This window comes from Microtus oregoni, unplaced genomic scaffold, assembly GCF_018167655.1.
Source record: "Microtus oregoni isolate MIOR12 unplaced genomic scaffold, Mior012 000011F_ref0000422, whole genome shotgun sequence".
In the NCBI taxonomy this organism is placed as follows: domain Eukaryota; kingdom Metazoa; phylum Chordata; class Mammalia; order Rodentia; family Cricetidae; genus Microtus; species Microtus oregoni.
This window is the reverse complement of record NW_024543070.1, coordinates 50,691,327-50,747,718: the sequence shown is the minus strand read 5'-3', so window position 1 is coordinate 50,747,718 and position 56,392 is coordinate 50,691,327. Positions and strand designations below refer to the sequence as shown.

The following is a 56,392-nucleotide window of genomic DNA, read 5'->3' as shown; positions in this document are numbered from 1 at the left end:
CCATTCAGCTCTTTAGTAAACCAATCAGAGGGAAGCTTGGCTAAGGCACATCTTCAGCTCAGCATACAAAAAGATTATTTCACAACAATGAAGACCAAGATTACTTGAGCACAAGTATTGTAATACCATGACAGTCAGTCTGGTAGCTGAGATGACAATTTAGTGACTGACAGGCCGGTGCTGTAGTTGGAAGTCATGACCTGTGTATGTGCTAGAGGATGAACAATAAGTCCTAAAATTAGCCAGGCATGGTAGCGCACACCTTTGAACCCAGCATCCAGGACAAAGGCAGGCAGATCTCTGAGTTCAAGGACAGCCTAGTCTACATAGTGAGTTCTAGGACAGCCAGGGCTAAATAGACAGGCCCTGTCTAAAATTAATTAGTTAATTGAGTGGTTAAATAGGTTAATAGATATGGGTCTATGGTTTGCAGTGTTGTACTGGTCCTGTTAAATACCTAAGGCTAAATAGCTTATATTAAAAAAAAAAAAGAAGAAGAAGAAGAGGAGGAGGAGAAGGAAGAGGAAAAGGAAGAAGAAGAAGAAGAAGAAGAAGAAGAAGAAGAAGAAGAAGAAGAAGAAGTTAGTAGTAGTAGTAGTAGTAGTCTGGCCTGGCATAGCAGGGTGTGCTTTTAATTCCAGAACTTAGAAAACTGAGGCAGAAGAATGTCTGAGATAGAGGCCAGCCTGGTCTACAGAGCGAGTTCAGGACAGCCAGGTATGGTGAGAGTTCCTGTAGTGATACTTTGTGTTCTGACAAACAAAGCTTGCCTGAAGATCATCGGGTGGAGCTAGCCACTAGCTTTTACCCCACTATCTGACCCCAGGTTTTTAGTATTAAGACTAGTTAGAATCAGTCTTCATCTGGCACCCAACGTGGGGCACAAACTCATGAAAAAGCCACTTCCCTGTGACTTTGCAGCTGCTGACAAAGGCCGGAGCTGCACATGGCCTGAGTCAACACCCTGTTGACTGGGTTCTCTTCCCCCCCCCCCCCACCCCAAACCCTCTGAGCTGGTCTGGGTTTTTCTGTTGTAGCCTCACTACAGAAAAACTCCACAGGTACTTGGGCTCCAAACACTGCTGGAGTTAGATCCTCACTATCAGTTGGGTCTGGATTTAGGCAGCTCCCGCTGCACGTGTTTCTTCCCCATAATCCCTTGTGTGCATTTTTCAGACAGTGGGCTCCTTCTTGTGGTGGGTTGTGGGCTTTTCCTGGACTCCCTCCTTGGGCTTCTGCCAAACTAAGTCACTGTCTTGACTATCGGCTCGGGCTTCTAAGGTTCTATGAAGCAGCGGTCAGGCTCATACTTCATCATCTTCATCTTCATTGTCAATAAATTAGGTCAGACAATTGGGAATTCTTAAAGGGGGGAATTTAAAAAAAGTTAAAAAGAGAGAACATTTTTCCCCACGTTGAAAAAATTGGAAACACTATTACAATGAAGGGAGTTAGGTCTCTGTGTGATTACACAATGAATGGTTTAAATGGAATGATTATATGAGAAGATAATTAACTTAGAAGGGATTTACATAATGTGAATTATAAACATTATCAGTTTGACTGTTCTTGTTTTACCCCTAAAAAAGTTGCTAATATGAGTGCCAAGATACAAGTCTTAGGAAAGCTTATTAAAACAGATCATAGAAATATCCAGATTTAGACAGGAGTTTAAAAAGAACCAATCTCAACATTGCATTATAAGGTTAGAGAGGAACGGTCCAAGGACTTCAAACAATCGGCCCTAATTTATCCAATCACCTTACAGGAACTGACAGACAACGGGTATCCACAAAGCTATGCAAGATTCCTATGGAAGTGTTAGATTTGAGGAGTTTTAAGGAAGTGATAGTCTCATATGGTATGCATTCACCTTTTGGGAAGCAGATGTTCAATTCAAGGTCAACTTGTAACAGAATTTTCAATCAAGACTAGAGAGGCTTGGTTACAGCAGTATTGGAACCTGGTACTCAGTTACAGTGGAGGACCTGGTGTAAAGATGAGGTTAGGACCGTTGAAGAATGAAGTAGGGTTAAGAGGTTTTGAAATCTCCCAAGACCGACTTCTTGGGGAGGGCATTTAAAGATGACTAGTAAGCTGAGCAGTGATGGCTCATGCCTTTAATCTCAACAGTTGGGAGGCAGAGGTAGGCAGATCTCTGAGTTCAAGGCCAGCCTGTCCTACAGAGCAAATTTCAGGGCAACCAAACTGTTACACAGAAACCCTGTCTTAAAACAAACAAACAAACAAATAAATACAACTAGTAAAATAGACACAGCATTCGGTATATTAACCTTATAGTATATATTTCAGTAGTATTAAATACATTCATGTTTGTGCAAGGCATTTCCAGAACTCTTACCATCTCACACTTAAACCCTAGGAGCATCTTCCCTGCTTCCCTGAGTCATGACAGTCAGTATACCATTTTCTGTCGCTATGAACTTGATTGCTCCATATATTTTACATATATATGTATATATACATATATGAATATGCAAATAGTATATGGATATACAAAACATATGTGTATATGCATATAGTATATGTATTTTTGTGAATAATTTTTTTGATGTTTCAAGACAGGATTTTGTAGACAGTTCTGTCCAAACCTCTTGCTTCCAAATAACTGATACAGAGGCTTAATATTATTTATAAATGCTTGACCAATAATTCAGGCTTGTTACTAGTTAACTCTTACATTTAAATTAACCCATATTTCTTATTTATGCTTCGCCACATGGCTCATGGTTTGTTACCTTATTTTCTACACATCCTGCTTCCTTGGTGGCCAGCTGGCATCTTCCCTGATTCTACCCTTCTTCATCCCAGTATCCTCAGTTTGATTGTCCCACCTAACTTTATCCTGCCTTGCTATAAGCCAATTAGGTTCCTTATTCACCAATGAGAGTCATGCATATTCACAGTATGCAGGATTATTTTACAGCAGGGTTTCTCTGTATGCATTTCTAACTCTCCTGGAACCTGCTCTGTAGCCCAGGCTGACCTCAAACTCACAGGGATCCACCTGCCTCTGCCTCCTGCGTGCTGGGGTTGAAGTCATGTGCCACCATAGCTCATCATGATTTCTCTCTTTTACTCAGCATTGTTTTCTCAAGGCTCACTCACATTGCAGCATGTGCCAAAAAACTTCCTTTAATGTTCTTTTAATATTACATCATGCATAGAATTCATCTTATGTTTAGATGCTTATTTTCTTTAAAACTGTGCTTCACAGATGCACTGACCCACAGCCAAGCTCTGGGCCGAGATCCTGGAGTTCAGCTGAAGAGAGGGAGGAGGAATCATCTGAGCATGGGAGGTCAAGAGCATGATGGGGAAAACCACAGAGACAGCTGACCCAAGCTAGTGGGAGCTCACAGACTATGGACTGACATCTGGGGAACCTGAATGGACCAAACTAGGCCCTTTGAATGTGGGTGACAGTTGTGTGTCTTGATCTGTTGTGGAGTGCTAGCAGTGGCATGAGGACCTATCCCAGGTGCATGAACTGGCTTTTTGGAGCCTAATCCCTATGGTGAGATACCTTGCTCAGCCTTGATGGGGTAGGGGCTTCGTCTTTCCAAACATTCTTGACTTGCTAAGGAAGATCTTACCCATTCTGAGGAGTGAATGGGGAGTGGGAAGGGGGGAGGTGGGGGCAGAAAAAGGGAAGGGAGGGGAAATGGGGTTGGTATGTAAAATGAAAAGTAAATTTTTTAAATAAAAAATATGAAAAAAAATTGTGCTTTGGTTGGGTGCTAGAGGCATCTTCCAGCACTTGGGAGGCAGAGGCAGGTAGATCTCTGTGAGTTCAAGACCAGCCTGGTCTACAGAGCGAGTTCTAGGACAGCCAGGTCTACACAAAGAAACTGTCTCAAAAAATACTTGTTTCACTTTTCATATTTTAGAGTTTTTTTCCAATCATCTTCACTAACTGCCCAATTTTTTTATTTTCTGGTTTCGTGAAGTCAATTGTTTAAAGCTTTGTTTCAGCTGTGCTGCACACAGAAACCTGTGAACACATCCCCCAACATTAAGATTAAAAGAACTTGAGCAAGCCTAAACTTGAGTCCTGGGACTCAGTCGTTTTCTTCAATCATTTAACCTAAGCCACGAAACTTGTAGGTCCTTGCTGTGTGACACGTCCTTGTTCCTGTTTTCTCTCCTAGGCAGCTCCTGCTTTATCAGGGAAGGGGCAACACTATAGACTTAGTTTTTTTAAAGATTTATTTATTATGTATACAGCATTCTGCCTCCATGTATACCTGCATGCCAGAAGAGGGCGACGGGCGACACATCTCATTACAGATGGTTGTGAGCCACCATGTGCTTGCTGGGAATTGAACTCAGGACCTCTGGAAGAGCAGTCAGTGCTCTCAACCACTGAGCCATCTCTCCAGCTCCTAGACTTATTTTTTTTTTAAAAAAATTTATTGCCGGGCGGTGGTGGCGCACGCCTTTAATCCCAGCACTCGGGAGGCAGAGGCAGGTGGATCTCTGTGAGTTCGAGACCAGCCTGGTCTACAAGAGCTAGTTCCAGGACAGGCTCCAAAACCACAGAGAAACCCTGTCTCGAAAAACCAAAAAAAAAAAAAAAAATAAAATAAAAAATAAAAAATTTATTTATTTATTATGTATACAGTATTCTGTCTACATGTATTCCTGCAGGCCAGAAGAGGGCATCAGACCTTATTACAGATGGCTGTGAGCCACCATGTGGTTGCTGGGAATTGAACTCAGGACCTTTGGAAGAGCAGTCAGTGCTCTTAACCGCTGAGCCATCTCTCCAGCCCCCTAGACTTATTTTTAATATATGTATATTATGTATACCTTTACCTATATTAATCTCCCCACTAAACTAACCTCTATCATAATCCCTGACTACATTTGTCAAAAATCCTTAATCATCAAAATTCTATCATTGTATAAAATCATTACTTCAGTTAAACAGTATTGCATAAGAGGAAATCGTCTTCATAATAATCTACAGGTATAAACCCCTAGTTGATGGGGAAGCTTTGTTAACCAATTTTCTTTAAGTGGCTTTCTGGGAACCAGGAGAAAAACGGGTGAGAGGCCCAGGTGTGCTCTCTCTCTTTCTCTAGTTCCCTCTCAGCACAGCTGAACTTGGACTTCTCGTTCCTGTTTTGTGAGTTTTCCCCTTATATTAATATATAATTGCTTTATATCTTTTAGCTAGCCTGGTTATTTCCTGAATCAAGCTAACTTCTACACCCAGTAGAATGGGATATTTCCGTGAAATAATCACACTACATTAAAGGCAGTGGGGATCCCCCACCCCCATCCACACCATGCCAGGTACCAGAGAAAAATGGCAGCAGCAGCCAACATGTAAAGGCACAGTAGTAGCAAGAAGCATTCTGGAGCCGAAGCCCTCGGAGCCTTGCCTATGCGGGACTTACCCATCAGTGCCTTGCATTCTGTTGGGCCTGTCTCCTGAAGCTCAATTGCTACCTGCTGCTCCTCTGACTTGGCCACTGGCATTTATTGATTGTTGCACAAAGTTGTTTTCTGAGTAAACAAGTTCCTCGTATGGGGCTGGAGAGATGGCTCAGAGGTTAAGAGCATTGCCTGCTCTTCCAAAGGTCCTGAGTTCAATTCCCAGCAACCACATGGTGGCTCACAACCATCTGTAAAGGGGTCTGTTGCCCTCTTCTGGCCTGCAGGCATACACACAGACAGAATATTGTATACATAATAAATAAATAAATATTATTAAAAAAAAAAACAAGTTCCTCGTATGTCCCTGATCTGGAGGAAAGCAGCACACCCTGCCACTTTAGTCTTTATCGTGTACTGTTTGTAACCCAAAAGCTTCAGCTGTGCCAGAAGTCATGCAAAGACCGTGAAGCTCCCTAGAAAACAACTCTATAAATCACAGAAAACAATCACGGATTTCCACCAAGACTTCTTCAAGTTTAAAGTCTAGCAAAGACGATTCTGTTCTAATATTTATCTTTTATACAGTGACGCTGCTGGATTCCTACAACACTTACTTCTAATTTTACATCTCTGGGAGCAAATACCTAGCAAAGCAACTTAATGGAAGACAAGTTTATTTTGGGTCTCAGTTCTATAGAATATGGTTCATCGGGACAAGGAAGGAGTGGCAGCTGGAGCATCTCCAATCGAAGTTGTTGTGTGAGCAGATCAAGAAGCAAAACACTTGGACTGTGACCAAGAGCAAAGATACCTCCCGCCCCAGCATTGCTTTCAAGGCCTCCTGTTGGGATCCACTTCCACTTGGCCATCATCCCCAAAGTGCCACAACTTTCACAGATTGTGCCACCAGGTGGAAGCCAAGTGTTCAATCAAAAGCTTGTGAGCAACATTTCAGATGCGAACTGAAGCAAGCATGCAGATTGGTTCACTTTGGGGCTGTTGTAAAGCCGCTACGATGATGGGCACATTTACATTCCAAAGCCTATTTCCAATTTTTTTATCTATTTATTTTTGAGACAAGGCCTCAAAGTGTAGCCTTAGATGGCCTGGAACTTAACTACACAGACCGGGCTGGCCTCAGATTCACAGAGATGCACCTGTCTCTGCCTCCCTAGTGATAGGCTTAAAGGTAGCTCCAGTCTTTTTTTTTCTTTGAGACAGGTTTTCTTTGTAGCTTTGGAGCCTGTTCTGGAACTAGCTCGCTCTGTAGACCAGGCTGGTCTCGAACTCACAGAGATACACCTGTCTCTCTGCCTCCCGAGTACTGGGATTAAAGGTGTGAGCCACCACCCCCTGGTGCTCCAGTCTTATATAATACAAACTTCATTGTCTATTCCAACTACATCCCTGCCACCTTCTCCCACCCTCAAGAATCTCCCACCCATAACTGCAGCTTTGGATCTCTAGATCTATGCAAGAGGACCTGGCCCCTGGTGACCCCTTGGTGCCTCAGCCGAACTTACCTCCCCCACGTTTCCATCGTCCTTCTGCAGCTTCCTTGACCTCCCAAATCTCATTGCCTAAATAGTATTTGTCCTCCCCTAACTAGTGATAGTTCATTCGTATTTTAATAAATAGTGCTTGCCTGAAGATCAAAGAGTAAAACAGGCATACTGGTCAGCCATACAGACGAGGCAGTGGTGGCACACACCTTTAATCCCAGTAGCCACAGTAGCTAGCCATAGAGGCTGGACAGTGGTGGTGCGTGCCTTTAATCCCAGCACTAGAGAGGAATATAAAACGGGAGGAGACAGTCTCATTCTAAGGGTTCACGGAGGCAGGGTCACCATTTCAGTCTGAGGTAGAGTAAGAGCCAGTGGCTGGCTGCTTTGCTTTTCTGATCTTCAGGTTGAACCCCAATATCTGTCTCTGGGTTCTTATTATTCATGCTGCATCTCACCCTTCCTATATCTGCAGTTCTTTAGCACACGCACCCCCAAACATAGGTCCCTCCACGTTCGGGTTCAGAGCATAAACTTGCTCCCATCCCTGCCATTTTAGTTCCTGTCTGGGGCCGTCGCCAAACAATCTGTATAGGACAGCCCCTTCCCTGCTGAATTTCTTACATTAGCACAAAGAAGCCTAAACAACTTTTGCCTCACTAGATTTTTTGGTTATCTAAGGGGGGGGGGGCTGAGAAAACAACCCTGAAGGACAATCAGCAGCTGTACTCACACGCTGTCCCTAGAGACGCAGCTGCCACTGATGCGGCCAAAGGACAGGAAGCCTGGGGGATGTGTTTGACAGATTGGGTGATGATGGAACTGAGCTTCTATGCAGCCTGGCCCTGTTGCAGCTGCTGGTTCTCACGGATTATAGTGGAAATTGTTTGAGGCTCACAGTTTGTCCAAGTACTTCATCTGGAAGATCTCCAGTGGCACAGTGGACCTACGTCTCTTGCCGTCCTGTATCTCAAAGGCTTGAAGGGGGATTAGATCTAGCTTTTCTGCTGCTTTTCCCCATCAGCCTTACTATAGTGCCCTCTGGATCTCCTGCTTTATGGAATCTCTGCATTATCAGCCTGTTCAGGAAATTTTCCAATCACTCTTGTCCGAGTCACAATGTGGGGCCCCTCTTCTTGCCTTGTGGACTTCCCTGCTTTCCTTATCTCTATCAACAGGCCTAGAGAGCGATGGGTATCCTTCAGGAACCCTACAGGCATGAAGGGGTTAACTCAATATCAGCACTAGGGAGGCAGAGGCAGAAGTATTTCTGTGAGTCAGCTTGGTCTACACATCAAGTTCCAGGCCAGCCAGGGTTACATAGGGAGACTTGGATGAGAAAGAAAAAAAACAAGCTACAGTGCAACAAAGTATAAAAGTATCGGTGGGCAATAAACACAAGACAGAAACAAATAACAAATGCTAGGTATAAATCTAATCAATGATTAAATTATATGTGAATGGTATAAACTCTACAATTAAAAGGTAGAAATTGGCAGAGTGACTTTTTAGAGGCATGACTTAATTATGTTGCCCATAAGAGGTTCATTTTTTTATACAAGGACATAAATAAATTAAAAAGATACTAATGGAAAAGTATAGACCATGCACATCGTAACCAAAAGGGAGCAGGATGGCTGAACACAGCGCTGCATGCTTATATCCCAGCACTTGGGAGGCAGAGACATGCAGAACACTACAAATTTGAAGCCAGAGGGGTTTGCATGTAAGTTCTAGGTTAGGGAGATACACAGCAAGACCCTGTCTCAAAACAAAGAAAAGTAAAGAGAGGTGGGGAGAGGGACAGAGGATCGGGAAGACGGAAAGTTGTAATACTACTGGACGAAACAAGTACGAATCTTGCCTCTACTTATATTCGTTCTGCGACCTCAAAAACCTGCCTCAGTTTCACAATATATCAAAAGTCTGACAACCATTGTCAATCAACGCGCTATTTAGAGGAATCAAAGGAAAGCCTATCTTTTTGGAGATCTCATTGGCGACCTGTAGAAATCCGCCCCAATCAGGTACTGCCGCGCGGAGGCGTGGGGTATTTAGGGACTTGTAGTCCAGGCGGCGGAACTCGCAGTCCCGGCAGGCACCGCGGCGGCCTCCGCTGGGCTACGTGGCTCGGCCGTCTGCGCCTGCGCAGGCAGGTGGGGCAAGATGGCTACCGAGCTAGGCATGCGGGTTGTCGGGACCCCACCCGGACTCTCGCTGGGAAGAGGGATGCGGGCCTTCCTGCTGCTGTTGTGGTTTGCAGCCCGTGGAGACGCGCTCTATTTCCACATTGGGGAGACAGAGAAGAAGTGCTTTATTGAGGAAATTCCGGACGAGACCATGGTCATCGGTGCGGGGGCGAAGGGGAACGTTTGGGACAAGTCAATGGTCTTGGGGCTGGGGGATGCGAACTGTCTGAGGTAGCTGGCTGGCCTGGCTCTGCCCTGTCGGGAGCCAACCCCGCGCCTCATCGAGCTCCTCTCATCTTCCCTTTTCCTCCTGTCTGCAGGAAATTACCGGACGCAGCTGTATGACAAACAGCGGGAGGAGTACCAGCCTGCCACCCCTGGGCTTGGCATGTTCGTGGAGGTAAAAGACCCGGAGGACAAGGTGAGCTGGCCCTTACCCGCGTCGAGCAAGCTTCGGCACTTCTTTTTGTTAGTTTCCATATCTGGTCGAGTGAGATAGACAGTTGGTAATGTGGAAAGATGCCGAGTTTTCACCACAAGCTTGGGCCGCGCGCGGTTGCTGGACAGGTAGCTGTTTTCAACTTCTCAGTGACTGCTGCCGGATTCCTCCAAGTCTTTTACTGGCCTTGAACCACTAACCTATCTCGTGAAATGGAAGTTCACTTCTCTTATACTAGTGACAAGTGGATTAATTGTAGTGATGGGTATCAAAAAGTTGCTAATGCTAAAACTGTTGTTAAGACCAGAACTCCGTAAAACAGAGCACTTTCCAAAAAAGGAATACCTTTTAATTTTGACAAATAATTTTTTTTAAAAACGAAAAACAAAGTAGTTTTGTTGTCAGCATCAGAATAGTTGTAGTAGTCAGTTATCGTCACTGTTCATCAAGGGCCTGGAGAGTTGGCTCAGTGACATTTAAGAGTACTTGCTGTTCTTGTACAGGACCTGAATTCAGTTCGTAGCACCCACATAATGGCTCACACCCACTCATAGGCATGTTGTGGAGCGTATATATACATGTAGGCAAAATACATAAAGAAAAGACAATCTTGCAACAAGGTGGGCGTGGTGGAGCATGCATTTAATCCCAGCCCCCAGGAGACAAAGGCGGGCAGACCAGCTATTTCTGCGCCAGCAAAGGATACACAATGAGATTCTGTCTACACAACAGCAACAGGAACAGTGAAGTGACACAGAAAGAGCTAAAAAGGAGTAGAGTCAAGTCCTTCCTGGCAGCAGTCGCTGGCTAGCCTGATGATGTCAGACCCTTCAACCCTGCTGGCAACTGCTGTTGAGAACTTTGGCTCTTTTGGTGTTGTGGTACTTAGAAGAGCCTTTATCCTGTTTTTTTCCCAGCCTCCCTACAGCATCACTAACTGAAACTCCTCCCCTGTCTCCAGGTCATCCTGGCCCGGCAGTATGGCTCCGAGGGCAGGTTCACCTTCACCTCCCATACCCCTGGTGAGCACCAGATCTGTCTTCACTCAAATTCTACCAAGTTCTCTCTCTTTGCTGGAGGCATGCTGGTAAGTACATCTGTGTGGGACTAAAGGCCAGCATAGCTTGGTCAAGGGACCAAGACAGGAACTTTTGGTACTGTAAGTGGTGGGGTGGGTATTGGGTTTGTGTCTTTTATTTTTATTTTTTTGGTTTTTCAAGACAGGGTTTCTCTGTGGTTTTGGAGTCTGTCCTGGAACTAGCTCTTGTAGACCAGGCTGGTCTCGAACTCACAGAGATCCACCTGCCTCTGCCTCCCAAGTGCTGGGATTAAGGGCATGCGCCACCACCGCCTGGCGGGTTTGTGTCTTTTAACATGGACATAAAGGACAACAGTGACTGGTCAATTTGTATAACTGTTCCTTAGGTCCCTAATAGTGTATTTTAATACAGTGCATACATATCCTGCTGTATACTTTATCATCTCTAGATTACTTGTAGTTCCTAATGAAATTTTTATGATATCTATGTATCTATTTATCTATCTCATACTGAATTTAGAGAACGACCAGAAAAGTCTCTATACTTGGTACAGATATATGTATTTTTAGAGTACGTGTTTTTCCTTTTTGATGGGCTTCTGATCTGCAGAAGCCACACTTACAGAGAAGAAACTGTGCGAGCTTTAGTCAGAACATGAGCCCAGATGGACTCTTTTTGCTTGTATGCCCGCAGCTCCGAGTGGGGTCTCAGTATGTGAGCTGATTAAAAAATGCAGGAAAGGCCAGGCGGTGGTGGCGCACGCCTTTAATCCCAGCACTCGGGAGGCAGAGGCAGGTGAATCTCTGTGAGTTCGAGACCAGCCTGGTCTACAAGAGCTAGTTCCAGGACAGGCTCCAAAACCACAGAGAAACCCTGTCTCGAAAAACCAAAAAAAAAAAAAAACAAAACAAAACAAAAAAAACACACAAACAAAAAAAGGCAGGGAAGTAGAGGGCTCAGCTGCCAGTCAGGCATTCAGAGGCAACAGGACTGCCTGACTCCCTTATCTCGCTTTTGTGTCCCCAGAGAGTTCACCTTGACATCCAGGTAGGTGAGCACGCGAACGACTATGCAGAAATTGCTGCCAAAGACAAGCTGAGCGAGCTGCAGCTGAGAGTGCGACAGCTGGTGGAGCAAGTGGAGCAGATCCAGAAGGAGCAGAACTACCAGCGGGTGAGTGCTTGGTGGGGACTTACCTGTGGCAGAGTGCAGGTCTAAAAGCTGAGTGGCTCTTACAGAATCCATCTTGTAGGGGGCTGAAGAGATGGCTCAGAGGTTAAGAGCACTGTCTGCTCTTCCAGAGGTCCTGAGTTCAATTCCCAGCAACCACATGGTGGCTCCAAACCATCTGAAAAGAGATCTGGCGCCCTCCTCTGGCGTGTGGGTATGAGGCATAAAGTTGTATACATAATAAATAAATCTTAAAATAAAAAAAAAAAAAAGAGTCTCACATGAAATGGGCGTACAATTTAAAAAAAAAAAAGAATCCATCTTGTAGTTGAGCTACGCTAAATCACAGTCACACAGAGAAGAACAGCCTGGCAATTAATACCAGCACCTTGTGCTGTTTTAAAGGTCCTAGGTGCTGCCAGAACCAAGAGCCTCTAAATTATTTGTGACTAGGAACCAGACAGGTACCTTGAATGAATCTGTCGCCTTAAGGAGTTGTGGGGCCGTGACCCATCTAAACAAGGAAAACTATAGTGCCTGCCAGGGCCTCCTTACAGAAAATGTGAACCTGAGTTTTCAGCATCCCACTCCGCCCCCAAGAGCTAAAGGTCTGGAGAGATCCACCTGCCTCTGCCTCCCAAGTACTGGTATTAAAGGCCAAGATCCAGATTTTTATGTGAAATTTTCCTGATTTTTTTTTTTTTTTTTTTGGGACAGAGTTTCTCTGTGTAACATCCTTGACTGTCCTGGAACTCGCTCTGTAGACAAGGCTGGCCTCAAACTTAGAGAGATCTGCCTGCTTCTCTCTACCTCCCAAGTGCTAGGATTCAAGGTGTGCGCCACACTCCCGGCAAATTTTCCTGATTTTTAAATGTTGACAAAATGCTGTGTGGTGACAGGCAGGGTGGCGTACACCTTTAATCTCAGCGTTCTAGAGGCAGAAGTTGAATCAGTTGCAGTTTGAGGCCAGCCTGATCTGTATAATAAGTTCCAGGCCAGTCAGGGATACACACTGAGACCACATCTTGAAAGAAAACAATACAAGCAAAAACAACAACAAAAGTATTGTGTAAACCAAACAGTCTGAATATATGACGTATATGATCTTGAAGGAGCAGATTGAGAGACCTGGACAGAAGTCCACACTAAGCACTCCAGGACACCTCTGTCCCTTGGGGTTGTCACCACCACCTTACTTCTTCTCTAGGTGTCAGGAAGGGTCAAGTGAGGACTGTAGCTGACAGATGAACAGACAGACTTAGGAGAAATGCATTAGTCTGCTGGCAGTTACCTGCCTGTTGATGCTGAAGGTAGTCCATGCAGAGTGGGTGGCCCTGGGACATCCTTGCAAGCTGGGAACCCAGTGGCTCTAGCAGTCCTGAACCTAAGACTTGCTATCATTTCCCCGACAGTGGCGGGAGGAGCGCTTCCGACAAACCAGCGAGAGCACCAACCAGCGAGTGCTGTGGTGGTCCATCCTGCAAACGCTCATCCTTGTGGCCATTGGCGTCTGGCAGATGCGGCACCTCAAGAGTTTTTTTGAAGCCAAGAAGTTGGTGTAGCTGTCCCAAGCCTCGCAGGCAATCTTTCTTCCAGGCTCTTGGGAAGGACCTTCTGGAACTGGCTCCTCTGTGGGAGGAGGACTGGTTTTCAGCCGTAGATGTTCTGGAGGGAGAGGGACTGCAAGCATGCCCTCGCTGCTCAGGCTCCAGCCGAGGACAGTACTTGGCTGGCTAATGCTGAGTGGGGGTGGAGGGTAGGACAAGCCCTCCCCACCTCCACCTCTGGACCTTTCGCAGTAATCACTCAGGAGCTGGTGATGCCCTTGGTGTCTTAGATTCTCAGTGTTACTGATCAGGGATGTGGGGCTGCTTTCTGGGGTAGGATTGGGAGGGAAGTGGGTGGGCCAGCCAGCAGTTTTCCTTCTGTCTTCCTTTGTTACATGGGATTTTGAGCAGGTCATGGTGTATCAGTGCTTGTTATTCCAGGAACTTCGCTTTCCTTGCCTTTGGCGTACACCAGCCTGCTGATCTAGGGTGTATGTGTGTTGGTTTAAGGGTGGGGTAGAGGGATTGCAATGCAGGAAAGGGGCCCAGAGGTTGACTTGGGTGTCTTATAGTTGTCCTTTCTGGGGTTTGAGCAGCTGGCAACACGCCAAGCAGAGACTTTGGTGCTGGTTGGAGATAGAGCCTGCACTAAGTTACTGAGTTTATTTTCAATGAGTTCGGGTTTGTTACATTTGTTTCCCAATTAAAAAAAAAGAGAAAAAATTGTCCTGTGTACAGTTAACTCTCAGCGGGTATGACAATACATGGACTTGCTGGGTGGTGGCAGCGCACACCTTTTGAATTCAAGGCAATTTCATCTACAGAGTGAGTTCCAGAACAGCCAGGGATACACAGAGAAACCCTGTCTTGAAAATGAAAAAAATTAAAAATAAATAAAAATGAGAGAGAGAGAGGAACCTCTTGCAGTGGACACAGGACTTCACATTCCAGGGTTACTCTCCACCTGTGAACATCACGCTCTCTATCCCTTGCATGTTTGCTTGCAGCAGATGTATGGTAATGAGCTTGTCAAAACCATTAACAAATTGTGAGGTTGCTGGTATTTTACTCCTAGTTTTTGAAAGGAAGACCCAGAGTGCATTCTTACCATAATCATATCAAGGATGTTCACTATCAACATGACATATAACTGAATAATGTGATATAAAATGGGTTCATTTGGGTTTTATGTAAAATTTAATCTCTTGAGATACTGAGATCACATGGCCTTGTATCACTGCTCCTCATCGGCCTTACCTAACTGGTCTCCACAGGAAGTCAGCCCTGCCTTCAAGGTCGACCACATCAAGAGCTGAATGCTGAGTTTGTGGTGTAGAATGCAGAGACACAGGGTGGGCAAGGGTTGTGTTGCTTGTGTCAGGGCCTAAGAGGGGAAGGAGTTGAAGACAGCTGACTTCTCACCAATAGTGGAGATATCCTGAAGCAATGTGCTTGAGATTGTAGATGGTGGGTGGAAAAGATGCAGACAAGCCACCTGATTAGCCTGCGTCTTCACAGTGGAAACAGGGCCTGCTCGTAAGGACTGAATAAAAGGGTGCAGTAGTAAAGAATTAAAGATAATGACTGCCAACTAGGCAGTGGTGGCACATGTCTTTAATCCCAGCAGAGAGGCAGAGATAGGCAGATCTCTGAGTTCGAGGCCAGCCTGGTCTACAAGAGCTAGTTCCAGGACAACAGGCTTAATAGATATTAAGTATTTATTAGGATATTAAATTTTGCTTGAAGAGCAGAGGTCAAATCCAGTAACTGTCTCTCTTTTCCCAGGCAAAGGCTGGCAATGGGTAAGGGTGATGGAGTGGATATAGTCACACAAAGACGGGGCAGATAGGGAGCTCGATCTCCTGCTCATTGTTTCAGCTCTCGTTAAATACTGGACAAAGCATTTATATAGTGGTGACTGTGCCAGGCACTGCACCAAATCTGTTTACATTTTCTACAATGACCATACAGAATGAGAACAATTTGGGCTGGAGAGAGAGATGGCTCAGCGGTTAAGAGCACCAAGTGCTCTTCAGACGTCCTGAGTGCAACTGCCAGCATCCACAGGGCAGCTCACAACCATCTCGTAATGAGATCTGGTGCCCTTGGCCTGCAGGGACACATGCAGGTAGAACACTGTACACATATACATAAATCTTTTTTTTAAATGAGCAATTTATATCCCTAAGTGGTGAAACAGTTCCAGAAAAGTTGACTTGCCTCAGAACATAGTTGAATTGTCAGAGAGGGCTTGAATTGCAATCAGGCAGTCTTCAGAGCTCACCTCCTATTTGGTGAGTCTACCGAACCCAGCTCTGAATCCTGAACTGGATCTCCCCGTGCTCCAAGTTTATGTGCTTATTCTTCTGGGCTGACAGGAATGCTGCGATGCTGCCAGCTTTTCCTGGGGAAGAGGAGGAAGCTGCTCCTTATCCCAGAAGTGCTGATCTGGAGTGCACGTCTAGTCCTAGCTGTGCTCAGCTTGTTTGGGGACCCTTGGCCTGGATGAGGGGAGGAAGCTGCCTTTTTTGTGACATCTAGTTGGTCCCTGAGACCCGCCGGCGTGTTTCTCCTGGCAGCAGAACCTTCCAGGCGGCAGCGCTGGGGTGCAGCCGGCCCGGCCGGAGGAACGGACCTGACGGACCGCGGGGCGGGGCGGGGCGGAGGCGGAGACGCCGCGTAGGCCGGGCAGGCCGGGCGGCCGGGCTGGGAGCGAGAGCTCCATGTCCAGCCGTGTCTCCCCATGATGTTGCCCTCCCGGAGGAAAGCGGCGCAGCTGCCCTGGGAGGACGGCAGGTGAGCGGCGGCGACCAGTTGGAGCCGCGTCTTCTTGGGTGCCATTCTTTTCCTGAACGCCGATAGAATCCAGGAGCCTGACGCGGCCGCGTCTGCGGTTCTGGGGGTCACCCTGAGGGTCTCCGGTTCTTGGGGAAGGCGTCATTGGCATTTTCGCATTGACTGCATGGCTCTCTTTCTCTGCCAGCTTCCATTCCGTACGTGTGACCCTCGGTTCCTGTGTCTCGGTTACTCTCTCTGTGTCTTCCTCTCTGCCCTGATCTCTCTTTGTGTTTGTTCCTCTATCTAGTCTCTTTTTCCCATGTGGTGTGGTGTGCTGTGCTGTGGTGTGGTGTGGTGTGGTGTGGTGTGGGTGTGTTTCTCTCATTGCTTCGTCTGTTTTCCTGCGGCACGCTGGTTCCGTTCACGTCTTACAGAGGATCTCTCTATTTTGTTGCACCGAGTGTCTTTATTTCTTTTCTGCCTGCCCCATCACATCCTTGTGACTTCAGATCCTACCTCCTTCCTTCATGCTTCTTCATATTTTGCGGTTAGCCCGGAAGATCACACCAGACAGAAGCTTCCTATGTTCTCTGCGTGGTTAGTTGGCCATTGCCTGGCTTATCCTAGACACACCCATTAGTTCATTTCCTGTGCTGTGGTACTTGCCTGGGTCCAGCCTCGAGTGTTAGGTGGTGAGTCTGGCCCGACCTGATGAGTTTAAGATATTTCTCCCAGAAGCAGAATAGGGGAGGTGATTTCTCTGCTTAGATTTATAGGGACAATATACTTCAGGCTTGAAATATGCTCCCCTCGAGGCTGGAGAGATGGCTCAGTGGTTAAGAGCATTGCCTGCTCTTCCAGAGGTCCTGAGTTCAATTCCCGGCAACCACATGGTTGCTCACAACCATCTGTAGAGAGGTCTGGTGCCCTCTTCCGGTCTGCGGGCATACACACAGACAGAATATTATATACATAATAAATAAAATAAATATTAAAAAAAGAAAGAAAGAAGCTCCCCTCCCCCGTCCTTCTTCACCAAAACACACCTTAGTAGATATTCATTTAATGAGTGACACGTTTAGTAGGTATTATAAGATTCGAGTTTAGTGGACACAATTTTTTTCCCCCAGATTTGGTGTTAAAATGTGATGATAACATGTTGTCCAGAAACAGACCACTTAGTTTTTCTGACTTCAGTTTTCCATCTCTGAAGTGAAGAATCATATTATCTACTTGGAAGGGCTCTTTGAAGTTTAATGAAGATCATATATGGAGGAAATAGAGGAGAATTTCCATCTTACGATCCGTTTCTTTTATTGTGTTCTTAGAAAAATATATTGATGTCCATTCTGTGTTTTTGACACAATGGCAAAGATCCACGCAACAAGTATAACGTTCTGTAGTAAATGGGTACTAGCTATTAAACAAGCCTGCTTGAGTTTGAAGCACCTCTAATTAGCCCTAGGCTTTGATTGATAAAGGAGATCAACCCTTTTTTAAAGTGTCCCTCAGAACCTGGGTGTGGGAGCACCTGGGACTGCAGTTCTGGAGACTGCCACCAGGTGGCACCAACAATATCTTCTCAATGTTCACTATCATCAGCTTTTTTTTTTTTAAATATTTATTTATTATGTATACAATATTCTGTCTGTGTGTGTGCCTACAGGCCAGAAGAGGGCACCAGACCCCATTACAGATGGTTGTGAGCCACCATGTGGTCGCTGGGAATTGAACTCAACCCCTTTGGAAGAGCAGGCAATGCTCTTAACCGCTGAGCCATTTCTCCAGCCCCTATCATCAGCTTTATTGATAGACTTGGGACCCTTAGTGGATTAGGCCTTTAGAGCACAGAATGAGAGTGCCTTTGGGTACTGCGATCCTCGTAGAAAGGGCAAGTTGGATTGAAGAAACATCCCGAGCAAGTGCATGAAGTGTCCAGTCCATGCCATACTCCTGGATAATGGCCATTGCTTATTCCCCTGAAGGAGGTCTGGTACCCATTGTCCCTCGTCCAAGTCTCAACCCCGCTCCCAGAAAGAGCTCAGAGTGCAAGAAAGACTCTGTAAAGATTCCAGGCTTGTCAGACCTTTTGCAGGTCTGGGCTCTACTGCTCCACAGTGGAAACCATCACCACAAGATGATGGGGGGTAAGTCAGAAATCCTGTGAGGGCTGTCCTACTGGGCAGCCTCGCAGCTGCATGTGGGAGCTGGGCCTGGCTTCAGGGCTGCTGGCTTCCAGATTTGCACTTGTGTCTTTAGAGAGAAGGTAGGCGTGGTCGTGGCTCCAGTGTGTGACTTAGAGCATGCTTGAAGTGCTTCAACCCTTCCTTAACTCCTCGCTCCCTGCCTGGGCCTGAGCCATAGAGAAGAATAGGACACATGCTGAAAGTAGGCTCATGCAGCTCACCACACATCAGCGATGTAAAGAAGGAAGTGCCAGGTACCCTAGCAGTACAAAGCAGGGAACTTGGGAACTTGGTGCAGGCAGTGATGGCCATGACATGGATCTTTGGCCTTGAAAGATTGCAAGGGAACCGATACATGATTAAAATAAGGGGGTGTCAAGTAGGAGAAGCAGGTGGGGTGAGAAAGGACTGGAGCAGGAAGGAATGTGGCAAGTGGAAAGGGCCCTTGTCGCTCAGGGTGAGCGGGAATGCTTGTGGAAAATGGAGAGGTGACAAAAGTCTCAGGCACTTTGTCAGAGGAGTCTGACTGCCAGACAAGGATCTTGACCTTGTAAACGGAGGCTGGACAGATTGAAAGTGAAGAACAGGGCAATGACCAGGAGTCAGGATGATTGCAGGAGAATTTGGGAGGTAGAGTCCAAGATTTGATACCCGGCCAGGTGGTGGTGCCACACACCTTTAATCCAAGCACTTGGGAAATAGAGACAGACAGATCTCTGTGATTCTGAGGCTAGCCTGGGCTACAGAGTGAGTTCTAGGACAGCCAGGGCTACACAGAAAAACCTTGTCTCAAAAAAACCAACCCTGCCCTCCTCAAAAGACCTGATAACTAATTCCTGACTCTTAGCCTCTGAACCATCTCTCCAGCAAAGATTTATTTGTTTATTATGTTCCAATTCCTGACTCTTAGAGTTTATAAAGTAGATTTCTTTACTGGTCACTTGGGCAGTAAGGCAGGAGCAACTATAGAGGGAACTTCCTTCTTAGATTTCTCAGAGCCATTCCTGGTATCCTCAGGAACTTCCAGAGAAGGCAGAGGTGAATTCCACCATTTCTTTTTTTGCTTATTTGTTTTGTCTGCTTTTGAGACAATGTCACTATGTTACCCAGTTTGACCTTGAACTGGAAATGCAGGCAAGGCTTTCCACCTGTTGTAATTGTTACACTGAAGGGCAGTTTCCCAGCATCCCCCAGTGTCTGAGATATTCAGCTCTTTGTCCAGTTTCTGACACAGCCCTGTCCCCCTCTATCTTTATCTCCCGTCCTATGGGCTACCTAGTGGTCTGCCACTATCCACTATCCCTTTGTACTTTATGTTGGGCAGTTTTGAGCTTCTTTAGACTAAATGCCAGCCATTTTGCCTGGGGCTTATGTCAACACATACGCCTTTTGTGGGGCTTTCTGAGTACCTTAGCAGTACGTTTGGAAATCAGTGGATTGAATTTTTCTAAACTGGAACCCCTGCCATTGGCTAAGGACCTCAAAACACTGCCCTAGTGAGAACACATACGGCACGGTGAGTGTGTCCTTTCCCCTGAGCACTCTGACTAGAGTCCTCAGAGTGTGAGAAGTCATGGGAGAACTAGGGTAGCTGTAAGTGGTCTGAGAGTGTCCCGGAGTGGGGAGTGGGGTAGTCGAAGCCTGCTCCCACAAAGTCAGCTAGGTTGGGGGGACGTTAAGAGGAAATGTCAGATGAAAGAAACTGAGACAGAAAACACAGCATAGAATCAGGAGCTCTGTTTGGTCATGTCAGAACAGCCCAGAGTTTATTTCAGAACTTGCTTGTATGCAAAAGCAGAAGGAAGCACGGCACAGTCAGTCCATCCAGTCAGTATCCAACCACGATTCCTGGCCTTGAGTGAGCGGCCTCCTAACTAACACGTGCTTGCTGCTCGGAAGCAGCCTCGCTTTCTATCTTGATGTTCCTGAGGTTTGACGGCAGCAGTAGTCTTTCTGCTAGATAGAGTGTTCTTTTTCACGGGCAGAATGCTCTTTCCCATGGGCTAACTCAGAAGTTTCTCACAGTCCTCAAGGTTACTGGAAAAAGCAGGGCAGGCAAGCTTGACCTCAAGTGACTTAAAAGTCAAAACTGACTCCAGATGGAAACTGAGTTGCACGTGGGTTACCCCAGGACAGTAGCACAGGCTAGACCTACAGAGGTAAATGGTCTGAAAGTGTCCCAGGGATAGCACAGGCTGGGCTTACAGAAGTGAATGTGCTGATCATAATTGGTAGTAGCATGAGCAAAAACATTAAACATTGCTTCTGCACTAATTGCCAGGTATTTAGGGAAGGCTAGTCATTTGGCCTTAGAGAAGGAGGCCAGAGAAAGGGCCTTGGAAGGATCTTAGCTGGCCTGTCCTCCTGACCTCCTTCCTGCTCTTATCCTAGGGCCCGGCTGCTTCCTGGAAGCCTCCGGCGGAAGTGCTCCATCTTCCACCTCTTCATTGCCTTTCTCCTGTTGGTCTTCTTCTCCCTGCTCTGGCTGCAGCTCAGCTGCTCTGGAGACATGGCCCAGGTGACCAGGGGACAAGGGCAGGAGACCTTGGGCCCACCTCGGGCTTGCCCTCCAGAGCCGCCCCCTGAGCACTGGGAAGAGGATGCGTCTTGGGGACCGCACCGCTTGGCAGTGTTGGTACCCTTCCGGGAACGCTTTGAGGAGCTCCTGGTCTTTGTGCCCCACATGCACCGCTTCCTAAGTAAGAAAAAGATCCAGCACCACATCTATGTGCTCAACCAGGTGGATCATTTCAGGTGAGGACCGGTCCCTGAGCCAGCGCCGCTGGTCCCAGTGCCTCTCCTTGCCCATGGCTTAGTGTTTATTCCTGTTGCTCAGTGGGCTCAGGCCTGTGAGGGGCTACTGGGAGGAAGGGCCCAATGGTGGGAGGAGATCAGCCCCTTTCCCTGGGTATAGTGGGAGCCTTTGGGGTGGGCCCCGATCTGATGTCTTCTCCAGGAAGATCACTGTATGTGGAATAAGTTGTATAAGACCACAGGAAGGAGCGATGACATAGAGTCCCTGGAGGAGCACTTTCCTATGCCCCTTCCATCCCCACTCACCTCCCAGCAAGCCCTGTCCCAGTCCTCTCTGCTCCTCCAGGTCAGTGCTCTAGCCACAGGGCCTCTTCTACAGAGTCTGCTCTGCTCTTTTGGTGATTCATGTCATCATGTGAGCACATAAATGCACAGAGATAATGCCCCCAAGACGGTTGAGTGGAGAGTCGGGGAGCTTGCCACCAAGCTTGATGAATCCACACGGTGGTAGGAGAGGTCTGACTCTCACAAGCTGTCCTTTGACCTCCACCACTCTGGGACTTGCATATATACTCAATTAGTGTTTTAAAAGGAAGAATCCAGGAATGGCGATATACTCCTTTAATCCTGGCACTGGAGAGTCGGAGGAATGGTGGATCTCTGGGAGTTTAAAGCTAGGTACATATCCAGTTCCAGGACAGCCAGGGCTGCACAGTGAGACCCTGTCTTTAAGGAGAAAGAGAGAGAGAGAGAGAGAGAGAGAGAGAGAGAGAGAGAGAGGAGAGAGAGAGAGAGAGGAGAGAGAGAGAGGAGAGAGAGAGAGAGAGGAAAAAGAAGGGAAAAAGGCTTCTCTGTCTGACACCCCCATTGCTATCACCCCACTTTTTTATTCACAACAGGGTTTCTCAGCCAGCAGTGGTTGTGTACATCTTTAATCCCAGCACTCAGGAGGCAGAGGCAGGTGGATCACTATGAGTTCGAGGCCAGCCTGGTCTACAGAGTAAGTTCCAGGACAGGCTCCAAAACTACAGAGAAACCCTGTCTCAAAAAAAACAAACAAAACAAAAAAACAAACCCAAAAAACCTGAAAACAAACAAAACAAAACAAACAAAAAAACAAGACATGGGTGCTGGAGAGATGGCTCAGAGGGTAAGAGCACTGGCTGCTCTTCCAGAGGTCCCGAGTTCAATTCCCAGCAACCACATGGTGGCTCACAACCATCTGTAATGAGACCTGGTTCCTTCCTTGCCTGCAGTACATTATATACTTAGTAAATAAATTAAAAAAAAAACAAAAAGCAAGACAGGGTTTCTCTGTAGCCCTAGATGTCCTGGAAAACTCAATCTTGTAGACCAGGTGGCCTAGAACTCAGATCCACCTGCCTCTGCATCCTGAGTGCTGAGATTATCTTCAATACTGTTTTTTTTTTTTTTTTAATTTTTCGAGACAGGGTTTCTCCGTAGCTTTTGGTTCCTGTCCTGGAACTAGCTCTTGTAGATCAGGCTGGCCTCGAACTCACAGAGATCCGCCTGCCTCTGCCTCCCGAGTGCTGGGATTAAAGATGTGCGCCACCAACGCCCGGCTTCAATACTGTTTGATCAGACTTCTCGGAAGATCTGAAACAGCCTTCATGAGGTCACGGTGACTCCCATAATCCCAGGCCCTCATTCTCTCCCATCACTGGCTCCTATTAAGTACACTTTTCCCTTCTAACGACTCTGCCTAACTTCCGGTTTTCTCCATCTCAGTGGCCGACCCTGCTCATCTCCTTTCCCCTTGTGTCTCTGATCTCTCATTGTTTTCCCTGGAGCTCAGCGCTCCCCTCCCCTCAGCTGCAGTCTCCTGGAGAATCCCATCCCATCTCATCTCCTGGTAGTAAATCACTGGAAACTCCCTAGTTTGAACATTCATACCCTTTTTTTCTTGAATTCCGGGCTTGTATATTCTGCCTCCCCTCATGATGAGACCACCAGATAGAGGTCTTAGCAACAGCCTGAGCCTGATAGGATCATGGCTGAATTCCTGATTGCTATTCCCTCAGACCTGATAAGATCATGGCTGAATTCCTGATTGCTATTCCCTCAGACCTGCTTTCTTTCCTGTCTTCCCCATTTCAGAAAGTGGAAACTACATACTTCTAGTTATGCAAGTCAGACTCTGCCTGTCACAGCCTCCAGGCTGTCAGCAAATCGTGTCTAGAGTCTGCCCACTTCTCACCATTCCTTTTGCTGCCAGGCCACCCCCCCCCCCCCCTCAGTGTCTACCTCATCCCCTAGTCTCGTCTCAGTGTACTGACTGGAGCTTCCTGGTGTCTGGTCTTGGTGGCCTTGGAGTTACGCTCCTGTGTGCGGAGCCCTGTCCCCAGCTTCCATATGATCATTCCCTCAGGCTTTCAAGTTCTAACTCAGATATCGCCCTGCTACCCTGATGTCCAGACAGCCCTTTGTGGGAGAAAAGCTGCCCACCTCCCCTTCCCGTTCCCTTCCACCCTGTTTGACTTGCTTCTTCCTATCCGAAGGCCCTTGAGAACAGGGATTTGTTTCCCAATGCTATTTCTTCCAGTGTGGGTTTGAACAGTTGCGGGCATATACTAGGTGTTCTATAAACACTTGTACAGCAAGCAGAAGGGACAGTGCCCCTATCATGATGTCAATGTTGGGTGGTGACAGAGAGAAACTCTCACGCACAGCGAGGGCTAGAGCTAGGTCGATGAACAAGCTGGCTTCCTCTACCTGGCATCATTTATCTTGTGTAGGTTCAACCGGGCGGCACTCATCAATGTGGGCTTCCTGGAGAGCGGCAACAGCACAGACTACATTGCCATGCATGACGTCGATCTGCTCCCTCTCAATGAGGAGCTGGATTATGGCTTCCCGGAGGCTGGGCCCTTCCACGTGGCCTCCCCAGAGCTCCACCCTCTCTACCACTACAAGACGTATGTGGGCGGCATCCTGCTGCTCTCTAAGCAGCACTACCAGCTGGTGAGGCCCAGCTCTACTCATTTGCTGGGGACCTTCCACCCTGGGTCTAGGCAGTTGTGGGGGTAGAGCAGCCTTCCTGGGGCCTAGCAGAGTGAGTCTTGCCTGAGCCTGACAGGGGACTCAGAGACATGAGGGAGGACAGGAGCGAGCACATTAGCCAGGGAGAGCTCTGCTGTGAGCACAGAAGCCCCCGCGCCTGCTGGCCAGAGAGAGCTGGTGATGTGCTGACTGCAGACTCTCCCTCGGCAGTGTCACTGGCCCTCCTTTCTCTTTACATGCCACTACTTTACATCTGTCTCTCATGTGAGAAGGTTGTGTCACTATGGCCTGTGAAATGTGGCCCGGCTGGTGGGAGATGGAGCCCCTCCTCCTCAGAAGTCTAGACAGGAGTCCCAAACTAAAGCGTACTGGTTCTCAATGGGACCCAGGGACACTTGGGTGAGAAGATTGGAGTGACTGTTCTCTGTCCTTCATGGCTGCAGTCCCTGAGCAGATGCTAATCAGGCTTGCCCTTCAGACACACAGGAAAGACCTGGGCAGAGCCACCGCAGGAGAACAGCTCTGAGAGGAAGGCAGAAGCCGTAGCAGTTGGCATTTTTGCCCCCTGAAGGGAGCTTGCCCTCGAGATACTTATCACATACAAGTTCAAGGCCCTGTGAGGAGTGGGGAAGGCCTAAGATGCGCTGACCCTTGCGTTCAGCCTCACATCCCCATCGCAGAGTAAAGGGACCAGCCAGTGCCCTGTATCACTCAGAACAGTCAGGGCAGGAAGAAGAAGGGGGAGCCCGGCTGGCTGGGCTCAGGCTTCATTCTCCTAAGCAGTAAGAGAAAAAAGTGCACCCGTGGGAGGAGGGGCATGTGACAGACACTGCCTGTCTTTGTGTCAGTGCAATGGGATGTCCAACCGCTTCTGGGGCTGGGGCCGAGAGGATGATGAATTCTACCGGCGCATCAAGGGAGCTGGCCTCCAGGTAAGGCTCCTCCCACACTGCCTGCCCCTGGGCTACATGGCTGTCCCGAGGGTCCCTTTCCTTGTTGCACCTTGGGGTTTGCAGTGGTTGCCCTGGTTCTGATCCCTGCTTTCATGCTGACTTGCAGGGCTTTCTGCCAGAGACTCCTGTCCTGCAGGATGGCAGTAAGAGCCCCTGCCTGTGGCAGCCAGTGGGATCCCAGAAGAGTTAGTGGTAAGGGCCAAGATGACAAGAGAGGCAGCCTGACCCCTACTTCCTTTGTTTTCCTTAGCTTTTCCGCCCCTCAGGAATCACAACTGGGTACCAGACATTTCGCCACTTGCATGACCCAGCCTGGCGGAAGAGGGACCAGAAACGCATTGCAGCTCAGAAACAGGTGGTGGCCAGTCTCCTCAATGGGGGGGGGGGGGGACCAGTAGGAGCTAGTAGGCTTTATCATCCCACCAAGCTCCCCTTTGGCCCAAACGGTGCCATCCTCCCATTGATGGGCATTCTCTGTGGGCACCCTGCCCTGCTTGGTGGCTGCAGTGTGCATCTGGGCCCTGTGGATCAGCCCAGACCTGATCCATATAGGCTGGGTGAGAAGGGTTAACTAAAGGTGCAGCCTCCTGTAGGCTGGGGTGAGAAGGGTTAACTAAAGGTGCAGCCTCCTGTAGGCTGGGTGGGAAGGGTTAACTAAAGGTGCAGCCTCCTATAGACTGGGTGGGAAGGGTTAACTGAAGGTGCAGCCTCCCTTTCTGGGAGGTATATAGTCCCATAGAGAAGTCTGAATTTTCCTTAGGTGCAGGCTTGGACAAGATGGCAGCTTTGGGCTCTTCTCTTTTAACGGAGATGGGTGAACAGTTGGCACCATGAAGCGTGAGTTCATGTTCTTCTCTTCTTCCCAGGAACAATTCAAGGTGGACCGGGAGGGCGGCCTGAACACTGTGAAGTACCGGGTGGATTCCCGCACAGCGTTGTCTGTAGGAGGGGCCCCCTGCACTGTCCTCAACATCATGTTGGATTGTGACAAGGCAGCCACCCCATGGTGCATATTTGGCTGAACTGGCTGAACAGTAAGGAAGCCTGTGCTTCCAGACCTCAGTGCTGCTCAGGCTCAGGAAACCTCAGGCCTTAGGCCCAGCTCTAGAGGATGCAGAGTGACCTGAAGGACTAGCCAGCCCCCTATCTACAGCCACCTGGGCCAGCTCCCTCCATAGCTGCAGCCACCTGGGCCAGCTCCCTCCATAGCTGCAGCCACCTGGGCCAGCTCCCTCCATAGCTGCAGCCACCTGGCCCCAGCCAGGCTCAAGACCGGACACAGGGAGTTCTGGGATGCTGCAGGAAAATCGCCAGAGAAGTTGGAAGTGTGGCTTGACGGGGATCAGCCTTCCAGCCCACCCTGCTCTTCCTGACCGCCCACGCCCCCCGAGGCCTGAGGCCAAGAAAGATGGCTGGGGTTGTCCTAGCCCTTCTGTTCCTTTGGAAGAGAAGCCTCACACAGATGTAGTCGAAAGCCACGGAGCCAGTGTGTATGGCAGCTGCTATTAGGAGGCTTAGAACTTCAGAAGGCAGAATATAGCCCCGAGCAAAGGAGCAGCTAAAACTAGCTTTAGCTGGCTGTCACCCTGAAGAAATGGGGTTGGCGGTGGGCCGTTTGTGCCACCAGATCTCCCTTTTCAATCGGAACTAGAACACTGGATTCTTATGCAGAATTTTCTGATTTTTAAATGGTAGCAGCTAACTAAAACTTTCAAAAGCTATGGCAGGCCAAACAAAATGTTTTGTGGACCACTGGTTTGTCACCTTTGTTGACCAGACAGGGTGCAAAAGATGACACTGTAAAGATTTTTCTGCCCAATAAGCCTTTTTGCCGAGGCAATAGTCCAAATCAGACCAAATCAAACCAAATTAGAAAAAGCCCAGGTTTACTGTTTGCCAGCGCTCCTGGGTGACCCTCCAGGAGGGCAAAGGAGAACCGGAAAGACCATGTGTTCATTCTGGAGAGAGAGAGAGAGAGAGAGAGAGAGAGAGAGTAAATAGCCTGTGGGCGTGGCCTTGACCCTCTCTGTGGAGGGGTCACCATTTGGGGGCTTTCTCAGAGGTGGAGTCTGGATTGTAGCAACTCCCAAGGGAGGGGGCTTGGAATGGATTTTCCACCAAACATTCCAAAGTGGATGCCAGGGGGCTAGGGTGACGCATTCAACCAAACATCCCAGACTCCTTGGATAAAGGCGTGCCAGGGAGCTGAGGTGACACTCCCAACCAGACAGACACCTTTCACTTATACACCGGCAGGGAGCTGGACTGGGGCAGGGGTGAAGGTTGCAGGTGTAGGTAGGAAGAAAAGCCAAAGGCGCAGGTTCCTACACTTCCTTCCCGGCTCCTGAGCTCACTTTACCCTGGGATGGCGAGTCACTTCTGTCTGCTTGCTGCTACATCCTGCCTTCCTGGGAAGAAAGGTGACTGGGGAGGCAGGAGTGCCGACCCTGGCTGAGGATGGACAGGACAGCCCGGAATGCACCTTGTTCCTGGGGTGGGAGAAACTGAGGAGACATTGCAGAATCCCGAGAGTATTCTGGCTGGAATGAAGGATGTGCTGAGGTAGACCGTGGGACTGGGGAATGGTCTGGGAGGAAACCTAGTGTTAACCCCACTAGGAGAGAACAAGACCACTACCACAATTTTTGAGCCAAATTTGAGGCCAGCTTTATTAAGTGCTGGCCAGGACAATGGACACTGGCCAGGTCCATACTTGGGATTCGCAGAGTATGGCACAGGATGACATTTTTTGCTTGTAAAGACAAACCCTACCTTCATCCAATCACGGGCAAGCACATATCCTGTGCAGTTGGGGCAACCAAGCTTGTTTACTGAAGTGAGAATGCCTGGCTGGTTAGCTTACGCCAGGAAGTAATCTGTCCTTGGGCAAGTGGGGCTTGCAGATTAGAGGCATTTCTGTTTTTGAGATCTCTTAAGCACAGTAATTTAGACTTAAAACAAAATGTTAGCCCTCGCACCCTGCACCAACAGAGGAGGAAATGAGTGGTTCCACAACGCAGTCCTAAAGCAAGGTGTGCCTCACCCTGGGAGCAGGAGCTAGAGGGGCATTTGGTGCATTTAAGGTGGTTGGTTTAACATTGGGACACCCAAAGGCTGTGGAAAGAATGGGCTGCGTCCAGTTGAGAGGGTAGAATCCACAGCTTCAGTTCAAAGACTTGGGATGTTTTTGGACCTGCTATGCGCAGTTGGGAGGACTGCTTGTGTACTGCACAACCTGATTTCAGGTGTGTGTGTGGGGGGGGTGTCAGTGTGTGAAGCTTCAGGTTCCAAAGTCTAATTTGGGATAATTGTGATTCTAAGTTGAGGCTGCCAGAACTGAGCCTCACCCACTGCAGTGAGACACCTGCCTGGCTTACAGTACAGGCTGTGGAGACAGAGAGGCCTTGCCTCTGAGCTCTGGTCTTCTCAGCTTGGGTTTATATGACCTGGGTAATGACTCACGCCCATTGGGGATGTGACAGCAAAGCCCTCAGTTCTACATCTACCTGGCATGTAGAAGAAACTGAAAAGGTGAGGGTCCTATCTATCTGTACCCATGGAAGAAAGGCCAAGATGATGCTCTCTCTGCTCCACAGTCCCTGTGGCTGCTATCATCACCATTGTGCTGGTGGGCCCCCCTGGCAGGAGCTGATGCACACCCCCATCTGCAGCCTCCCTTCCTTGCTCCCAGTTCTCTTCCATTCCTGCAGGATGGAAGTGTTGAAACCTGGTAGGCCGGGGTGAAGCAGATGACAGTCTGCCTCTGTTTTCTCTGCCACTTTATGCACTGGACCCAGCTAACATTCCTACCTTGTTACTGGGGATGCGGATAAAATGTGCCAGGACATAAGCTTGCCTGGCCGGTGTGGGTGGGAGAGCCGTCGCTTCTTCTCTACCTCTGCTAGGGTTTTTTAGCGGAAAAGAACTGATAGAATGAATCCATATATATTAAACAAGGATATACTAGAGTGACTTACAGGCTATGATCCAGCTAGTCCAAAAATGGCTGTCTCTGAAGAATTTGATAGTTGTTCAGTCTGTTGAGATTCCAAAGAAGTTAAGTTCTAATATCAGCGAAGGAGTGCCGCAGCAGGATGATGAACTTTCCAGCATGAGTGAGGACAAAAAGCAAAGCGTCCTTCTTCCATGCCCTTTTATGTAGGCGCCACAAGAATTTGTGGCTGTGATTTGGGGTGCACCTTCCTGCTTCAAATCTGCAAAGTCCTCACAGGAGTGGCCAGTCACTTGGATTTTAGTGAATGGTCATCATACTACCTAAGAGCTAAGTGTTTATTTCAGTATTGATGTCAAAGCAGGGGCATACAGAGGCAAGGAGTTTACCTGACTTACAGGTGACAAATGCTGGCGGCTTGGGATGGAACTCCCTGGTCTCCAGAGCTTACCTGACAAGTGCCCCAGCCTCCTATCCTTGAGGACTCCCTGCCTTCTCAGTGGGAGAGGGCCCACCGGGAGGGCTGCCACAGAGGGATGAAAGCTGGCCACAGGAGATGCAGAGTATTGGACCCCACGGCTCTTCTGTCTCAAGGAAGATGATTGGTTTGACCAGCAGGGAGGTTCCTTGAGGTGACAGCCTGCCCAGAGCACTGCACAGTGATGGCTAACAAACCTGGGGAAGGCTTGCTGGTGGAGTGGGAGTTGGCAGAATGAGGAAAGCTTCTAGGGGAATTTACATGCACAGAGGGGCTGGAGAGAGCACTGGGCTCAGGAACCAGGGAGAGGTTCTTTCCAGCCTCCAGCCTCCCCGCCCCCCGAGCATCAGGAGGATGGGCAGAGGGAAGGCTATAGTGAGTCACGATCTGGGAATGCCACACTAAGCAATTGGTTTTTTGATTCTAGAGGTGCACGGTTTTCACACAGAATCTGGGCAGATTTTGATCTGTGTTCTAGAGATCATTTGAGGTTTAATACCTTACCTCCAGGGTAAGGACTGGGCATGGTGGCACACACCTTTAATCCCAGCACTCAGGAGGCAGAAGCAGGCAGATCTCTGAGTCTGAAGCCAGCCTGGTCTGCAGAGTGAGTTCCAGGATAGCCAGGGCTACACAGAGGAACCCTGTCTCTGAAAAAATAAAAAAATCTATTTTTGGGCCGGAGAGATGGCTCAGAGGTTAAGAGCACTGGCTGCTCTTCCAGAGGTCATGAGTTCAATTCCCAGCAACCACATGGTGGCTCACAACCATCTATAATGAGATCTGGTGCCCTCCTCTGGCATGTGGGTATACATGGAGGCAGAATGTTGTATGCATAATAAATAAATAAATCTTTTAAAAAAAATCTATTTTTCTCAGACACATAGTGTGGCACATGTTTTTAGTCCCAGCACTCGGGAGGCAGAGGTAGGTGGATCTCTGTGAGTTCAAGGCCAGCCTGGTCTACATAATAAGTTCCAGCACAGCCAGAGCTACATAGTGAGACTCTGTCTTAAAATGCTGCCCCTCCAATTTAAAAAAATCTATTTTTCTATTATGTGTTGATTTTTTTATTCTTTGGAAATTTTATGCATGCAGACAATGAAATATGATCATATGCATTCCCATTCCCCCTCCAACTCCCTCTGTATCCCCAAACACCTGCCCCTCCTGACTTTATGACTTTTTTCTTTTTTGTATAGTCTTTCTCATTTTTTTCTTTTTTTTAAATATTTATTTATTTATTTATTTATTTATTTATTATGTATACAATATTCTGTCTGTGTGTTTGCTTGAAGGCCAGAAGAGGGCATCAGTTCTCATTTCAGATGGTTGTGAGCCACCATGTGGTTGCTGGGAATTGAACTCAGGACCTTTGGAAGAGCAGGCAATGCTCTTAACCACTGAGCCATCTCTCCAGCCCCTCTTTCTCATTTTTTAAATTGATAACTCACTAAATCCAATTAGTATAACTCACATGTGCATTCAGGCTGGGGGGCATCCACCGGAGCAGGGAAACCACCGTTGTCCACACCCTCAAAGAATGATTTTCTCTTCCCCAGCAGCTATCAAGTACCAAAAGCTCCTCGGTATGAGACTTGGAGATCATCTACCCTATCTATGTGGGCTGTTAGTTGGCTTGCTCTCGTGTAGACCATGTTCAGGTAACCACAGCTGCTGTGAGTCCATGGATGAATGCAAGGGCCACTCCTTCCCATTTAGCAGGGGTGGGGGGAGGATAGTGGTTATAAGGATGGCCTTAGCAGGGGTGGGGTGGGGAGGACAGCAGTTATAAGGATGGCCTTAGCAGGAGTGGGGGAAGAATAGCAGTTATAACAATGGCCCATTTAAAGTTGAGCACTCAGTGCATTCTTTGCAGCACTCTGCCCAGTTAGGTGTCTGCTGTCTGCACTGACCACTGCATGCAGCAGAAAGAAGTTTCTCTGACCCAGGTTGAGAGGATCCCAGGTCTACAGGTGTAGCATAAATACTTCCCAAAGTGGTCATTCAGGAGAATGATGATAGCAGGTTCTACCCTGGGGCATATGGTTTCTCCAGGTATGGGTTTTAGCTGAGTGAAGAGAACCTGGCATAAAATCCCTCCTGTGAATCAGGCCTCAGATCCAATCAGAAAGCTGTAGTTACCCCGTAACAGTCATGCCAGTACTGCATCAGTGGGCATGTCTTACCTGGCAGGTCAGTATTGTGGCATGCAGGGTCTAGCATTCATCCAGCAAGCTACACAGTCCCGCTGACACTATGGAAGCTAGCCAGTGAGGAGTTTCCCAGTCACTTTGAGACTGATGTATGTCCTGCAGCCAAAGTGTGTGGTGTCTTCGGCAATAAGAGCTTCCATGTAGACACGGTGGGTAAGCAGGAGCCATGGCAATAGCCATCACTTCAGAGACCTCCAGAGCCTCCTGCCCACTGACTTGTAAGGAGGCATCTCAAGCTCTGCACTTCAGTTTTTCTTTAATAATCCAGTCTGGTCTACAGAGTGAGTTCTAGGCCAGCCAGGGCTACAGAGAGAAACACTCCATCTCAAACCTTCACCCCCCAAAAAAAGTGACAAAGAAAATGAACTATGTCCAACAAGAACAAATTTAAATACATTTTAAGATCTACTGGTGTGCCTCAGTGATTCTAAGCAATTGCTTGAAGTAAGGTTCAAAAGCCACTCAGAACCTGTGGTGCCTATTAGCATACTAAAATGCTGGCCTCCAGTGTGTAGTTTTTTCCCCTCTCATTGCTCTTTGAGGGGCTGCCACCCAGCTCCCAAATACATACTTGGAGACTTATTTATGAATGCCCAACCTTAGCTTGGCTTATTTGTCGCAAACTTTTCTTAAATTATCTCATCTACCTTTTGCCTCTGAACTCTTACCTTTATATAGCTTTCCATCCTTCTTGCTCCTTGGCTGGCTATGTTGCTGGGTGGCTGGTCCCTGGTGACCTCCTCACCTTCTCCTCTTTTCTGTCTTCCCTCTTCTCATTCTCCTCTACTATTTATTCTGTCTGCCTGGCAGCCCTGCTTATCCTCTCTCTCCTGCCTAGCCATTGGCTGTCCAATTGTTTATCAGACCAATCAGGTGTTTTAGGCAGGCAAAGCAACACAGTTTCACAGAGTTAAACAAATGGAGTAAAAAGAATGCAATAAATGGTTGATGGAAGTTTTCCTGTCCCGCAGCTGCTCTCAAATAAACACACAGAGGCTTATATTAACTATAAATGCTCAGCTGATAGCTCAGGTTTATCACTAGCTATTCCACGACTCCTGAACCCGCCCTTCTTCCCCCCATTATTTTCTCTGCACCAAGCTGTCTCACCCAATCTCTTTTTTCCCTGCTATCAGCCAATCAGTTTTTTATTAACAATGAACATAATCCATAGTGACACATCTTTGCATCATTAAATATTCCACAGCATAAACGAATGTAACACATCTTCAACTACTATCCCATAACACCAGACTTCCTCAGGATCACAGCTATCTGGCCTCTTTTCATCCTGCCCCATACCCTAAACTTCTGCTCATAGGCTTCCCTCCCTCCTCATTCCCCTACAGCACTGCCGTTTCAGTTATGTTCCCCCACTTTGTCTTACTCTCATGCCTCCCCCCGCCTTGGTCTTTCCTCTCTACTGTCTGTCTTTCTCTCTCCCTCCCCCACCCCTACATGGCCTGCTTCAATCTGCTGGCCATGTTGAATTTACTACTCTTCTCTCTGTTCTGAATGATTCTAGATGCCTCTGGATTTATTTTCCCTCACAACTACAATAAAAAACCTTCCCCTCAACCATTCTTGGTAGAGGGAAACAGGTACCAGAATATGGGGGACTAGAGTTTCCTTTGGACCTGACATAGGTAAAGTCTTCCACAGCTAGCTGTGGGGAGTCTAGCATCACTTGGCTGCTTTTTGTGTTCTTTGGTGAGTCCTGGAGCACAAGGAGGACTCTAGGGAAAGAGATAGGGGCTGTGGTTTGAATACTGGCTTCTTCATGTTGGGTAGCCATTTCTTTCCAATTGAAACTTTCCCTTCTTGAAGAGGACAGAAGCTCATACAACTCACAGACTCGGGGAGCTCAAGAGAGTTACAGGACCACAAGGCCCTTTTCCAAGGTTTAGAAGCAGTGACAGCTACTGGGGACAGGAGACTCCCTCTTGTAGAGCATACTGCATCCAAAAAGGGAGACTATAGTTGACACCATGCTGGAGGACCAAGGGTGGTTGATGACATCATCCATGCTCTGTAAGTAATCCCAATAAACTCACTGGTTCACTAGGCCACACATGGATACAGTCATTCCTTTGGGTAGTTATTGGTGCCTTATCCAGGGTAAAAAAAATGTCTTCCAGGTGTGGTAGCATACTTGGGAGGCAGAGGCAGGTGGATCTCTGTGAGTTCAAGGCCAGTCTGATCTAGGTAGTGAGTTCCAAGACAACCAAGGCTACAAAGTTAGACCCTGTCTTAATAATAATGATAATAATAAAAATAAATAATACTAGATGTCTGTTCGCATCTTCCCAGGAAAATTAGTATAACATGATGGAGGAAGGTCATTGGTTAAATAAAAAGAAACTGCTTGGCCCTCATTGGTTAGAAGATAGGTGGGAGGAGTAAACAGAACAGAACGCTGGGAGGAAGAGGAAGTGAGCTCAGACTCCACAGCTCTCCTCTCGGGAGCAGACGCCTCAGAGAGACGCCATGCTCCCAGCTCCCAGGCAGATGCACACGATGAAGCTCCAACCCAGGATGGACATAGGCTAGAATCTTCCCGGTAAGCGCACCTAGGGGCGCTACTCAGATGATTAGAAATGGGATAAATTAATATGTGAGAATTAGCCTAGAAGAGGCTAGATATAAATGGGCCAAGCAGTGATTAAATGAATACAGTTTGTGTGTTGTTATTTCGGGCATAAGCTAGCCAGGCAGCCGGGGTGCTGGGGACGCAGCCCCGCCGCCCTTATTACTACAATAACATTCATTTTCCTTTGATTTCACCTCAATATGTAGCACGAACTGACTTTGACCTCCAGATTCTCCTGTTTCAGCATCCAAGTGCTGGGATTAAAGATGTGCACCATCATGCCATGCTGTTCGTCGAATTATTTTCTGCAGCATATTGACAGCGATTAGGAGTAATTTCTTCCTTAAGGGTTAGATAAAGAAGAGACAGGGAGGAAAACCGTTATAGCTGCTGTTATCTCGTAAGAAGGAGATATCGGCAGGACTGGCTTCCTGACAAGCCTTATCAGAAAGTCAACATAGGAGCTAGACTCCTCTGCTGGAAACACAGCTCAAACGCTGCAGTTTAACCCAGGGGTGTGAATTTTAGGATGTTCTGCCTTGCTAAGATAATGGCCAGATTGACAGCCAGCCTTGGCTCTCCTCACTTGACTTTTTTCCCTCTCTCATCTTGAAACCTGGTCTCTCTTCCAACCAGAGGCTTTTCCTGGGCAGGGCTTGCCTATCTTATCTCTCACCCAGAGTTGCCCACACCCACTCAGTTCAGAGCCTCTCAGCTCAATCCCTACTTGACAAACAGGACCAGCCCATCAGACTCATACTGGGGACAGATGAACCCAGTCAAGGAACCAGGGGTAGCTCACTTTCAAGTCCCCTCCCGTGAGCAGGGAGAGAACTCTGCTTGTTCCCTTACTATCCTTGCTCATCGTTTTTCACAACTGTGAGCTGCTGGCTCAGAATGACTTGGATGAATGTTGAGTTTCCTAAACTCTAGTTCTCTAGGCTAAGAGCATCTGAGTTCAGTTCTCTCAGAGAATCCTCAAATGCTATGTCAGATTTAAGAACAACTCTGTGGAGGCAAAATTTATATCATATATTTTATGACTCAGTGGTTTTTAATAGAGACAGAATCGGGGGCTTGAGATGTCTCAGTGGTTAAGAGCCCTTGCTGTTCTTACAGAGAACCCAAGTTCCTTGCTTCCACGTAGTGGCTCACAACTATATAACTCCAGGTGCAGGGATCTGACACCTCTTCTGGCCTCCATTCACACCAGACACTCAAGGCAGGGGCAGAGGCAGGCAAGATCTCTGTGAGTTTGCAGCCAGTCTGGTACACAGTGAGTCCCAGGCCTGCCAGACCTACTGAGACCCTGTCTCAACCTCCCACAAAAGACCCCCACAACTCCAATATGACACAATTCTCTGACTAAACAAGGTAAACAAGGGGGTTTTGTGTTTTGTTTTTTGTTGTTTATTTTTTTGAGACAGGGTTTCTCTATGTAGCCCTAGCTGTCCTGGAACTTGCTCTGTAGTGCAGGCTGGTCTCAAACTCAAGATTCACCTGCTTTTGCTTCCTGAGTGCCAGAATTAAAGGTGTGAGCCACCACTACCCAATTTAGTATTCAAGTAGTTTTATGTTTTGGGGATTTTTGTTGTTAAGAAAATATTTTACTAGGCTGGAGAGATGGCTCAGAGGTTAAGAGCATTAACTGTTCTTCGAGAAGTCCTAAGTTCAATTTCCAGCAACCACATGGAGACTCACAACCATCTATAATGAGAACTGATGCCTTCTTTTGGCCTGCAGGCATACACGCAGACAGAATAAAAAGAAAAAAAAGTAATTTACCACTAGGTGATGCTGGCAAATCTCTACACAAAGAAACCCTGTCTCGAAAAACAACAACAACAAAAAGAAAATAATTTGAGGCAGAGGCAAGAGAATCTCTGCATTTGAGGCCAGCCTGGACTACAGAGCGAGTTCCAGGACAGCCAGGGCTAAAGAGAGAGAACCTGTGTCAAGAAGAACAAGAGCTGAATGAGGGGACTGGAGAGATGGTTCAACGGTAAAGAACATTTGTTGCTTTTTCAGGGGACTGGAATTCAGCCCCCAGTACCCACGTCACGGTAGCTGAAAGTCATTTATACATTTGTCTTTTTGGGGATGGAAGGAGGTGAGACAGGGTTTCTCTGTGTAGCTTTGGAGCCTGTCCTAGAACTTGCTTTGTGGACTATGCTGGCTTCTAATTCACAAAGATCTGCCTGCCTCTGTCTCCTGAGTACTGAGATTAAGGGTGGGTGCCACCATCGCAAGGCTGATATTTTCAATGCCTGGTCTTAGCTTGGCTTGTTTCTTGCTTCTCTTATCTTAAATTATCCTGACTACCCTTTGCCTCTGGGCTTTTATCTTTCTCTATTTCTGTAAGCTTTGCTTGCTGTATAGCTGAGTGCCTGGCCCATGATGTACTTCTCTCCTCGTTCATTGACTCTTCTTTCTCATTTCTCCTTCTATTTATCCTCTCTGCCTGCCTGCTAGCCCTGCCTATTCTTGTTCCTGCCTCGCTATTGGCCATTCAGCTCTTTTTTTTTTTTCAGGACCATCAGGTGTTTTAGACAAGCACAGTAAGACAGCTTCACAGAGTTAAACAAATGCAGTGTAAACAAAACTCACACACCTGGAAAAGCAAAGGACATGGTCAATAAGATAAAACATCAGCCTACGAAATGGGAAAGGATCTTCACCAATCCCACATCAGACAGAGGGCTGATCTCCGAAATATACAAAGAACTCAAAAAAATTGATCATCAAAAGATCACATAATCCAATAAAAAATGGAGTACAGACCTAAACAGAGAACTCTCAACAGAGGAATCTAAAATGGCTGAAAGACACTTAATGAAATGCTCAACATCCTTAGTCATCAGAGAAATGCAAATCAAAACAACTCTGAGATTCCATCTTACACCTGTCAGAATGGCCAAGATCAAAAACCCTGATGACAACTTATGCTGGAGAGGTGGGGGGGGGGGGAAGGGAAAACTTCTGCATTGCTGGTGGGAGTGCAAACTGGTACAGCCCCTTTGGAAATCAGTATGGTGATTTCTCAGAAAATTAGGAAACAACCTTGTTGACTGAGGTTTTTGTCCCGTCCGGTCCCCCAGCTGTTTAGTACTAAGAAATTACACAGAGGTCTACCTTAGTTATAAACTGGTTGGCCTAGTAGCTCAGACTTCTTATTAACTCTTATAATTTATATTAGCCCATTATTCTTGTCTATGTTAGCCACGTGGCTCAGTACCTTATTTGGCAAGGCAGTTACATCTTGCTTCTTCTGTGGATGGGTCATGACTGCAGAAAGCCGAATCCTCTTCCCAGAATTCTCCTGTTCTTGTGGCCCTGCCTCTACTTCTTGCTTGGTTTTCCTGCCTATACTTCCTGCCTGGCTACTGGCCAATCAGCATTTGTTTAAAATAAAATTGAGGGGGCTGGAGAGATGGCTCAGAGGTTAAGAGCACTGACTGCTCTTCTAGAGGTCCTGAGTTCAATTCCCAGCAACCACACTGTGGCTCACAACCATCTGTAATGAGATCTGGTGCCCTCTTCTGGTCTGCAAGTATACATGCAAGTGCACCAAAGCTACAGAGAAACCCTGTCTCAAAAAACCAAAAAAAAAAAAAAAAAAAAAACCCCAAAAAAGTATACATGCAAGCAGAACATTGAATATGTAATAAATAAAGATTTATTTAAAATAGAATAAAATTGACAGGATACAGACCATCGTCCCACAGCATAACCTACCTCAAGACCCAGTAATACCACTTTTGGGTATATACCCAAAGGATGCTTAATCGTATCACAAGGACATGTGCTCAACTATGTTCATAGCAGCATTATTTATCATACCCAGAACCTGGAAACAACCTAAATGCTCCTCAACAAAAGAATGGATGAAGATGTGGTACATTCACACAATGAAGTACTACACAACGGAAAAAAATAATGACATCTTGAATTTTGCGGGCAAATGGATAGATCTAGAAAACATCATATTGAGTGCGGTAACCCAGACCCAGAAAGATAAATATCATTATGTACTCACTCATAAGTGGCTTTAGACATAAAGCAAAGAAAAGCCAGCGTACAATTCACAATCCCAGAGAACATAGACAACAAAGAGGATCCCAAGAGAGACATACATAGATCTAATCTACAGGGAAGTAGAAAAAGACAAAGTCTTCTGAGTGTGGGAATCCTGGGAGAAGGTAGAAGATGAGGAAGAGGAAGGGAAGTGGAGAAAATATATAGCTCAGTAAAACAATTTTAAAATGTATAAAAATAAATGAAAAACTTTAAAAAATAATAAAAATAATTTAAAAATAACATTGGGTATTTAGCTTTTTTTAAAATTTAATTTTATTATGTATACAGTGTATGTATCCCTGCAGGCCAGAAGAGGGCACCAAATCTCATTACTGATGGTTGTGAGCCACCATGTGATTGCTGGGAATTAAACTCAGGACCTTTGGAAGAGCAGGCAGAGCTCTTAACCACTGAACCATCTCTCCAGCCAGGATGTTTAGCTTTTTTAAAGCACAATATTCCTGTACACATACACCAGTTACTCTCTCCAGTAAAGGAACTGGGAAAGGAAATTATGAGGAAAAACTGTGCCGTAGTTCTCAGGATGGAGTGGAACCAAACAGCAGCCTTTTGTTTTGTTTCTGTTTTCTTGGACAGGGTCTCACTATGTAGCCCTGGAGAGTCTAAATCACTCTGTAGACCAGGCTGGCCTCAATCCCATGGAGATGCAACTGCCTCTTCCTCCCCTGTGCTGAGATTAAAGGTGAGCACCACCATGCCAGGCAAATGACTGGTTTCCAACTGATAACCTATTGGTGCAGAACACAATTCTGGAGTAAAGTAGCAAGTTTCATTTTAGTATACACCTCCGGTTGGCTGATGGAACATATCAATTGTATCTTGAGCCTCCATTTCCATCTGTGTGGGGGAGGGTTTTGCATTGATTGGCTGCTCATGAAATGGAAACCTGATCTGCCTTGCTGACAAATATTGTTGTTCCTAAGAGGCTTTACTAAATGCTTCTACTCTTAAACTGTAAGGCAGAGCCATATTGCCCCATCGCCTTCAAATGAATCCGATCACTGTGCTCAAACTTGACTCTGGCTGTCCTGGGAACTCTCTTTGTAGTCCAGGCTTGCCTCAGACTCATGGAAATCCACCTGCCCCTGCCTCCCAAGTGCTGAGATTAAAGGCTTGCGCCACCAACGCTCATCTTCCTTGGGATTTTCATTGGCCATGGTGAGCACTGGGACTTCTCCTCTGCTGCTCCTTCACAAAAGAGGAACCAGGTCTATACTGAAGAAACACAAAAGTAGCAAAACAACCCAATGTAACACATTCCCCTTCAGCCGGGCGGTGGGAGGCAGAGGCAGGCAGATCTCTGTGAGTTCCAGGCCAGCCTGGTCTACAAGAGCTAGTTCCAGGACAGGCTCCAAAACCACAGAGAAACCCTGTCTCGAAAAACAAAAAGCAAGCAAACAAACAAACAAAAAAAACCCCAAAAAAATTCCCCTTGCCTCCCAAACATCTGCTGTATAGTCGGCCCATGTTCGTCAGGGTTGTAGATGACACTCAGCGCAGGCAAAGCCAATTAGTACCTACGTGTCTGCATTTTCTGAATGTCCCCTAGAAATACACTTAGTTTGTTGTAGTTAATTCATGAATGTTTGTGCCAACTTGGTTCCAAGTAAATGATATAATTAAAAGTCACAGGATAAGCCGGGCAGTGGTGGCGCACGCCTTTAACCCCAGCACTTGGGAGACAGAGGAAGGCGGATCTCTGTGAGTTTGAGGACAGCCTGGCCTACAGAGCAAGTTCTAAAACAGGCTCCAAAGCTGAAAAACCCTGTCTCGATAAACCAAAAAAACCAAACAACAGAAAAAACACCCCCCTACACACACACCAAAAGTCACAGAATACAATTATAAATAGTTTTAAAAATAGTCAAGACATTGTAACTTTAAGATTTATCATTTATCAGGTCTTTTCTTTGTTTCTTTTGCTATTGCTGATTTTTTAAAAATTACTTACTATTTCTGTGTATGGCTGTTTGGCTTGCATGTCTATGCCCTATGTACATGCAGGGCCCACAGTGGCCAGAAGAGGGCACTGGATACTGTGGAAATGGAGTTACCTTTAACTGGGAATGGAACTTTGTTGCTGATTTATGAAACAGGGTCTCAGTATACAGCCCAAGCTGGCCTAGAATTTACTAAGTGGACCACACCAGCAGAAATGATAGATATAAACCTGCTTGCTTCTTTTTTCCTGTTGCTGGGTTTAAAAAGCTTCTGACATATCTCTCCAGTCCAGCCACCTGCATTTGGCCAGGGTCATACTCCCAGACATGAATTTCCCCATGTTATTTCAAAGATTCAGTTTTCTCTCTTTCTTTTCTTTTCTTTCTTTCTCCCTCTTTCCTTCCTTCTCTTCCCTCCCTCCCTTCTCTTCCTCCTTTGCGGCACACCACGCCTGTCTGTGCTTTATGAGCTACCATACAGTTTGTGAACCGGGCAAGGGGCTGGAGATTGAAACACACAAAGACTCACAGACAGAGACACTGATCATCCCTAATGCCAGAATGCCCCCTTTATTGTGTCCAGGGGCAGCTTATATAGGGATAGCCATGCCCCAGCCAAACACTCCAGAAACCATTCCCCTGCCATCAGGAACTCCTGAGGGTCTCGTGCTCAGAGCAGCTGTAGGCACTCAGATCAGGGGAAAACAAGTTGTTTACAAGAAATTCAGGATCGGGGGTCCACTGCTCCCAACACTTCTCCTCCTTGGTTTTTCCAGACAGGGTTTCTCTGTGTAGCCCTGGCTGTCATGGAACTTGCTCTGTAGACGAGGCTTTCTTCAAACTCACAGAGATCCACCTGCCTCTGCCTCCAGAGTGCTGGGATTAAAGCTCTGGGGCCATCACCACTCAGTGATTATTTATTTTTCTGTTTAAATTGTTCCATCTTTGGGTAGTAGGAGCCAGTTAGGTTCCTTGATCATTCTGACATTTGAAAACTTCCTTGCATGTCGATATGACAAGATATTCCACCTAATAAAAGGTCTTTTAGATAACAAGAAAATTTAGGTAAACAGTATGTTATGTTTTGACCTTTGGGGTGTGTGTCTTTTTTTTTATTTTAACTTCTGTTTTTATCTTATATTGAGACAGTGTATCTCAATATACAGTATATCACTGTATAATTTGCTACAGAGACGAGAGAGAGAGAGAGAGAGAGAGAGAGAGAAATGTATCTGAGTGGTGTTGGTTGGCGCATGCCTTTAATAACAGCACTCAGGAGGCAGAGGCAGGCGGATCTCTGTGTTTGAGGCCAGCCTGGTATGCAGAGCAAGTTCTAGGACAGCCATGGCGGTTACACGGAGAAACCTTGTCTCGAACCTCGTTCTCCCCGCAAAAGGGGCAAGTTTCTGGTAACAAGTGCCTGCCGCTGCAACTTCCACTTTGCTTCCTGGCATTAGTATAAAATGAGCCGGCTCCTTACTGGCATTTCATCCATCAGGCAGGGTGTTGGCTCTCTTCACCTATGAGAAAACAGAACGCACTTGGTGGACAAGGTGCACTTTATTCAAAGGGCCAGAGATCTGAGAACACTGAGGGTTATAATTCTTTAAAAAACTGATTTAACACTCCATGTCAAGCTGCCATGAAAAAGCTTTACAGGGAACAAAACAGGTATTTTTAAGTGCTCAAGCAGCTTGCGCTTTCCGAAATACTATATCTGGCTACTATTGAACGGTTTAAATCTGCACTCCTTCAGCGCTCCACCACCAACAAACCGCTATTAGTAATACACGCATGCAGTACAACTCAGAACAAACCACTAGTGTATGCTGCAGGTTCCTTTCTATAGCATAACACAAAGTTCTACTCTACGAGGGCATGCTAGGCATGCAGCATGATTGCAAATGAGAAGAGTAAGGACACGGAAGTGCCTGGGAAAACCTGGCAGAAGTACTGGGAAGAACAATCACTAACACCCACCACCAAATCCCTGGACTAAATTCCCGGAAAGCGTCGCACCCGCAATTACGTATCCTAGGAGCACAGACTGGCAGCAAGCGCCTGCCGCTGCAACCTCCATTTTGCTTCCTGGCAGAGAATAAAACGGATTTGTACCTCCCTGGCATTTTACCCATCAGGGGAGCGTCGGTCTCTTCAAGTGCTTCGAGATCACCCGAGAGGTAAGCTGGTGGTGAGGAACCAGAGCACTGCCAACCTAAGTCGCCAGAAACCTTGAACTCGGGATGCCCTCACCCAACATGGCGCCTGGGAGGCCATCGGCGCATACTCACTCCTCAGTCCCCGCCCCCATGGGCGGGACTACAGTGGGAGTGGCGCCGAACTCCGCGGCCCTTCCCTAAGTCCTACTGGCCTTTGGCGTCACCGTGCCCCAGCCCGTGGAAAAGCATGGAGCCCGGGACTGTATCTACCGACGGCGGGGACAGGCCAGCGGGCCCCTCGGGGCTGTCCGCTTCTCAGCGTCGAGCGGAGCTGCGGAGGAGAAAGCTGCTCATGAACTCCGAGCAGCGCATCAACCGCATCATGGGCTTTCACAGGCCCGGGAGCGGCGCGGGTGAGAGCCTCGGTTTCGCGTCTCCCGCTCACCCTTTTGAATCTTCAAGATCCTTCTGCCCCCTCCGGCCCGCAAACCTTTTGACCCAAAAATGCACTCTGTAGTACTCTGTCCCCGCCCCCTAGGTGACGAACCGTTTTATATTGTCATTTAACCCCAGGACGTTCCTTACTGCTTCCTATTTTCTTGGATCCTTGCCCTGAGATTGTGTCTCCATCCTGGTTACAGAGCCTCTGTTCCTCATTTTCCGAGTCCAGTTATCCGAGACACTCTGCTCTTTTGCCTTATTCCTCGCCTTTCTTGAAGGCTACATCTTTTATCCCCATACTTCCAATCCCATTGCGCCCCATATGCCCCAAATGCCCCAAATGCTTTTCTTTTCAGTTCCTCCCCTGACGCCTACCTTTTGCCGTTTGCTTTGTAACTCTTGACCGCCCACATCAGTTTGTCGTTGCTCAACCGTTGGCTGGTACATCCTTTGTGGATATGGGTCCCTATGGTCATATCTTGGTGGCTCTGCTCAGTGCCTTCAACACTGTCACCTACAGAACTTCTAGGAGAGGTGACTGTGTATGTGGGGACTTTCTTTATAGGCCTTTTCTAAATAGGTGATGGCCCCACTGAGATTTCCTTTCACTAGCTGAGGTTACATCACTCATTTCAATAACTGCATTTGCCCTAAAGGAAACTCCATCTTTCATGCAAAGTTGTGTCCAGTGTATGGTTTTCTGATTATCAAGTTCCTACGTGAGCATTGCCTGTAGTAATTGGCTTTTTCGTCATTGGTTGCAAGCTTGGTAGAACTCTTGGGATTCCTATGAGGTGTTAGTGATGAAGTTCTGAACTTCTAGATGATACAAGTGAGAGGCATGGGTATCATTTTCACCTCATTCAAAACAGTACAAGAAACATTTTCTGTAGTGATTAATCTGAAGATATTCTTTAAGTATTTGTGTGTTTCTTTCTTGGGGTGCTTTCTTAATCTATTCTGTTGCTTTGCAGAATTTTATCATTTTTAGAGTTCTTTCTTTAAAAACCAGACAGCATCCTAAAAGTGCCTGTTCACGGCTGCCCAAGGATGGCACCCGTGGGCATGCCACACCCTGTGCAGTCTGGACTCAGAAATGTAACTGTAAAATAGAAACTGTAAGAAACTTCAGTGATTTTGTATGTTTATCCATACCGGCTAGTGCAAGAAATTCAGTCATATCTTTGGGATATTTTATCTGTGAAAGATTCGGTCTTTACTCCTTGCCCCATCCCTTACTATCTTTGCTTGTCTGCTTAGCAGTTGTATTTCCTGTCCACGGAGGTGGAATGCTTTCCCCGCCAGAATCTCCTTTTAGGGTGGTCTATTTTAAAGGTGAAGAAGGAAGAGCTGGTTTTGTTTTCGGCAGAGTCAGTATTTATTTTGATGTAGAGACAAAGTTCTAGCAGCACATTTTTGAGTATTAATGTTTAAGATGTTTGTAAGTATTGTAATGCATAAGGCTTTAATTTTTTTTTCCTCAGAAGAAGAAAATCAAACAAAATCAAAGTCCCAGGACAGTGACAAACTGAACTCCCTCAGTGTTCCTTCAGTTTCAAAGAGGGTGGTGCTTGGCGATTCGATCAGTGGCGGAACGACTGACCAGCCCAGTGGTGTGGCAGATGTTCAGGGTACCCAGCTGGGAGACAAACTGGACTCATTCATTCAACCAGCAGAGTGCAGTAGTAATGATGGCGGGGAGCTCCGCCAGCGGAGCAGAGGTGACCCCACGGCAGGCGCAGGCCAGAGGGCTTCTCACCACGGCCTCGAACAGTACCTTTCCAGGTTTGAGGAAGCCATGAAACTGCGCAAACAGCTCATCAGTGAGAAGCCCAGCCAGGAGGACGGAAGCACAGCAGAGGAATTTGACTCTTTTCGAATATTCAGATTGGTGGGGTGTGCTCTTCTTGCTCTTGGCGTCAGAGCTTTCGTTTGCAAATATTTGGTAAGAGCTGCAAGGTACTACCTGGGAAAATGCGAGTTGAATTATAAAAATGGGATTTCTTGCCAGCATCAACAGACCTATAGGGCTATTGGAAAGTGTATTACAGATCCTGTTTTTAGCCTAGTTACAGAATGGGAGCCCATTAGTAGTGATTGCTAAGCTCTGTCTGCATACCAGGCGGGTACCTTTAAGTGCTTTCCTAGCCTGCGTTCATTTCCGTTCCATCTGGATGCACTATTTGTTGTCAGAGCCCACGAAGGACTGGAGACTCAGACTAAGTCATTTATCCAAGGTCACACAGCAACTAACAGGTGGGGTGAAACCAAGACAGTTGCATCCCAGAACCGAAAGTACAGATGACTATATGTAGTATGTATTAGCTAGTAATTTTCCAGGTAGTTTGAGACATTAAGATAGTCTTCTTGTGGGCCTCTCTGGAGGTAATTGTCTGCAGTTCAGAGGGGGTTTCGGTGTGATACAATGTGGAAGCTTCATAATGACAGCCCACTGTGGGGTACAGAACAGTACAGAAGGCTCAGCCGTAGTTCAGTGTCGTGATTGAAATTTCTTTCAAAAGATTATTAACTTATTTTTGTGTTTTACCTCTGTGTATGTATGTGTACCACATGTATGTTTAGTGCCCCCTCAAGCCAGAAAAGGAAGTTAGATTCTCTGAAACTGGAATCCCAGGCGGTTGTGAGTCACCATGTGGGAGCTGGGAACTGAATCTACCCGACCCAGCCACTGCTCCAGCCTCCCAGTGCCTTGATTTGAAGCAGGTCCATTCAGAAGATGTTTTGAGAATACTTACTATGTACCAGGTTCATATATGCAATTTTCAGATTACTAAGATCTTATATCATTAGGCAAAACAGGTTTTAAAGTCTGCTTTTATGCGGTTAGACATGGTGGTACACACCTTTAATCCTGGTATTAGGGAGGCAGAGGCAGGTGAATCTCTTGAGTTCGAGGCCAGCCTATTCTTCAAAGTGACTTCTAGGACAGCCAGAGCTACACAATGAAACTCTGTCTTGAAAAACAAAAAACCAAAAAATAAAAAACAAACAGAAAACTGCTTTTATGCGAATATTTTCTTAAATCTAATCTGTTCAACAGATTTGATTATCTTCCCCTGACAATAAATTGTCACCAAAGCAAAGATCAGCGGTGCTTTTAACGTCCAGTGAGCCAAGAGCTGCTCTTTTTTTTTTTTAAAGATTTATTTATTTATTATGTATACAACATTCCTGCAATGTATGTTTGTATGCCAGAAGAGGGCACCAGATCTCATTATAGATGGTTGTGAGCCACCATGTGGTTGCTGGGAATTGAACTCAGGACCTCTGGAAGAACAATCAGTGCTCTTAACCTCTGAGCCATCTCTCCAGCCCCCAAGAGCTGCTCTTTTTATCCGAGGGCTCTGTGTTGTCATACATTAAAAGCTGTGCCTTGACAGGTGGTGGTGGCGCACACCTTCATCCAGCACTCTGGAGGCAGAGATAGGAGGATCTCCGTGGGTTTGAGGCCAGCCTGTTCTATAGAGCTTGGTCCAGGACAGGCTTGAAAGCTGCACAGGGAAATCCTGTCTCGAAAAACAAACAAACAAACAAACAAACAACAACAAAACCAACAAAAAAAGCTATGCCTCTTTTTTAAAAAATAGATTTATTTATTGTATTTGTGTGAGTACTTTACCTAACTGTGTGTATGCACGTTTACTTTGTGTATACTGCGTACCTGCAGAGTCAGAAGAAGGTGACAGAGCTCACTAGAACCAGAGTTACAGGTGTTTGTGAGTCACCACGTGGGGCCTGGGAATTGAACCTGGGTCCTCTACAAGAGCAGTAAGTGCTCTTTTCAGCCCCATACCTCGTTTGGATTTTTGTTGCTTTGGTTTTATGGTTATCTTCACTACCAGTTATTAAATTACTTGTTTCTTGCCATACAATGGTGTTTGTTCTTCTGCCCCCTTCATAACCTTTTACATCTTAGAAATACATAAATTAAGTGCCGTTTTGTTTTTTGTTTTGTTTTGTTGAAGATGTCATACTGACAAACTGTTTAAGATAGTATGTCAACCAGCACTCGGGAGGCAGAGGCAGGCAGATCTCTGAGTTCGAGGCCAGCTTGATCTGTAGAGTGAGTTCTAGCATAGCCAGGACTATACAGAGAAATCCTGTCTCAATAAAACAAAACAAAGACAAACAAAAAACCAAAAAAAGAGAAAAAAAGTATAGCCTGCCATTTGAGAAGCAAGTTGTCTGTGTCGACATGAATCACTTCTGCCCCAATTTTGAGGGCTATGTGGCTTTTACTTTGAGTACCGTGCTTTTTGTTTTGTTTTGTTTTTTGAGACAGGGTTTCTTTGTGTAGCCCTAAATGTTTTTGGAATGGTTCTGTGGACCAGGCTGACTTGGAATTCACAGAGGTCTGCCTGCCTGCCTGGCAAGTACTGGGATTAAAGACATGTGCCACCACCTCCTGGACTTTTAATGCACGCTTTTAGCTGTTTGTTAACTTCTGCTAGGTGAGGGAGAAGTCACTGCAGTTTTAATTCTCTAAGTTTGGGCTGGGTACGGTAGTGCAGCCTTTAATGCCAGCACTATGGGCTGGGTATGGGAGTGCAGCCTTTAGTGTTAGCACTCTGAAGTCTGAGGCAGTAAAATAGTGAGTTCAAGGCTAGCTTCTACATAGTGAGTCTACATAGTGAGCCGTCTCATAAAAAGAAAAGGCTAGAGAACACATTCAGGGAGGAGGAGCACCAAGAAAATCTCGTGACTTGGATATGTTTTATGGTTAGAGACTAAGATTCTGTTTCTCTTACTCTCCTTCAGAAACAACAACACTTTCAGCCGCTGCATTAAATATTTTCCTGTAATGTTTTGCTTGGAATCTATAGCTTTTGTTAAGTTGACTTATTATGTCAATGATTTTATTGGAAACACTTAATTTTATTTTCTCTTTTCACAGTCTATATTTGCTCCATTTCTTACTTTGCAACTTGCGTACATGGGACTATACAAATATTTTCCTAAGGTAAATTTAAATCTTAATTATGATGTATTTAGGTTGACTCGTGACTAAGTAATTGTTAACAATCTATTTGTGTGTATGCATGTGAATGTGTTGACTTGTGACTGTTAACAATCTAACTTATTTGTATATGTGTGCATGTGTGTTGACTTGTGACAGTTAACAATCTATTTGTGTGTGCGTGCGTGTGTGTGTGCATGTGAGTGTGTTGACTCGTGACTAATTGTTAACAGTCTGTTTGTGTGTGCGTGCGTGTGTGTGCATGTGAGTGTGTTGACTTGTGACTGTTAACAATCTATTTGTATGTGCGTGCGTGTGTGTGCATGTGAGTGTGTTGACTTGTGACTAATTGTTAACAGTCTGTTTGTGTGTACATGCTCTGGTGTGCATGTGTTGTCATGACAGTTTTCAGGAGTTGGTTCTCCTGCCTTAGCTTCCAGGTATCAAACTCAGCTTCCAAGCTTGCAAGCAAGTGATTCTACCCGCTGGGCTATCTGGATGGCTCATGACTAAAGGGCTGCTTGGTGGTGGTGGCGCACACCTTTAATCCCAGCACTTGGGAGGCAGAAGCAGGCAGATCTGTGTGAGTTCAAGGCCAGCCTGGTCTACTGGTCTACAAAGCGAGTTCCAGGACAGCCAAGACTACATAGGGAAATCCTGTCTCGGGGGAAAAAAGAAGTTAAGGGCTGTGAAGATGGCTCAGTGGTTAAGAACACATAATACTCCAGAGGACTCAGGTTTGTTTCGTAGCACCCACATTGGGTGGTTCACAATTGTAATTCCAGCTATAGTGGGACTCAACTCCTCCAGCCACTGTGGGTACCTGAACTCATGCACAGACACAGACACATATACATAATTAAAAAATAAAAATAGTGTTTAATGTTTTTTAAATTGAAAAAAAAAATTCTAAAAAACAAATAGAACTTCAAGGAAGCATTAGTTATACTCGATCTGAGTCAGTGCTGCAGGATTAGAACCAGCAAGATGGTGCACAGGGAGAGATGATTCTCATCGAGCTGTCTCCAGTTGGATGGTCAGGACCCACGTGGAGGAACAGAGAAAGGCATCTATGTATAGTGGTATAGCATTTGTGTTTCAATAAGTAAAGCTTGCCTGACGATCAGAGTGCAAAGCTAACCACCTAATCAACCATACAGGCAGTGGTGGCACACACCTTTAATCTCAACAGCCACCCTGGTTAGCCATAGAGGCCGGCCAGTGGTGGTGCGCGCCTTTAATCCCAGCACGAGAAAGGGATATAAAGTGGGATGAGACAGGAACTTGCTCTCTTTTCAGCCTGAAGATTTTGTAGAGGTAAGAGCTCTCTATTGGCTGGCTGCTTTGCTTTTCTGATCTTCAGTTGGAGCCCCAATATCTGTCTATGGGTTTTTATTATTCATGCTACATCTATGCAAGATGCCTTCCACACCCATACACAAATAATCAGTCAATCAATCAGTGTAATGAAGACATTCAAAGTGGCTTAACCGATCATATTCTTTAGCAAATTTAATCATTCTGTTGGTAAGAAAGTAAACGAATTTGACTATTTTACTGTGCCCCTTTTTGGACCCATGATAGCAAGTCACTTTAATATTGAGAATGAGAAATATTTGACAACAACTACAGAGGGAAATGATGCTGAGAGCTGATGTTTTCCTAGTCTGCTTGACCACAGATGTATACATCATCTCCCTGAACTTGGTTTGTCTGACGTCAAAGATAAACTTCCTTGTAGGTCAGGCGGATGCTTGCAGGTAATTTTATCATTCAGAAGGTACAGTCAGAGGAGCATGAGTTTGAGACTAGCCTGAGCTATACAGTGAGGCCCTGTCTCAAATAAGTAAAAATAATGTTATTTGTGTATCAGATTTTTTGATATGTGGTTCAGAGCAGCTTAGAACTCTGTTCTCCTGCCTCAGTTTCCTGGGATTACAGGCAGAGGCTACCATACCCAGCAGATGATCAAAATTTATGTCAAGTTCTTGGGCAAAAAATGACGGTTTGCCTGTTTGCTTAGTCATATCTATATCTATGGCTTTATATGGGTGGGGGAGGGGAGCAATTTTGCATCAAACCCGGGGCCTAACACAGGCAAGGCAAATGTTTTTGCACTTGGAGCAACCTCATAGGAGGAGGTTTTGGAAAAAAAGACAGATTTGGCTGGAGAGATGACTCAGTGGTTAAGAGCACTAGCTTCTCTTCCAGAGGTCCTGAGTTCAATTCCCAGCACCCACATGGCGGCTCTCAATTGTCTATGGGATCTGATGTGCATTTATATATGCAGACAAGTATACATAAAATAAATAAATCTTTATTTGCTATCAGGCAAATAAATAAAATCTAAAAAAAAAAAAAGAGCTGGGCAGAGCATGCTTTAATTCCAGCACTTGGGAGGCAGAGGCAGGCGAATCTCTGTGAGTTCGAGACCAGCCTGGTCTACAAGAGCTAGTTCCAGGACAGGCTCCAAAACCACAAAGAAACCCTGTCTCGAAAAACCAAAAAAAAAAAAGGGGGGGGGGAGGGGTTAATCTGTTGTAATTGAGATAGCAGCGTAATAGCTGAGGAGACCCTGTGTAGCTGTTTCTTCAAGGACAACAAGAGACTGCCTATAAAAGCCCACTTTTGAGTCACTCTTTCTTGCTCAGGACTTTTAGGTGGGAAAATATGGCTCACAGATAACGTTTTGATTGTGTGTGTGCACGCACGCACGTGTGTGTACGTGCATGTGTGTGTGCTGGTGTTTGGACCCAGCACCTTGCTAAGCATGCCCTCCACTTCTTTTCTTTTCTCTTTCTTCCTTCCTTCCTTCCTTCCTTCCTTTCTTTCTTTTTCTTTTTTTTTTAATTTTTCGAGATAGGGTTTCTCTGTGTATCAGCCCTAGCTGCCCTAGACCTAGCTCTTGTAGACCAGGCTGGCCTCAAACTCACAGAGATCTGCCTGCCTCTCTCTCCCAAGTGCTGAGATTAAAGACATGCACTACCACTGACTGACAACCACATAGCTTTTCATGTCTTTAAAATTGGTGAATCATGAGTGGCTATCTAGTGGTACTAAATGTCTCCTCTGGCCTCCGTGGGTACCAGGCATTCATGAAGCCGTGGGTTTGAGCCTCATCACCACCACATGATCTGGGCATGGTGGCACATGACTCTGCTTCCTGCCATTGGGAGGTGGAAGTAGAGGGTCAGTAAAGTCTTAGATGTGTAGCTAGCTTGAGGCCAGTCTGGGATCATGGCACTGTGCCTCAAAAGACTATTTTAAAATGAGACCAGGAAATTAAGAAATAAATGTTCTCTCTCCCCTTTAGAAGTGTTCTGAACTGTCCAGTGACATCCCATCACAAGAGTGACCAGTGTCTGCTTCTGTGTATAGCACTCAGGGTCCTCTAGGATGTCCCTGTGGTTTTGTTTGTAATGACACACCTAGCGTTCTTCTGCTTCTGGCTTTTGTTCTCCCCTGCCTCTGATATGATTCTGCCCGTCCGTGAAGGCTGGGTTCCTCCCTACCCTGAAATCTTCCTTCGACCTTATTGCATGTGGTAGTGTGCTGGCCGTCAAAGCTTCTGGAGCCCTTGCTGTGCTCTGCTTACAAAAACCCCAGAGCAGTCTCTGTGCCACTGACTCCTATCACATCAGTTCATCCACGGGTCGGTGTTTATAGGCTCTAGTAATACTTTCCTTGTTTCTTACCTTGTCTTATTATATGTCTCTAAAGTGGTTATGTCTTGCTTCCAAAATAACATTTACTTGTTTATTTGTTTATTTGGGGGGCAGGGTCCCTTTACAGAGCCTTGACTGTTCTGGAACTCACTATGATACTAAACTGACCTCAGATTTAGAGATCTGCCTGCCTCTGCCTCCCAAGTGCTAGGGTTAAAAGTATGCACCAACATGCCTGGCCAAAATGATACAGTTATAAAACTTGCTGGGGGTCCTGTTGTCTGCTATTGCCTAAAATTGACTGATTTACCTCTTCGATGCTTAGTAAATGTTGGTGTGTTGTTTGGGGTTTTTTTTTTTTTTTTTGGTTTTTCGAGACAGGGTTTCTCTGTGGCTTTGGAGCCTGTCCTGGAACTAGCTCTGTAGACCAGGCTGGTCTCGAACTCACAGAAATCCACCCACCTCTGCCTCCCAAGTGCTGGGATTAAAGGCGTGCACCACCATCGCCCAGCTTGGTGTGTTGTTTTGGGAACAGTGGGGGGAGAGAGAGCAGCAGCAGTTGTGTTTGTGTAGACCACGTGGTATGCTGAGGGCTGTGTGTGTAGACCACATGTGTGCTGAGAGCTGTGTCTGTGTAGACCATGTGTGTGCTGAGGGCTGTGTCTGTGTAGACCACATGTGTGCTGAGGGCTGTGTGTGTGTAGACCACATGTGTGCTGAGAGCTGTGTCTGTGTAGACCACATGTGTGCTGAGGGCTGTGTGTGTAGACCACATGTGTGCTGAGGGCTGTGTTTGTGTAGACCACATGTGTGCTGAGGGCTGTGTGTATGTAGACCACATGTGTGCTGAGAGCTGTGTCTGTGTAGACCACATGTGTGCTGAGGGCTGTGTTTGTGTAGACCACATGTGTGCTGAGGGCTGTGTTTGTGTAGACCACATGTGTGCTGAGGGCCTGAGGTTAACTTGTCTTTTCCTTGATCCAGGGTGAGAAGAAGGTCAAGACCACAGTGCTGGCAGCTGCACTCTTGCTGTCTGGCATTCCTGCTGAAGTGATCAATCGCTCCATGGAGACCTATAGCAAGATGGGCGAGGTTTTCACGGATCTCTGTGTCTACTTTTTCACTTTCATTTTTTGTCATGAACTGCTTGATTATTGGGGTTCTGAAGTACCCTGAAACTCAAGGAACTCAGAAGAAGTTTACAAGTGAACACAGTTTCCCTCCTACATTGCACTCACTGTCTCTAATGGGGACAAATTGGTTTATACCTTTATGAAATTCTTTTTCTTTACTGAAGACCAATTGATTAGTTTCCCTGGTTTAAAAGGGTTGAGTTTGTATCAGTACAGGTATGAGTAACTAAATAGGGTAACAATGTCATTAATGGTTTTTCTTGTTTAATTAGAAACCCAGTCTTCTCTCTTTCCCCTGACTTCTGAGGTTTGTAGTCCCTCTGTGGGACCCGGCTAGTACTTGTAGGGGAGTAGATGAGCGTGGTGTCAGCCTGCCTAGAAGACCGCGACGTGTATGTGTGTCCTCCTGTTGTAGGGGAGTAAATGAGCTGGTGTCAGCCTGCCTAGAGGACCGCGACGTGTATCTGTGTCATCCTGTCCTGAGAAGTGAAAGAAAGCATCCTAAAAATAAAGCGAATGGAACTGAATTGTCTAGTGTTGAGACTGCACATTTTATTTTTAAAAATTTTAACACAAGGCCTGTATGAGGTAGCCATCCTCATTCTTCCTTGGGTTAATGTACAAATAGTAAAGAAAGAAACAGTTAAAGTTCATACATGTGACTGTAGTGTGGCTCAGTGACAGAATGCTTGCCTAGCATCGAATCTGACATCTGTGTGGTGACGGAGTTATACAAATGAATGATTTTTTTTAGAGTTCATATTCTGTGCACCTTGTATTTATCTCTTTTTTTGTTTAGATTTATTGATTTTTATTGTATGTGTATGCATGTTTGCCTGCATATCTGTGTACCATGTGCATATCTGGGACCTGCAGAGGCCAGAAGAGGGAATATGATCCCCTGGAGTTCTAGGCATTAAGAGCTTCCCCGTGGGTGCTGGGAACTGTGCAAGAGCAGACAGCAGTTGCTCTTAGCTGTTTAGCATCTCTCAAGTTCCCAAAAAATTGTACTTTCTCTGTGCATAAGCACAGTTGCAAATTTTCACAAGTATTTTTTGTTGGCCCTGTCTTGCTGTGCTGCAAACTCCAGCCTTGTGCATCCTAGCTTAGTGCTTGGACATTGAGCTACATGCCTAAGAATTTTTAAGGATTTTTAAAATGAGATTTATTAAATTTATGTGTTTTGTGTATGTGTATATGTGTACCATGTATGTACTTGGTACCTATGGAGGTAAGAGGGCATTGGATCCTTAGGAGCTAGAGTAATGGATGGTTGTGGGTCACCATGTGAATGGTGGGAATTGGACCCAGGGTCTCCACAAGAGCAGCAAATGCTCTTAGCCCCTGAGCCATTCTTCAGCTCTTCAGAAGTACCTTTTAAAAGCGAGCTAGAAGAGAAATGTTCAAGTGGGATCCGAGTCATTTAGCCAGCAGTGCAATAGTGCAAACACGTGTAACTAGTGATCATATCTCTTGTTCTTCTAGTGATGTAACAAAACACCATGATCAAGGCAATTTATAAAGGAAGAGTTTATTTGGGTTTATGCTTCTAGAGAGTTAGAGTGCAGAGGGCAGACATGGTAGCTGGAGCAGAAGCTAATGGCTCATATCATTTAAATATATATACATACATATATATTTAAATATATATACATATGTATATATGTATGTATATATATGAGTGTTTTGTGTGTGCTTATACATGTACACTGCATGCTGCTGGTGCCTTTGGAAATCAGAAGGTGGTGTCGGATTCCTTGGGACTGGAGCTATGGATGGTTGTAAACCATCATGTGGATGTTGGGAACTAAACTGAGTCTTCTGCAAGAGCAACAAGTGCTCTTTACTACTGAGCCATCTCTCTGTAAGCTGATGGTGTCTCTCTGAGTCCAACTACTCTTTCTTTCTCTGTTCAGATTTCCCACCTGGTTTTATTCTGCCCTGTTATAGGCCAAAGCAACTTCTTTATTAACCAATGATTCTCCTCTGTATGCTGTGAATTGAATTTAAGACACTAATCAAACGTTCTACTTTTTTTTAAATAATGATTTTCTTTTTTTTTCTTTTTTAAAGATTTGATTTATTTATTATGTATACAGTATTCTCAGTATTCTGTCTGCATGTATGCCTGTAGGCCAGAAGAGGGCACCAGATCCCATTACAGATGGTTGTGAGCCACCATGTGGTTGCTGGGAATTGAACTCAGGACCTTTGGAAGAGTAGGCAGTGCTCTTAACAACTGAGCCATCTCTCCAGCCCCCTCAAACGTTCTACTTTACACAGCCCCCCCTTTTCTTCCTTCCTTCCTTCCTTCCTTTCTTTCTTTCTTTCTTTCTTTCTTTCTTTCTCCCTCCACCCCCGAGACAGGGTTTCTCTGTATCACAGCTCTGGCTGTCCTGGAACTTACTCTGTAGACCAGTTTGGCCTCAAACTCACAGATATTCTCCTTCTTTTCTGCCTCCTGAGTACTGGAATTAAAGGCATGCATCACCACTGACAGGCCCCTTTTCTTGAGACACATTTAAATTCTGTTTTCCAAGATGGCCTCTGGCCTCTGGTGATCTTTCTGCCTCAGCCTCCCAAGTAGATGAACCTATGGGATCAGATATGGTGTGTTCTGCTATTGTGTCTGTCTATATCCTGTGTCTTTCTGTATCCTGTGTCTGTCTATATCCTGTGTCTATCTACATCCAAGCTAACCACGTGTTTCTGAAGCTTGCCATTCCTTGGTGACCATGTGTCACACTAGTGTAGAGGGCCGCTGACCACCCCAGCTGGGTATGGGGTTTATTGGGACGTGGTTTCTCAAAGACCAGGTAGGTAAGGATTCGGTGGTGACAAACAGAAACAAACACAGAGGCAGTTTGAAGCTGAGTGTATTTTGCAGCTCTCAAACAAGGGTTTTTATACAAGAAGAACAGGTATTACAATTCTTTTTTTTTTAAATATTTATTTATTATGTATACAATATTCTGTCTGCATGTGTGTCTGTAGGCCAGAGGAGGGCACCAGACCTCATTACAGATGGTTGTGAGCCACCATGTGGTTGCTGGGAATTGAACTCAGGACCTTTGGAAGAGCAGGCCAATGCTCTTAACCACTGAGCCATCTCTCCAGCCCGGTATTACAATTCTTAAAAGATGTTCAGTGAAGCAGTTACAAAGAACGATTATCATAATCACCTGGCACAGGAAGCACAAAATCAATAGGTATTACATATCCTGGACAATGGGTTCAAAAATCAGTTACCAATGGAACAAATAACATCATAATCACTAAACAGAACAAAACACAAAATATTACTTATAGTTAATGGATGACTCGTAGGTCCACATCAAGTTAATAAATTTTCATGTGTAATCCTTATCTAACATCTAGCTTTTGTCTTATTTAAAATCCTCAAAGTTCAATTTAAAGCAATGCTTTCTACACCACAATGTCAAAGCCAACCTCATCTACACACGCACAGCCATACAAATTTGTATATTGCTGGGAGGATATTTTATCAAAGTATTATTTTATAATTATGTAAATGATTATGAAGCAAAGCGTTGAATCTTTTAGAAAAGAGGTCATGGCCAGTAACCCCATTTCAAGGGGGTGGCGTCTTCTCGGCCCAGGCTATCAGGAACATCTCGTAAATATTAAAAGGAAATAGAAACAGACAAACTGTCATGAGAACTACGGCTCAATAATTTCTTTCCGGCTAGAGAGTTCCACAATCGGTTCCAGGAGACCTCCCTTTGGAGTGTAACGC

At 46.2% G+C, this 56,392-nt stretch overlaps 3 protein-coding genes across 4 annotated transcripts; all 3 read left to right on the top strand.

The window, feature by feature from the left end:
• The first annotated feature begins 9,043 nt into the window (after positions 1-9,043).
• Positions 9,044-14,026, top strand: Tmed9 (transmembrane p24 trafficking protein 9). Its single transcript, XM_041660016.1, has 5 exons — positions 9,044-9,258; positions 9,418-9,518; positions 10,498-10,623; positions 11,603-11,749; positions 13,159-14,026. The coding sequence occupies exons 1-5, from the start codon at positions 9,075-9,077 to the stop codon at positions 13,306-13,308; spliced, it is 708 nt and encodes a 235-aa protein (XP_041515950.1). The 5' UTR covers positions 9,044-9,074; the 3' UTR covers positions 13,309-14,026.
• A 1,928-nt stretch (positions 14,027-15,954) lies between these two features.
• Positions 15,955-30,054, top strand: B4galt7 (beta-1,4-galactosyltransferase 7). Of its 2 annotated transcripts, XM_041660149.1 has the most exons (6): positions 15,955-16,089; positions 20,649-21,011; positions 23,768-23,993; positions 24,881-24,964; positions 25,236-25,340; positions 25,852-30,054. In XM_041660149.1, exons 1-6 carry the CDS (start codon positions 16,037-16,039, stop codon positions 26,005-26,007), a joined length of 987 nt encoding a protein of 328 aa, XP_041516083.1. In that variant the 5' UTR covers positions 15,955-16,036; the 3' UTR covers positions 26,008-30,054. The 2 variants fall into 2 exon arrangements, with proteins under 2 accessions (XP_041516083.1, XP_041516084.1); XM_041660150.1 differs by lacking the exon at positions 25,236-25,340.
• A 12,467-nt stretch (positions 30,055-42,521) lies between these two features.
• Positions 42,522-53,284, top strand: Camlg (calcium modulating ligand). Its single transcript, XM_041660151.1, has 4 exons — positions 42,522-42,831; positions 44,344-44,804; positions 47,775-47,840; positions 52,487-53,284. Exons 1-4 carry the CDS (start codon positions 42,666-42,668, stop codon positions 52,676-52,678), a joined length of 885 nt encoding a protein of 294 aa, XP_041516085.1. The 5' UTR covers positions 42,522-42,665; the 3' UTR covers positions 52,679-53,284.
• Positions 53,285-56,392: the final 3,108 nt, after the last annotated feature.

Coding starts and splice junctions, on each gene's coding strand:
- Tmed9 (XM_041660016.1), top strand. CDS start 9,075: ATGGCTACCGAGCTAGGCATGCGGGTTGTCGGGACCCCACCCGGACTC. Junction 9,259..9,417: donor GGACGAGACCATGGTCATCG/GTGCGGGGGCGA, acceptor TCCTGTCTGCAG/GAAATTACCGGACGCAGCTG. Junction 10,624..11,602: donor TCTTTGCTGGAGGCATGCTG/GTAAGTACATCT, acceptor TTGTGTCCCCAG/AGAGTTCACCTTGACATCCA.
- B4galt7 (XM_041660149.1), top strand. CDS start 16,037: ATGATGTTGCCCTCCCGGAGGAAAGCGGCGCAGCTGCCCTGGGAGGAC. Junction 21,012..23,767: donor AACCAGGTGGATCATTTCAG/GTGAGGACCGGT, acceptor TATCTTGTGTAG/GTTCAACCGGGCGGCACTCA. Junction 24,965..25,235: donor TCAAGGGAGCTGGCCTCCAG/GTAAGGCTCCTC, acceptor TGTTTTCCTTAG/CTTTTCCGCCCCTCAGGAAT.
- Camlg (XM_041660151.1), top strand. CDS start 42,666: ATGGAGCCCGGGACTGTATCTACCGACGGCGGGGACAGGCCAGCGGGC. Junction 42,832..44,343: donor CAGGCCCGGGAGCGGCGCGG/GTGAGAGCCTCG, acceptor TTTTTTCCTCAG/AAGAAGAAAATCAAACAAAA. Junction 44,805..47,774: donor CTTTCGTTTGCAAATATTTG/GTAAGAGCTGCA, acceptor CTCTTTTCACAG/TCTATATTTGCTCCATTTCT.